Source organism: Brassica napus, chromosome C7, assembly GCF_020379485.1.
Source record: "Brassica napus cultivar Da-Ae chromosome C7, Da-Ae, whole genome shotgun sequence".
In the NCBI taxonomy this organism is placed as follows: Eukaryota; Viridiplantae; Streptophyta; class Magnoliopsida; order Brassicales; family Brassicaceae; genus Brassica; species Brassica napus.
Genome location: NC_063450.1, coordinates 31451527 through 31523615, shown reverse-complemented (window position 1 = coordinate 31523615; position 72089 = coordinate 31451527). Strand labels below are relative to the sequence as shown.

Sequence of the window (72089 nt, the reverse complement as noted above, 5' to 3'; positions counted from 1 at the left end):
TCAAAATATCGATCGACAGGACTATCGCTGTGTCAATCGATATTTCTTCCAGAAAGCTTTACGGACGGGTTTGATTTGTATTCTCTAACTCACTAGACAAACTCTCGTTTGTATCTAGTCAGTTAGATCATTCTAGTTATTTTCAGGTATTGGGTCAAGCAATGGCTTGATCCCAATTAATCCTAGGATCTAAGTTTAAAGGGTGATCAATCCTAAACTTAGCTTTAATGCATAACTAGATGATTGAACTATATTTCTAAACATCCTAACAATTGTTGTGTCAGTATTACATTTATCAACCTATTTTGAGAAACCTAAATCTAGCAGTAAAGACTACTCAGACATATTCATGGAACACATGGTTATGATGGTCTGAATAATACTTAAATAAACAAAATAGCAAAAGTAACAGAAATAATGAAAGCAAGGGAGTTCAAGATCTTCTCTGTTTTGCAGTAGATGATCTATCTCTCCAATCCTAAGCTCTCCTCTTTCAATGGTGGCTTCTTGACTCCTCCAAACTAGGTCTAAAAAGGTCTCTAGGCAAGTATGCCTCTAAAACAATACAAAACCTTAATAAAATAGTCTAACAGGCGGCCATGGACTAATGATGTAATCATTGAGACTTTTGTGAAACTTGAAATCTTCTAATTTGTCATTAACTCTCGGATGGCTTCATAATCGATCGATACGAGGGACTTGACTATCGGTCGATATTGAGTTGCGACCGTCGACCATCTCTTGCTTCCAGCGAAGCTCAAAAGATCTCTAAATAGCTCCAAATACACCATTTCCTTGCAAATAGTACCTGGACCTGTAAATACTCTAAATAGACTCTATATAATAATAAATATATCTTAAAACACTTATAAACCATGGCTAATAGTAGTTAAAATCAATGGTCTATCAACTCCCCCAGACTTACTCTTTTTCTTATCCTCAAGCAAAACACAACAGAGCAGTCTCTCTGAAAGAGGTTTGAAAACATCAGGAACTCACATGATTTAAAACTCATAATCATCACCTCTTTTAATATTGCAATCCATATTTAAAAGGTCATAATCACAAAAGCACTTTATACCATATCCTAGCTTAGCAACCAAATTCATCTAGCCAACAACTTAAACGAATCTTGTCTGACATTCCCCTCTACCAACCTCATTTCTTTGCATAAAAAAAGTGTAGGTTTTACCTAGGGGGTATCGATCACAGGATGCAAGGATTTTCAAACAAGTATCTGGACCTACAGGTAAACATTAGTTCATATTCTCCCTCTCTACTTATTTTCTCTCTTAGTCAAAATTTGCTTTTATTGGCAAGATTATTTACTTAGATTGGACAGGCTTCCATGAATCAAGACTTAATGGTGGTTGCCACCAAGTCATGTTCACTTCTTTTTGACCTATATCCAAGAATTCATATGAATCGAGCCTTGAAGATTGCCGCCAGAATTTTTTTTTTGTTGGAATCCTTATGAAGCAAGCCTTAATGGTTGTAGCCACCAAGTCCTTTTCGGATTCCACCTAATAAATCTCTAATAGATCTAATAAAAAGATTTTTTTTTATTTTATCTATAATTTCGAAAATATAGAGAGAAAGGGTGATTAATCTATCTACACAAGGCTTTACCTTCCAGACTTGTTTGAAAAATCCGATCTCATGTATACCAAGCCCCAAGACAAGCATTTACGTTAAGTTTATGTGATATTACACACTCTGTCATGGTGGATGTAGATCCTAAAATCTATACTAAGAATTTGATAGTGATCGGGAGTTCAATCTAGGGAAGAAATAATGTGGGCAATGATATCCTTAGAACACAACGATGCAATCAGGTATGAGTCGACAAGAATTGACTATATTAGCAGGTCGAATATCATAGAGATATCGGGATTAAGAATGATCGTGACTGAAATCGAGATCAAGCTGCCTACGTACCCGTCAAGGGATCAAGTCTAAATGTAGTTAGATTATAATCATCTCGAAAGAGATGTCGGTTTTTCGGTCATGGGCGAAACCTCGACTTCGTCGATCTCGAGCTCAATGTTTGCTTCGAGCTCTCTTGTCTTGAATAATTAGTAGTTAGTGTACGATTGATAATTTCTCGAACTGCATATGATCTCTTTAGACTGATCTTGTCATATGAAGATAAGGTCGATCATTGACATGATACGAGGGTCGCTATCATCATGGATTCTTGTTTTCACAATTACAAAGATGTGTTTACGTCGTGAGATGATTATTGGGAATCTCATATCTGTCGTTCTTCTTAAACCATAAAGAAATGGATGACTTGTTTAATCTTTAAACAAATATAATGATTCTATCATGTGTTGGTGGAGGAAGATGGCGATCTTGCCGAGACCGAAGTCTCTCCACCTCTTCGCCAGTCTTTATTCTTTTGTTTTCATCCTTTTTATCTTTGTTTCTTCCCCGGAGAAGACGCCCTCTTCGTTAGATCCAAGGTCTCTTTTATATGATAGCAAGGTTGTTGCAAGAAGCTAGTAATATGGTTAATAATTTGTTGCACATGCTCCACCTTTCTAGCTACGACCTATTCTTTATTGATCGCTCTCCGATATATAAGGAGAATAATTCTCTTTGTTCTTTGACTTATTCATACTCAAAGAACCTCGGGCTCTATGGGCCGACTTCGGGTTACGAGTTCTCATGGGCCTATCTATGCTCAACTCGAGGTCGTCATTAGCCGGTTTCTTATCTTTTCGGCGGGAAGGATTTAGTGCTAAATTCTGGTCTAACATTTGTTACTTCACGAACATCAAAACGGTTTGATCTAAACCAAAGATCGTTTATGCGCGGACGTTACTTCACGAGATTTCACGGGCCGGTTTGAGCCAAACTCGAGTTAATGCTGTCAGCTTGTTCTCTAATCCTTTCGGTGGGATGGATTTAGTTTTAAATCCAGTACTAATAATTATCCCCCCAGTTCTTCAAGTGAGGTGACGAAGTTGGAGAACGGAAAAGTCTTTTAGTAACTGAAGTTCCAAGTCGACCTCGTTTGTTGCATTAGGCGTTCGATCTTGGCTCGTATATCTTGATCGAGGCATGAGTTCGATCTAAGCCACTAGATTCCGTTTGGTAGAGGAACTTGTATCCTTGTCCGTCTATCATAGATATAATATGATCTCGTCTCTTATTGTACAAATACGGGGAAGTTCTTACGTCATAGAAAGATCATAGCGAATGGTGTGTCGTCAGCTCGAGATCTCGTTGGGATGTGTTTTAATTGTTTCTTTTGAGCATTGAGAACTCCTCTTCGCCGGAAGGTGAGAGGCGGGTGCTTGTAGACGGGGCTCTCCATCTTCTGAGCTCTCGTTCGTGGGATTTGAGTAGATAGTAACCTTAGTTCATGTCTCATATGACTTAATTTATAATCATCTCGAGTGAGACATCGATATCGTTGGTCTTGAACGAGACGTCGAGTTCGTCGATTCTTGTCTCAAATAGGAAGTCGGGTGTGCAGGTTACGAGTAAATAACGAATCCGAGACCTTGAGATGTCTATACTTGATCATGCTTCTTTCGACTTCTGTCGTTTCCTGTCCTCTTTTCATAATGATAAGATATCTGGTGTTTATGGATTCTAAGATCTCGAGCCCTTCTTTTCGTGGAGTCTTTGCGCTCCCAGTCTTGAAATATTCGGTTTTGGATATGGTAAAATCGGGAACACCTAGAACTGTGTTCGAGACATGAGGTTGTGGCCGAAGGGAGAGTAAATCTTTTAGTTCTCGAGCTTGGCGAGCTCCGCTTCTTCCCTTCCACCAAATGGTGGTCAAGATATTTATGGTCCCTTTGTTGGTGTATTTAGTCATTGTGAACAGTCCAAGCACGCTCGTGATATTGTGATATGGTCTCGTCAAGATTATTCCTCACTTCTGATCATTTATTAATCAAGGATTCATGCTCGACGCGTAGCAAAGTCGTTTTCTTTGTCTTATTCTGAGCCGTCCAAGACAATACCGACAATTTCTTGCTTCTGCGATCTGTTAATCAGGACATTTTACATTCTTCTGCCTCGGCATAGGTATTTGTTTGAGTGCACTAGCTCGGTTAGCAAACTTTTCTCGTGTTGGACGATCATTTGACCGGACCCGAACTCGGGAGGTCGGGCTATCAGAACTCGTCGCCGGTCTGCTATGGTTTGAGAAGTTTATTGGTGAAACTCGGCGAGATGAATTATTTTTATCATCAACGGAGATTCATAGCTGAGGTCGGGATCGAATCTCATGTTCCGTTTCTTGTTTATGATGCATTGAGATCGATGCCATCGTGGTGTGATGGTTTGTTTATTGTGGTATTGGACACCATATGAGATGAATCCATTTTCGTGCTTACAAGCCTTAGATCGGGTTTCTATCAAGGATGTTTTTCGTTTTTCTTCCCCACAGTCGGCGCCAAAATGTAGATCCTAAAATCTACACTAAGAATTTGATAGTGATCGGGAGTTCAATCTAGGGAAGAAATAACGTGGGCAGCGATATCCTTAGAACACAACGATGTAATAAGATATGAGTCGACAAGAATGGACTATATTCGCAGGTCGAATATCATAGAGATATCGGGATTAAGAAGGATCGTGACTGAACTCGGGATCGAGCTGCCTACGTACCCGTCAAGGGATCAAGTCTAAACGTAGTTCGATTATAATCATCTCGAAAGAGATGTCGGTTTTTTCGGTCATGGGCGAGACCTCGACTTCGTCGGTCTCGAGCTTGATGTTTGCTTCGAGCTCTCTTGTATTGAATAATTAGTAGTTAGTGTACGATTGATAAGTTCTCGAACTGCATATGATCTCTTTAGACCGATCTTGTCGTATGAAGATAAGGTCGATCATTGACATGATACGAGGGTCGCTATCGTCATGGATTCTTGTTTTCACAATTACAAAGATGTGTTTACGTCGTGAGATGATTATTGGGAATCTCATCTCTCTGGTTCTTCTTAAACCATAAAGAAATGGATGACTTGTTTAATCATTAAACAAATATAATGATTCTATCATGTGTTGGTGGAGGAAGATGGCGATCTTGCCGAGACCGAATTCTCTCCACCTTTTCGTCAGTCTTTATTCTTTTGTTTTCATCCTTTTTATCTTTGTTTCTTCCCCGGAGAAGACGCCATCTTCGTTAGATCCAATGTCTCTTTTATATGATAGCAAGGTTGTTGCAAGAAGCTAGTAATATGGTTAATAATTTGTTGCACATGCTCCACCTTTCTAGCTACGACCTATTCTTTATTGATCGCTCTCCGATATATAAGGAGAATAATTCTCTTTGTTCTTTGACTTATTCATAGTCAAAGAACCTCGGGCTCTATGGGACGACTTCGGGTTACGAGTTCTCATGGGCCTGTTGAGAGGTCGTCGTTAGCCGGTTTCTTATCTTTTTGGCGGGAAGGATTTAGTGCTAAATTCTGGTAAGAGTGGACACCACGGTTAGTTCAAGTTATATTTTGACTTGAACATTTACGCCAGCCAAGCTTTCATCAACAGGTATGTCGCAAGTCTCACTCAAAAATACATGACCAATCATTTAAGTAAAAGTCTATGACATATGGTTCCATGCTATATTTTGTTTTTCAACCTTTATGTCTGTCCATATTGCAATTTATATTAACATGGGTCTGATAACTATCTATATGGGCATTAACATTAAATATATGTCTTCGTAATAATTTTACAAAAAAAAAATATGTGTCATCCTCATTTTGGGAGGTGCAGTTGCTGAGGATTTTTCGCATGTCGAGACAATGGGAGAGATTCAAAAGCAAGAACTTGTGTCAATTGGGGGATCTCTGCACGCACCTTTCCAAGTCCACCGACCAGGTTACTATAACTCTATTCTGCTATTTTTGCGAGAACTATATCATTTTATCAAGTACCTATTGACATCTCCTCAATTGTCTTCGCTCACAGTCAACTCATCTTACGTTTCCGTAAGCATTATCGATACTGTCATTAACAAAAAAAAAATTAACGTATGATAGACTAATTGGCGGTGGAGTGTCAGAGCTCCCAAGATGCTTCAAAGAACTTGCTGGCAAGCAGTGTCTCTTTCAGATTCGAGTGACACCCTACAATTTCACTCCCCACTACCGGACCTTTACAGTAGACGAATATGTGGATGTGAAGACTCATTCAGGGGTAAGCTAAGCTTTGTTTTTTTTTTTAATAAATTGTAAGCTAAGCTTTGTTGAGATAACAACCTGGATGGAGGTGATCTAGAAAAAACTCATATTAGTATCAGGGTGAAAGTAACAACAGAGCTCCACAAGTGGTAAGCCAAAGTGAGCAACCACCTGCTTCTGCAAGCGATCCGGTAGATGCTGCTACAAAAGTGATGGCAGTGGATCAACCAACACCACCCAGCTTTGGAGTCCAAGTTGGAAACGCTACCTTGAGTGAAAGTTGGAAGTGTAGTAAGTTGTAGATTACCTACAGTTTATGTTCGTGCATTACAAACTGTACATTAACTATTTCCCTTTTGTTTTTAATTTCCATGTTTTTTTTTTTGTTTTTAAATTTGCTGCAACCAAGTATAGAAGGATCAAGGAAGATCATAAACATTATTGTTAATATTGTATATTTATTATATAAGATACTCATATATATTTGTATATATCTAGTTTAGGAAACATCTCTAATATAAATATATGTGTAACTCTAACCATTATTCTCATGAGAGTCAATACAATATTATTCACATCTTCTACTCTCATCACATTCTCTACATGGTATCAGAGCTACAATGATCTAACGATCTGCTCCGTTCTTGTTTTTCTTTTATTTTCTTCAAGCTACAAAGCTTCTTTATTTTTTGATTTCAAGCCATTGAGCTTCTATTATATTTTCTGTTAAGCTATATGCTTCCACCATTCATGTTCATGTGAACCTCTGAATCTAAGCCATTGAGCTTTTTGTTATTCAAGTCTACCATGGACCTCTGGACCCAAGCCTAGTGTTTCTTTATATTCATGCCTCATTTTTATCTTTATAATTCTTAAGCCATCGTGGCTTCACTTCCAAAATCAAAGCTTAATGCTTCTTGTTTTGTTTTTCTTAAAGCCATGGAGCTTCTTATTATTCATGTCTTCGAAGACCTCTGAATCTATTTCTTCTTTAAAAAAAAAAAGAAACGTTTTCTTTGTTCTATATTTTTTTAGGTATTTAAAAACAAAACGTAAAAAAAAAATGGTTTTGTTACCAAGCCAAAGTGCTTCCTATCATCATTCAAGCTCATCAAACGTGCCTCTGAATCTATAAGCCTTCGACCTTCTATTTTCTGTTTCCAAGCCAAGGTGCTTCATCTCCAACAAGCAACACTCCCTCATGTAAGTTTTTGTGCTACACATAGTCAACGAGAACACAACCACCAAAGGAGGCACATCATTATCATCTCTGTCCATTCACCTCCTCACAACCAACACCACCGTCTTCTCCTGCTGATCCAAATACTATAATGGCATGATTACTGAGTCAATCCCAAGCTGCTAATTCCGCTACAATTCCATTACCACCTTGAGATTGAGGGGGCATATAGAAGGATCAAGGAAGATCATAAACATTATTGTTAATATTGTATATTTATTATATAAGATACTCATATATATTTGTATCTATCTAGTTTAGGAAACATCTCTAATATAAATATATAAGTAACTCTAACCATTATTCTCATGAGAGTCAATACAATATTATTCACATCTTCTACTCTCATCACATTCTCTACACCAAGCTCCAACTTGGCAGCAATTTTATCTTCATTTTTAATAAAGGACCCTGGATGGCTGTTTACACATTAGTAAACAATCAACTGATATAATTCAAACATGAATACATTCAGGTTGTACGTAATTGGACACACTTCGACTTCATACAACACAGAAAACCAGAATCTCATAAGTTTTTCCATAGCGCGGGGGAGAGCCCCCTAGTATTAATAACAAAGAAAACGATTGATAGCTTGCAATGGAATCAAAAGAGCCAATGATTTTTTTTTTTTTTTTTTTTTTTAAATCCGGTTAATAAAAAAGACAACAAGACAAATCAACCTTTGACAAATAGAACAGGGAAAATTTTATGTTTATCACTTTCATGGTACCATTTTTCATCTTTACATCTTTACCACTACTAAAAAGACATTTTCAAAAATATCTTATTCATTAAGTGGCAAAAGACTTTTATACCTTTGTTATCTATATATATAATAAATCATTATTTCAATAAATAAAAAAAATAAAAAAAATTAAAACATATATATTTTTTAGGTTTTCGAATTATACTTTTTCAAATTCAAACTTTTTTATAAACCTTTTTTTTTAGTTTGATTTTGATTTTTTTTATTTTTTTTCAAAATTTCTTTTTGAAAATAAAAAATTATGTTTGAAACTATTTTTTAAAATTCTTTTTATATTTTTTATATTATTTATATATTTATTAGAATCCTAAATTTCACATTCCAAAAACGTACCCCATCCCTCAACTCTAAACCCTAAGTCTAGATTAGTTAACCATAGGGGTATAAGTGTTTTTTATGCTTCATTAAAAGTGAGGATAAAAATGATTAGTGTATACATGAAAAATGGTACAATAAATGTGGTATTTGTGGCAATTTCCCATAACACAAAGCAATGAACTTTGATGTAGTTTACACTTTACACTAAAGGAAAACGACAAAGATGCAGCAATCCAATATTGACTAAAGAGAATCAGAGGTTGGTTGTTTACAGATTCTAAAATAGTTTTTGGTTTGTTTTTTTCTGAAAAAACCATTTTGTAGACAATCAGGTTTTCATAGAAATAGATTCTTTATAACCTAGGAAAACTAGTTTTTTCAAATAATTGTTTTTTCTAAAGAAAAACTAAAATCTAAGTTTTTTGTGGGTTTTTTCAAAATCCAAGGATAGTTTTTCGTTTTCTTTTTAATTTAAACTTTTGCTATATTTATGCATTAACCCATGAAAAGAAATAAAAACAATAACTATTATAAAAAAATCAGCTCTAGTAAAAGCCTTTGTTTAATAATATAGTACAAAATAAGTTATATGAAGAACAATTTTAAAACTTCTCAATAAAAGAAAATTAGTTATTTAAATTTATTTTATGTAAAGTATATATGTTTTGTTGATATTCTACTTTTTCTTACAAAAACAAATCAAAATTCTCTTGGTTTTCCCCTAGGACCAAAAAATCATTTTCTTTTTTAAAAATTTACAATTATTTTAGTTATATTTTTTGTGACATAAATGTCTTAGCAAATTAATTAAAAAATTTAAGTCTATATATAGTAAATTTTTTACACTTCAATTTATTTTTGTATTTACAAAACTTAGCTATTACCATTATATACAATAGTTGAATAGAATATAAAGATATACTCGCATATAAAAATTATGTCTACACATAGAATTAATTTTTATTTTAAAATAGATTTATGACATAAATATATGTATCAAATTTATTTATCTATGTAGGAATTACGATAGTTTTATTTTGTATTTATATTTTTAAATAATTTCATCAAACAATTTATATGTCTTTTGATGACATTATTATTATTATTATTTTAAAATAGAAATTTTACTAATATTTTTATTTGATTAATTTTATAAGGAAAAACCCAAAGCTAAAACCAAAATCTAAAACAACCAATCATGTTTTTCAAAAAACTAAAATCTATTGCAAAAGCAAAAACCAAAAACCAGAAAACAAAATTCAAAAACTAGTAAAACAATCTTCACCTCAGATATGTAAAAGAAGATCCGATTAAATATAAATCAATATGATCGGAATAAGCCATTAAAGCTAATCACGGGTATGCAGAAAAAATATTTTAAATTCAGCAGTTCCTACAAAATAGAAACGTAAGCGCAAGAACACCAACTCTATGCAATACCAAAAACTAGCTTAAGGAGACACAGATTCGATCCCAACACCGTTTTAGAAATATCGAACAACCTGTTCTTATAAAGTAAAACTTATAAAATAATCAGTCCGGTTAGTGCAAATCAATAAATAGATATTTTGAGTTAAGACTAATAGAACGTAATATATAAACTACGTAGAATTGAATATTGTAAAGAATTAAAATGATTATATCAAGTGTACGATGTTAAGAGTTTTCAAGGCTCATAAGACAAATGTTGTAGTATAGTGATTGTCGAACCAGTTCTGAGGGATATCAAAGCACTGAGAATGCAAGTGTTCACTTAATCTAAGTGCAACCAATGATTTAGATGGGTTTTAAATTACTACTAATACTAGAAAACAATTACAGAATGATACTTTCTTGACTAAGGGAAAAGAGAACTCATGGGCATAGGGATTAGACCTTGGGTGATCAAGTATCGAACTAAGGATGACAAATGATCAATCAAACTATTAACCTTAAGCCTAGACACAATTCTAAGCAAGCTCTATGTCTAGATAAATGCTCATTTGCTAACATATCTCAAACATCAAATGTCTTTGGTTGAATAATATGAAAGCAATCATTACTAACAAGTCTATTAGCTATCTTAGCACCTTTAACAACAAATGTCTTTGGCAAAGTATACTAAAAGCCTAGGAGAGTTGTCTCAGGCATTTCATCAAACACCTTTCGGGTGGGAAATGCCTATTGATCAACTTTTGAGTGGCCAACTCAGAAGATGCATTGGGAATACTCTACTAGCAAGGAACAAGAATGATCTACACTAAAACATCCTAGAACTAATCTAATCACCCTTAATCTCCCTAACCCATGAATTCAAAAGGTGATTACTCACTAATCTCCATGATTCCTCTTAAACCCATATTGGATTTCAGATTAACCATGTAGAGAAATAGATAAGAAATCAACAAGAACACAAGATGAAAGCAATGAAATCTGAATCAAAAGAGGTTTTTTACTAGTTCTTCTCTCCCAAAAAAAGAGATTATCTCTGGTGGCTTACAAAGGTCCTTAAAAACATAGGTTTTCAGAAGTAAAAACGTGCATAATGAAATGACCAAAAGGCCCTTGAGAAATCATGAATTCGCCAAACAAATAGATGCGGAGCGACCTCGGCACGTCGCTGCGAGAGGTCGCTCCTGGGTCGTTTCTTCGCGAGCGACCTGGCTGTGTCGCTCTGAAGACGTCGTTCCCGGGTCGTCTCCTCGCGAGCGACCTGGCTGTGCCGCTCTGAAGACGTCGCTCCGGACCTTGTTGGGTGTCGTCTCGCCATGGAAACGCGAGCGACCTTGAAACGTCGCTCTGGGAGGGGTGTCTCGCGATAGAAACGCGAGCGACCTCTCTACGTCGCTCTGGAAAGGTCGCTCCGAGATATGTGTCATAGCGACTTCATGTAGTCGCTCCGGGAAGTCGCTCCAGGCAGTGCTCGTCCAAAGATCACTCTAATCACCTCCCTTGAGTTCCAAATGTACCCAAATGTCTCCAGGAACTCCATGTGGTACTCCAATACCTAATAGAGACATATGTATGCAAAATGCAACCTAGACATGGCTAAATCCTAATCTATATGATGAAAATGCACATGAATAAATGGATAAAGCAATGTGAATATGCAAGATATCAACTCTCCCAAACTTATTCTTTTACTTGTCCTCAAGTGAACTTTCTAGAACTCATAGGGAGAGAGGTTTGAAGGTGAGAGCTCATAGCCAAAAGAAACACACAAAGCACTCAAATCAACATTTACATTCAGCATTAGTACACCCTCTCTTATTATACTCTAGCTTCTATAGGCCTATCTCAACTCTTTTCATCCCTACATTCATCATCATGCATTCACACATGCAAATCAGCCAACTCTCAAGTTCATTAAGCATAGCATCAAGTGAATTCTTGCAAATGGTCAATTGGTCCAAATCATTTGGTTGAGTAAGGGAAGGCTTTTATTCAAGTGGGTCAAGAGGTTCAAAATCCATGATCTTTTAAAGTGGTTTACTCTCAAAACAACTAGTCTTGACATTGCACATAATATATCTAAGAAAGGGACCAACTCATGCATACAATGCTCAATCTCTATTGTTCTACCATTTTCCCAAACATACAGGTTACACAATCACTTCCCAATGTCAAAACCCAACTCCCATCTCTCACCAAAAGATCCCAAGAATACTTTGCACATAAAACTCTTTTTCTTTAAAATCTATAAATGATTTTTTCAACTTCTAAACAAATCTTAGCTCTAAACAACTTTGCTAGCTCCTTTTTTTTTTTTTTTTTTTTTATATATATATATTTTATTTTTTCGGGGGCCAAGACTTTTCATAAACTCGAGCTAGACGTTTATCTATTAATTCCAATAAGATTATCCATTTAAACACAAAGAGTCTATTCTTTTCCTTTGTAATTTTCATGCTTCCAAACCATAGTCACCACACTCACCCCCACCTATAGCTAGACAATAGAGTGCCTAATCTAGCAAGAATGAAGACCAAGCATTGTCGTTCCCGATACTCTCAACATTATGCACATGTAAGGCTTTCCGAAAAAGGCCTCACTCATCAAATAATGAAAGCTTAAAAGAAGGGAAAGGTTTTGGGAGTGGTCTACCACTAGAGTTTGTCAAAATAAGATTGGCATAAAGGATGTGACAACTCAAGTGTGTATAGCCATGACTCAGTACACAAGGGACCATGAGCAAGAAGCATTAAGTTCGTTCAGTTCAAATAAGGTTGTAGTTTGCTTCAAAGACTGAGTTTCAGCAATCAACAAGTTTCAGGAAGAGTCTTCAAGGCTCGAAGAATACAAGTGTTTTTGAGAGGTGCATAAGCTATTCAGGTGCAAAGTAATGTTCTTTACAAGGCATTTCAAATCATTGCTCCCAATGCAAGTAAATGCAACCTATATGCTCTAGACTCTCCTAGAAATGCCAATGATGCAAACTAAATGAATTTTTTTTTATGCAAATATATATGTATAATGCAATGCATGAGACTCAAAATCATCAAAGCAAACGTGATCAAATACTTGGTACCTCCCCCAAACTTAAATGACACAGTCTCTGTGTTGTCAAGGAGAGAGAGATACCCAAAAAGAGAAAACTAATATGCAAAAACGAAATGGTATATACAAGGGAAAGTAGTGGGTTACCTTCTATGGAGAATGAGTAGAGGGAGATGCTCCCTCCTCGTCGTCCTCAGGTGGTAACTCTTCAAGGTGCTCATCAGTAAGAGTGCCCATCTCTTCAATGTAGAAGGCTTGCCCGAACACAGTTGGTTTCTTCATTTTCTCCTTGATGTCAAAGTGGAGAACATGCCTTTTACCCAAATGGAGATCAATCGTGCCCTCTTTCACCTTAACAATTGCTCCTGCTGTAGCTAAGAATGGCCTTCCAAGAATCAATGGGTCCTGAGCCTCCTCACCCATCTCAAGCACCACAAAATCTGTAGGTATCTCATACCTTCCAATCTTCACAGGTAGGTCCTCTAAGATGCCCACAGGGTACTTCACTGAACGATCAGCTAACACCAGAGAGAGTTTACACTTCTTGTACTGAGTGAATCCAAGCTTCTTTGCAACAGACAAAGGCATCACGCTGACACTAGCTCCCAAATCGCAGAGACATTTCTCAAATACCATAGGTCCAAGAGCACAAGGTAGTGTAAAGCATCCTGGATCCTCTAACTTCTCTGGAACATCAAGCCTTTGGATGATGGCACTACACTCATGGGTAAGAATCATCATGCTTTCCATTTCCTTCTTCTTTGCATCTACAACATATTTCAGGAACTTGTTGTATTGAGGAATCAACATGAAAGCATCGATGATGGGCATTGCAACCTGAGCTTCACTCATTTGCTTCTCAAACAAAGCCTTGTACTTCTCTAGCAGCTGCCTCTTGAATCTACCAGGGAATGGTAGTTTGGGTTCATAGGGAGGAGGAACAAAAGAATTCTCACTTGCTAGAGCAAGAACTTCACCATCTTTCACTGTTTTCTTCGCTTCCCCAACCTTTCCTTTACCCTTGGCTTCCACAATCTTCTCCAAGATTTCATCATTGATTTTCTCATCAACAATCACCACTTCATCATCTAAGTTGATGGCCACCTCTTCACCTAGTTTTTCAGCATCCCTGGTGAGGGTTGTAGGAGGTAACTGCTTACCACTCCTAAGGGTGATAGCTTTGGCCTCCTTGGGGTTTTGGTCAGATTTTCCAAGTAGAGATCCTTGCTGGCGAGTCTGGTGAGTGTTCATGGAAGCAAACTGATTCTCTAAATTCTTGACTGTAGAAGCAAGATGTGAGAACTTGTTGTTGAGCTCATTGTAGCTCCCATCAATCTTGGAATGAAGGTTCTTCAACTCATAACCAACATTCTTCTCACTTATAGTCTGAGACTCCAAGATTTGTTTCAGTAGGGTGTCAGTGCTGCTCTCTTGAGGAGCAGAGGAACCAGATGAGGGGTTTTGCTGAGGTTGATAGCTGCCTTGCTGGTTGTTTCGAGGCGGATAACCACTCTGTTGGTTGTTAGGATAGGAATTCTGTTGGTAGTTGTTGTACTGAAAGTTGGGCTCTTTTTTGTACCATCTACCATTGTTGTTGATGAAACACAGCTCTTCCTGACCTTCAAAACCTTCAACCTCATGGACAACAGGTGGTGTCTCTTGGCTTGGGTTACCAACAAAGTGCAGCTACTCTTGTGTGGCTTTATCAGCAAGGAGGATGTCTATCTTATCCTGTAGAGCTTTCAACTCCTTCCTCGTCTGCTTATCATCTGTTCGACTGCTTCTGTCGTGGTCTCCACTGTAGACTGCATCACTCTTTACCATGTTGTCAACCAGCTCCTCTGCATCTTCCTCAGTTCTCACCAAGAAGAACCCATTGCTAGCTGTATCCAGTCTGGCCCTGTACTTAGGAAGAGCACCACGGTAGAATGTGCTCAGCAAGCTCTCCTTACAGAAACCATGGTGTGGGCATTGAGATTGGTAGCCCTTGAATCTCTCCCAGGCTTCACTGAAGCCTTCTAAGTTCTTCTGTTGGAAACTTGAGATCTCATTTCTCAGCTTAGCAGTTCTTGAGGATGAGAAGAATTTCTCCAAGAATGCTCTCTTGCACTCATTCCAAGTAGTGATAGAGTCGCTGGGTAGAGACTTCTCCCACTGACGTGCCTTATCCCCCAAAGAGAAAGGGAATAACTTCAGCTTCAAGGCATCCTCAGACACACCATTGGTTTTTGACAACCCACAGTAGCTGTCGAACCTATCCAAGTGATCAAATGGGTCCTCTAGAGCCAAGGCATGATACTTGTTGTTCTCGATCACGTTGAGGAGTCCTGACTTGACCTCAAAGTTGTTGGCTGCCACAGCCGGTGCTCGGATTCCCAGTCTATGACCATGAATGTTGGGCCGGTCATAAGCACCAACGGGTCGAGCTGCCCGTGGTTGGTGTTCTGCCCCATGCGGTGGATCTGCCATATCAAGTGTGCTTGGTGTTCTTCTTCTCTTCTAGCTCTAGCACACTCCCTCTCTAAAGCTCTGATGTTTGCTACTATTGGAACTAGGTTTGATGGACCCCTGCTCCTCAAGTTCATACACCTGAAACTTAAATGTAGGTGAAGAGGAAGAATCAATAACAAAACAAAATTAAAATGACTTAGTCTCAAGCAAGTGACTAAATCTCAATGTTCAAATCTACTCAGAATTTGGCAATGGCGCCAATTTGATGTTAGGAGTTTTCAAGGCTCCTAAGACAAATGTTGTAGTATAGTGATTGTCGAACCAGTTTTGAGGGATATCAAAGCACTGAGAATGCAAGTGCTCACTTAATCTAAGTGCAACCAATGATTTAGATGGGTTTTAAATTACTACTAATACTAGAAAGCAATTACAGAATGATATTTTCTTGACTAAGGGAAAAGAGAACTCATGGGCATAGGGATTAGACCTTGGGTGATCAAGTATCGAACTAAGGATGGCAAATGATCAATCAAACTATCAACCTTAAGCCTAGACACAATTCTAAGCAAGCTCTATGTCTAGATAAATGCTCATTTGCTAACATATCTCAAACATCAAATGTCTTTGGTTGAATAATATGAAAGCAATCATTACTAACAAGTCTATTAGCTATCTTAGCACCTTTAACAACAAATGTCTTTGGCAAAGTATACTAAAGCCTAGGAGAGTTGTCTCAGGCATTTCATCAAACACCTTTCGGGTGGGAAATGCCTATTGATCAACTTTTGAGTGGCCAACTCAGAAGATGCATTGGGAATACTCTACTAGCAAGGAACAAGAATGATCTACACTAAAACATCCCAGAACTAACCTAATCACCCTTAATCTCCCTAACCCATGAATTCAAAAAGTGATTACTCACTAATCTCCATGATTCCTCTTAAACCCATATTGGATTTCAGATTAACCATGTAGAGAAATAGATAAGAAATCAACAAGAACACAAGATGAAAGCAATGAAATCTGAATCAAAAGAGGTTTTTTACTAGTTCTTCTCTCCCAAAAAAAGAGATTATCTCTGGTGGCTTACAAAGGTCCTTAAAAACATAGGTTTTCAGAAGTAAAAACGTGCATAATGAAATGACCAAAAGGCCCTTGAGAAATCATGAATTCGCCAAACAAATAGATGCGGAGCGACCTCGGCACGTCGCTGCGAGAGGTCGCTCCTGGGTCGTTTCTTCGCGAGCGACCTGGCTGTGTCGCTCTGAAGACGTCGTTCCCGGGTCGTCTCCTCGCGAGCGACCTGGCTGTGTCGCTCTGAAGACGTCGCTCCGGACCTCGTTGGGTGTCGTCTCGCCATGGAAACGCGAGCGACCTTGAAACGTCGCTCTGGTAAGTCGCTCTAGGAGGGGTGTCTCGCGATAGAAACGCGAGCGACCTCTCTACGTCGCTCTGGAAAGGTCGCTCCGAGATATGTGTCACAGCGACTTCATGTAGTCGCTTCGGGAAGTCGCTCCAGGCAGTGCTCGTCCAAAGATCACTCTAATCACCTCCCTTGAGTTCCAAATGTACCCAAATGTCTCCAGGAAATTCATGTGGTACTCCAATACCTAATAGAGACATATGTATGCAAAATGCAACCTAGACATGGCTAAATCCTAATCTATATGATGAAAATGCACATGAATAAATGGATAAAGCAATGTGAATATGCAAGATATCAGTGTAAAATAAAAGGATGATACAATCGTGGAGTCGATATATTATCTATTTTCTTAACTCAAAATATGTTCCGTAGTGCGATAGTTCAATAACGTAATGTGTCTGAGGATACAACTGCAAAAATCTTATGATCTACGTTACTCTATCAGAAATCTGACGAAACTAATTTTGTTTATACTCTCGGGGTTAAAAGAAATATCAAAGAAAAATAGGAAAAAATAATGTGAGGAATTGTTTTCTGATTGTTTTGTTTATGTTCGAATTCTCTCAATTAGAATACGAGAGCATCTCCAATGGAAGTTCTATCCATTTTGCTTTAAAAGATTTTAGGAGGGATTTTTCTCAAAATAATGGACCCCCAACTATATACATATATACAATATATACAATATATATATATATATATATATATATATATATAAGTTTAGAACTCCAATGGCGTCATTGGAGGTGCTATGACTTAGGCTTCCTTTATGTAACCAGCCAAAAAGGAGCCAACGTATAAATGGAGCAATTAGTCTCGTCAAATGTATTAAAGGAAATTGACTCCCTATAATCAATTTGGTAACGTTAGCTTTCAAGAAGAAGATATTTTATGTTTGACTAACACGAATGATCTTTTTCTTAAATAGGTTTACATTTCATTTTGTTCATGAATAAGATTTTAAAATAAGTTATTAGACATTTAGTCTGACTAACCATTTCGTATTCTAATTCAAACTCAAATATCCAAAGTGTATATTTGTTAGTTTCTATACTTAGCTAAATTCAAAACTTTATAAACTTTGTAAGTCATACACATTGGACCTCCATTTTTCATTCACAACAATTTCGATTTTGACAAACAAACACAATAATTCATAGTGTTCACGGTAACGGTTACATCGTGCCTAAATTCCGGTTTTTCCGACAGACATTTCTTTCGAAAAATTTATGGTCCACACCACTTCGTCAAAACCGATTTCCAACAATGTATTCATTAAAAACAAAGACATATACATGTGTGCAAACGGAACAATGGATTATAAATTGATCGTATATTGTCACGTTATATTTTCGTTTAGCCTTGATTAATTGATCAGATAACAAAAGAAAATAAATAGTGATGAAATCATTATTACCGTACGTATAAGTTAATCTGTCAAAGCAACTTTCACCAGACTCTCTTTCTCTCTTGTTATTGGTGATCACATCTGAAAGCACACATAAAATTATTGCCTTTCTTTAGGAAAAAGGAGAGTTACTTACTTCAATGTTCAATATTAACTTTATGATAGTTTTTATTTTTTTAAAAGAAATTATATGTTTATAATTTTATATGAATTATCAGATATTATATAATTAATTTTGACTTTAATAAATGTAATAGTATAATAGTCTCAATAAAAGTATAAATAGTTTTTAAAGTATTAAAAATATTCAAAGTTTATATAGTTTAAAATTTATTTCCTAAATAAAATTTCTAATATCAACATTTTCTTAAATTTCATGTCAAATTTGTTGTGCTTATCTTTATATTTGAAAATTTAGTTTTTTTTAAATGATATGATATATTATTAAGACTATTTTAATTATTTTAGTATTTTCAGAATGAAGGACTGAACCAATAGCATGTAAATAATATCATCCCGTGGATCCCCACAAAATTTAATAAATGTTATAAATCCATGATATGGATATGTGGATTGCCATTAACCATCAAGGAGGTTTACATCCGACCAGACTATCCGGTCCGTCTACACCCGTCTCCGGTTTGTCTCATCCGTCCAAGACTAGTCAAGATGAAGACTCATTCAACCGGAGCATTTATGAGCTTTGACCAAGTCTAGATATTTGTGGTCAATATGTAATAAATGTGTAGATACTCTCCTTGTTGTAAACCCTTGGAACCTCCACTATATATTGATAGTGAGAGCTAATGAGAAAGACACAACTTTCACAACAACACTTCTCTCATATTTCTAACACGTTATCAGCACGATTGTGCTCTCCACCTGAGAAATCTCTCTCAGCCGGCGATCCTCTTTCCGGCCAGCTCCTCCGGTGCTCAGCCTTTGCTCCACCGGCGCTCAGCCTCCTCTCCACCAGGCCACCTCTCTCTCTCCGCCGGAAAACTCCTCTCTCTCTCAAATTCCGGCCAACTCTCACGGTGGTCCTCTCAGATTCTTGTGGTGAAAAAGGTAAACAAATCAAAACCTTGAAATCTATAGAACACCATTATGTCTGAAACAAATCTAGGATCTATATGAATCCATAACTTATAAACAATCTATGGATTTAAAATATTGATCTTGTTTCTATGATCCATATGATCCATATGAAACTTGATTCTAAAAGTATCTTGAATCCATAAAACTTAAAATTCTCTAAAGGTTCTATGTTTCTCTAAAAACTTATAAACTTATCAAAATACCTAAAGATCTACATGAATCTTGTTTATAAAAACTTATGAATCATAAAATTATTAGAGAAAGCTTAAACCTTTTGATTCAATCCTTTTGTTTGGCCATTTTACCAGATGTGATAAACATAAGTGTATAATCTGGCCAAAACAAAATTCCATCAATCCCTTGCTGTGCCATTTTCGGCCAGATCTCCTAAAATCAGTCAACCCATCAATAAAATCGAAATTAAAATCATTCATTGCATATCCTTGACTATTAATATTTATTTTGTAACTATCAAAGTTTTAAAAACCTTTTATGATTTTATAAATGCATAATCGATTTTATAAATGCTTGTTTGATTTTATTAAAAGCATATCTTTGACTGAAAATTATTTCTAAAGTTTTATAAGCCATAGTCTTTATATGTCATAAGGTAGAATAAAATCTGGTTGAAATCATTTGATCATATTGTTAATTAAACCAACCATGAACCGATTTTATATCATACTGAATTTTGATCACATAAGTTTGCTAGTTAAAATAAAACTTGATCTAGTTTCATCCTTGAACTTGATTCTATGATTAAATTATGTACTGATCATTTGCATACCTGATAGCATCATTTAGTAAATCATTAGATCGAACTTGAATCATCCATGAACTGACCTTTGCATGCATCCAACTATCATATTGTTAAAACTGGACATAGGTATCACATAATTGAAACCAAACATACATGTTCGCATAGCTTTAGCAATGATGATACTAGTGCGTCTGAAGTGGTTCATGTTGTTTGCATCTAAATGATTCACACTGTTTGCATATAGTTAGACAAAATCGGTTTCCATTTAAAATTTAGTACATTTGCTTTATTCAAAATTTATAAACCAAGTTTTAACCGATTTTGAAAATCTACTTTGGTTTACAAATATCTTGAACATTATAAAAGTTATTTGTCTTGTCCATGATGCATTTTAAATCCATCCACATTGATTGACAAAATTTTTATCTTAATACATATAAAATATTTTCTGAAAATAAAATGCATAATAAATCATCAATCTCCTTGGCATATAAATTCAAGTCCTGAATTATATTATGAATCCTTACTCCTTTATGGATATTTGATTCAGATGTCGAAAATCAACAACCTTGAATATGCTTCCCTCAATCTCTCCGGAGATAATTACCTCCAATGGGAGCTTGATACCAAAATCCTCTTAAGGTCCAGAAACCTTGGTGATACTATCACTGAAGGCACTGAGCCATCAGACAAGGATAATTACAAGGCACTTGTTGTCATTCGCCATCACCTTGCTGAAGGTCTCAAGGACCAGTATCTCACAATTGAGAATCCTCTGGAACTTTGGACAGAGTTGAAAACCAGATTTAATCATCAGAAAACTGTGATATTGCCAAAAGCCCTTTATGATTGGAGAAACCTGAGAATCCAAGACTATAAGTCTGTGGAAGAGTATAACTCGGCTTTGTTCAAAATAGTCTCAAAGTTGAAACTTTGTGGTGAGACTATTACTGATGCTGATATGTTGGAGAAAACATTCTCCACATTCCACACCAGCAATGTTGTGCTTCAGCAACAGTACCGAGAGAAGGGTTTCTCCACTTATGCTGCCTTAATCTCTTGTTTGTTGCTAGCTGAGCAAAACAATGAGTTGCTCATGATGAACAGTGAGCTAAGGCCTCCTGGTGCTAAAGCATTGCCTGAGGCACATGCGGCCGTAGAGCCAAAGGATGAGACTCCAAGAGAGTCATACCATGGTCGCATGAGAGGCCGTGGTAGATGGCAAGGTCGTAACCGTGGATTTCAACCACGTGGCCGTGGATTTCAACCACGAGACCATCTTGGTCGCAGCCGAGGCCGAGGCTACAGCCGAGGTCATCAAGCTAACCGTGGGTATAAGTCCGACTTCAAAACCCATGGCTCGAGCTCGACCAAATCTGCTTGCCATCGTTGTGGGATGACCAATCATTGGGCTAATAAATGCAAAACTCCCCAACACCTTGTTAAGCTCTACCAGGAGAGCATAAAGGGCAAGAACTCTGAGGCAAATTTCGTCCATTATGATAATGAGAATGATCTGGACCATGAGGATGATCAAGCCCATGGCAGAGATGGTCATGAGGATTTTGAGACTTCAGACCTCCTTACAAGTGGCTGAATATGAAGATTTCGATATCATATTGCTTTTGTCTTTGCATTCTTGATTTGGCTTTATGTCTTTTTCCTATGTTCTATGACTTTGCATTCTAATGCATTATATTCTCCTAAAATCAAAGAGAAATCTGTTAAGTTTCAAAGACATTCGCATGAATGATCTACATGTTGAAACTAGGGGCGAGGGAAAGAAAGAATTCCTCTTGATTTATGAAAATGCCCAAGGCCATAAGAAAGTCCTAGAGACTATCCCTGCTATATCAATAGGCCTCTATTGTGCCAATATAAAATCGAGTGAGGCTAACACTTCAATTCCTAATGAGTTCAGAGAAGCCTTTAAACAATGGCATGAAAGGCTTGGCCATCCTGGCAGATCCATGATGCGCAAAATAATCTCGAGCTCAACTGGCCATTCCTTGAAAGATAGGATAACTATCCCTATGAGCATTACATGTATTCCATGCTCACAAGGAAAATTAATAATAAGGCCATCACCTGGAAAGGTGAGTAAGGAAACATTAAACTTTCTGGAAAGAATACATGGTGATATATGTGGACCAATACACCCACCTTGTGGGACATTTCGATATTTTATGGTCCTCATTGACGCATCGACCAGATGGTCGCATGTTTGTCTATTATCATCTAGAAACTTAGCATTGGCAAGACTATTGGCACAGATCATAAGACTGCGAGCCCATTTTCCAGATTTTCCACTAAAGACTATACGTCTTGACAATGCAAGTGAATTCAGTTCCCAAGCTTTTAATGATTACTGTATGTCCATGGGGGTAAGTGTGGAACACTCCGTGGCACATGTACATACACAGAATGGATTGGCCGAATCCTTCATTAAAAGAATCCAGTTGATTGCTCGACCATTACTCATGAGGTCGAAGCTACCAGTATCAGCTTGGGGACATGCGGTATTACATGCTGCTGAATTAATACGCATAAGGCCATCCAGTGAACATAAATATTCTCCATCCCAATTACTCTCGGGTCATGAGCCAGACGTATCCCATATCAAAATATTTGGATGTTCTGTGTACATCCCTATTGCACCACCACAGAGAACAAAAATGGGACCTCAAAGGAGGATGGGAATATATGTTGGTTTTGATTCTCCAACCATTATTAAATATCTTGAGCCTACTACTGGAGATTTATTTAAGGCCAGATATGCTGATTGTCATTTTGATGAATCAGAGTACCCAACATTAGGGGGAGAAAATAACAAGCTGGGAAAAGAAATTGTATGGAATCAAACATCCTTATCATGGCAAGATCCTCGGACTCAATCATGTGATTTAGAGGTCCAGAAAATAATTCATATGCAAAAGCTAGCTAATCAATTGCCTGATTCCTTTGCTGACCCGAAAAGAGTGACTAAGTCCTATATACCAGCTTGTAATGCACCAATAAGTATTGATGTCCAAGATGGACACAATCAAGTGGCTACAGAGTCTAAAGCACGTCTTAAGCGTGGTAGACCAATTGGTTCCAAAGATAAAAGACCTCGGAAACTAAAGAAAGGTGCAAAAGAAACCGAGGTCATAGATTGTCCAGACAAGGCCGAAATGGCCATGCCTAAGGTACCAACCAATGAGACTCGGGACGCCGAGCCTCATGGTACTGAAGGTGCTAATGATGAGATCTCAATTAATTATTTAATGTCTGGGACAAGATGGAACCGGAATGATGTCGACATCAATGATATATTTGCATACCAAGTAGCCCTTGATGTTATGGACTTAGATGAGGATCATGAACCCACGTCTATACTAGAGTGCACTCAAAGATCAGATTGGCTCAAATGGAAAGAAGCCATAAACGTGGAGTTAGAATCTTTTAAGAAAAGGAATGTCTTTGGATCGATTATCCGGACACCTTATAATGTTAAACCAGTGGGATATAAGTGGGTATTTGTGAGGAAAAGAAATGAACATGGTGAAATTGTAAGATACAAAGCACGGCTTGTTGCACAAGGATTCTCACAAATACCAGGCATCGATTATGAGGAGACATACTCCCCTGTGGTGGATGCAACTACATTTCGATTTTTAATAAGTCTGGCCATCAAAGAAAATTTGGATATGCGGTTAATGGATGTTGTAACCGCATACCTTTATGGTCCACTGGATAACGAAATATATATGAGATTACCAGAGGGTGTTGAGCTCAAAGCTAATAAAGGTTCTCGAGAAGAACACTGCATAAGGCTGAACAAATCCTTATATGGACTTAAGCAAAGTGGTCGAATGTGGTATAATCGCTTAAGCGAATACCTTGCCAAAGTTGGCTATAAGAACGACCCTATCAGTCCATGTATCTTTATAAAGAAGTTTGCAAACAAAGGATTTGTTATCATAGCAGTGTATGTTGATGATTTGAACATCATTGGAACCCCTGGGGAAATCGCCCAAACAGTTGAATATCTCAAGAAAGAGTTTGAAATGAAAGACCTAGGTAAAACTAAAGTCTGTTTGGGGTTACAACTTGAGTACATAAAAGGAGGAATCCTTGTGCATCAAAAGGCATATACAGAAAAAGTACTCAAGAGATTTAACATGGACCAGGCTCACCCATTGACCAGCCCAATGGTCGTGAGGTCCCTTGGAGTGGACACTGACCCATTTCGTCCTAAGGACGAGAATGAGAATGTCCTGGGTCCAGAAGTGCCTTACCTCAGTGCCATAGGAGCGTTACTGTATTTGGCTAGCCACACTAGACCAGATATATGTTTTGCCGTGAGTCTCCTAGCCCGTTTTAGTTCATGTCCGACCCAAAGGCACTGGAATGGAATTAAACATATCCTACGTTACCTTCAAGGAACTAAGGATTTGGGTCTATTTTATACCAATGAAACCAAAGATGGTTTAGTAGGCTTTGCTGATGCAGGCTACTTATCTGATCCACACCATGCTCGGTCCCAAACCGGATATGTGTTCACTCATGGTGGTACTGCAATATCATGGCGTTCCATGAAACAAACTATAGCAGCCACATCATCAAATCACTCAGAAATCTTAGCCATGCATGAGGCAAGTCGTGAGTGTGTATGGTTGAGGTCTATGACTCAACACATCCGATCAGATAGTGGAATGGTCGAGGACAATGGTCCGACCATCATATATGAGGATAATGCAGCCTGCATTGCTCAACTCAAAGATGGGTATATCAAAGGTGACCGAACCAAACATATACTACCCAAGTTCTTCTTCACACATGAGTTGCAGAAAGCCAAGGAGGTCAGCGTCACTCAAATCCGGTCAAGTGAGAACTCAGCCGACCTCTTCACCAAGTCACTTCCCACCAGCACATTCAGGAAGCTCACGCAGCAGATTGGCATGCGAAGACTCAAGGACCTTCAGTGATGTCCAAATCAGGGGGAGTAATGTGTGTTGTACTCTTTTTCCTGTCCTTGGTTTCCCTTTTTACCACATTGGGTTTTGGGTTTTCCGGGAGAGGTTTTAATGAGGCAACGTTAGCACATTACAAGCCCGATATGGTTATGGCATCCAAGGGGGAGTGTTATAAATCCATGATATGGATATGTGGATTGCCATTAACCATCAAGGAGGTTTACATCCGACCAGACTATCCGGTCCGTCTACACCCGTCTCCGGTTTGTCTCATCCGTCCAAGACTAGTCAAGATGAAGACTCATTCAACCGGAGCATTTATGAGCTTTGACCAAGTCTAGATATTTGTGGTCAATATGTAATAAATGTGTAGATACTCTCCTTGTTGTAAACCCTTGGAACCTCCACTATATATTGATAGTGAGAACTAATGAGAAAGACACAACTTTCACAACAACACTTCTCTCATATTTCTAACAATAAAATATTAATTGGACAAACTAGTCGTAGTTGGGTGGAGTCATTTACTTTCACAAATGGGTATGTAGATCGTATCACAAGGATCCCCACAACAATAACACAAGGCCACACTCGTAGACTAGTCGAGTGGGGTCATTTGGCCATCAAATCAACAGTCGAAATATCTAGCTTTGGCTTCTGGATTTTTCCCTATAATATGGCAATAAGTATTAACGTTACAACCGCGCACTCAAAGAAATTTTACTTTCAATCTATCTTCTCAGATCTTATAACCAACAAAAATAATGTCAAATCATCTTCAAGGGCACCTGACTACTTGCGCAAACCCGGTTTTAACCAAAGATGAGCAAGAAGTCGACGAAAAAATGGTGAGCTTACAAGCGGAGAGTATAGTTAACACCATGGCTTTCCCCATGGTTCTCAAAGCTGCCTTGGAGCTTGGGGTCATCGACACAGTCGCTGCAGCAGGCAACGGCGTGTGGCTCTCACCGTTTGAGATATCCCGTAGTCTCCCAACCAAACCTACCAACCTGGAGGCGCCAGTGTTGCTGGACCGAATGTTGCGTTTACTCGTCAGCCACTCAATTTTAAAGTGCCGTATGGTTGAAAATAACGCTAACGGTCGAACCGGAAAGATGGAGTGGGTATATGCAGCCGAGCCGGTTTGCAAGTATTTCTTGAAAGATAATGACGGTTCTGGTTCTCTCGCTTCTCTGTTTATGTTGACCCATAGCGAAGTAGTTTTCAAGACTTGGTACGTACTTCACTATTCTAAAAATAATTAATAAAACATTGTTTGGATATCGCCTTTGGGATATTCAGAATTTTCTAGTCATTGAGAAAAAAGTTGAATCGAGTTGGTCGTCAATTATGTTAAACCAGTCATAACAAATTATCTAAACCTCATTACAACGAAATATGTATATAAACCAATCATAAATGAACAGATGAAGACTTTATTTATTTTTCACAGGATAAATCTTAAAGATGTGATACTAGAAGGAAGAGATGCATTCAGCTCTGCCCATGGCATGAAACTTTTTGAATACATTAATTCGGATGGACAATTTGCTAAAGTGTTTGATCGTGCCATGTCAGAACCTTCCACAATGATTATGAAGAAGGTTCTGGAAGTGTACAGAGGATTTGAAGATGTAAACACTTTGGTGGATGTTGGAGGAGGAAGTGGAACTACATTAGGTCTAGTCACTTCCAAGTATCCTCATATTAAGGGTGTTAATTTCGACCTACCTCAGGTTTTAACCAATGCTCCGTTTTATCCAGGTACAAACTAATTAATGTTTTGAAAGTTATATACTAATGTTTTAGTATCTACCTCTCTAAACTTTTTTTTTTGTTAATTTTACTAATTATAGGAGTGGAGCATGTCTCTGGAGACATGTTTATAAATATTCCAAAAGGAGATGCAGTCTTTATGAAAGTAAGTATAGATATATTATATATATAAAGTTTGTTATCTTCTTTTTTTCCTATGTAAGTTTGGCATCTTCGAGTTTTGTTAAAGTCCATTATTTATATAATAATTTTTGTTAAAGTCCACTTTTTTTATAGTTGATACTTCATGATTGGACGGACGAAGATTGTATAAAGCTTCTAAAAAATTGTTGGAAGAGTCTACCGGAAAAAGGAAAAGTGATAGTTGTAGATATGATTACACCAACTGACCCAAAGGGTGGTGACCTTTTCTCTAAGACTGTGTTTGCTATGGACATGTCGATGCTAACACAATGTTCGGGCGGTAAAGAGAGATCGTTTTTACAGTTCGAGAATTTAGCATTTGGTTCAGGTTTTCTTCAATGTGAAATTATTTGTCGTGCCTATTCATATTCTGTTATCGAATTCCACAAATAGATTTAGAATTTACGAAAACAAAATAATGATTGGTTTGGTTAATGTAAAATTACGGGCTAAAAACCTGGTTATTATATATGTGTGTGTGTGTATGTTTGTATGGAGAATGAATAAACTGTGAGATTACAAAAGGAGTTGATTCCCAGCTTGTGCATCTTTATAATTAACGTTTAGTGAGGTCTTCGGTTCGTTGATCGTTGGAATAAAATTAGAGCTTATTTTAATGACTTTATTGCGCTTAATATTAGTACGGTGTCGGCTTGCTCAATTTTCTTTTCAGTTTGTGATGATTGCTAAGTATTAACCGAGTGTAATGACTCTGATTGCTGATGAAGTATTTATTGCTTTATGTTTGTAATTGAGATTGTTATTTGAACAGTGAATTAATAAAATGTCACATATGGTACGATATTTTACTGTGCTTTTAGAAAATCTTATAAATAAAACATCAAATATTTTGAAAACTATGAATACGGATTTAAGAATTTATAAGTTAATACTCACGTCTTTAATAAAATAATTAATATGAATATTTATTTCAATCAAGTTCGTTTTTGTCTACATAAATTTCTGTTATGAAAGTTGAAAATTTACATAATCCGACGTTAGCCATGAAGTAGGATAAATAAATAAAAGATGAAAAAATGCTGTTGGAAAGATCCTTTCTTTTTCTGAGCAACACTATTCGCCTCCATGTAGATATGCTTGAAGGATGAGAAAGATACTTGGTAGACCAATAATAGATTTTGCAATGCTCTGACCGTCTATAGTTAATGGTTCTTTCAGGTCCGCTCACTCGGCATGTGAGTTCCATCATCGGTGCGTTAAATTTTCGGAGGCTTAAACGTTTTATTTACCTACCCTACAATTACCATATTGATCCTTTCTCCGTGATTTGGCTTCACTTGCATGATATCACGAATCACTTCCCGAAAGATCACTCATTCTTCCATTACTCCAGCTCAGACACGCTTAACTTTAGAGTTATATCTTGATATGTGATCGAAAATGTATGTGCACACTGGTAACATATAGTCAAATCAATTATTTTAAATATTTTTATATACCACAAATCGGGATATTACAGATTTTTGTTTGCAGACGTCAATACGATGATTAAAGGACTCACCAGTCAGGTGTTAGCAACCACTTTACTATACCCTCAAATAATCATGTTATCAAATCAATAGAAACGTAAGTGTTGAATAACTTGCAACAGAACCAAAGCTTCATCTTCTTCAGCATTTTCGCTTGTTCAATGGGTGAAGATCCCCAAGTTACTGCAACACCCGAACGATCCCGAACGATCCATCTGGTAGTCCCAATCTTAGTGGTATATTGTATAGGCAGCATCATAATTGCATTTCAACATTTGAGATGGTGGCCTTGTCCAGTAAGGATTTTGGCTTCTGCTTGCAGGAGAAGGAAGTGATGTACTTGTTACATGAGTGGATCGAGAAAGTTTATCTCTAATACTTTTATTTCCTTTTCTAATTTAATCACGACTAGTCACAACGTAGACATTGTGTCTTATGCTAAAATTGTTGTTGGGAAATCATGGTCCATGTCTAAGTACTTGGGGATTTTCTCGTAATCCTGCATAGATATAAATATTCACAAATTAAATATATTATAATATTTTATTAATATTTTATTTTTGATTACAATATTTTTAATTTATATTATAGTTAATATGCATGATTTATTTAAATAATACTATGTTACTAAACTTATGATTTTGGATATATAATATCATGTATGTTTGGTTATTATTGGATATATTGGATAACATCTACTTTTTTGATTAACCATAATATTTTTGTTCTATAGATTAAAAATTGATTAATTTCGTTATTTACATTTAATTTGAATCGTGTTTTATATTTTTAAATATCTTTCATAAGATTATGTATAATTTAATATATGTTGTTTTAAGAATCAAATAGTAAAAATAAACTAAAGTGTTGAATGATTCAAAGTTATATAAATGAATATAAGAGTGATATTTTTTTAAATCTCATGCATATATATATATATATATATTATACAAAAGAACTTAATTTAATAGTCATATCTCTGTAATATTATTTGAGAATTTCATATTTATTTAAATATGTTAAGTCGTTCTATAATTTATATGTATATATATTACGATAAATAATATATATTATTTTTTTTATTGATTTTTTTATTTTGGATATTAAATTAGGATTGGTCCAGTTACTTAGGATGAATTGTGTTATGGATATTTCTTCAAATTAGAGTACAATTATTGTTGGGAATCTTTCAAAAATGACTCAAAATTTCAAGTCAAATACAAAAATAACCTATGCTTTTTTGAAACTTTGTTTTGTCCTATTAACCCTAAAAGTTCTAGTTATTCACGAAAATGCCATTACTTTTTTTTTCTTTTTTTCTCGAAAATAAGGCTTTTACCTTATTATCCTCATCTTCACCAAATATTTACAACTTTGCCTTTGACATCAATACCTAAACCACCATGAACTACCAAATTGAGAGTGTTAAGGCCCTAAAGTTTCGATTTTTTCTCATCATTTCTCATTTCTTATCCACTCAAACCACATATCTTACACTTTCTCTCAACGATTTCAAGTTATGTGGTGATTAACGAGTAGGTAGCTGTTGTGGTGAAGTTCTGGGTGATTGGAGAAACCACGCAAGTCATCTCACGAGTTCAAGGTATGAAATCGCGAACTACATTTTATTTTTCAGATCTGTTCGACGAAGAAGACTTCCTTAGAAGTCTTCTTCACCGAGAAGACTTCTTTAGAAGTCTTCTGGTCAATGCATATGTTAGTTTTGCAATTGACCTTTTGTGTGTTTTTAATAGAAGACTTCCCTAGAAGTCTTCTAACTTTCCTCTGTAAACAAAAAATTTCGAAATTCCAGGAGAAGAGTTCTAAACAAGACTTTTTTAGAAGTCTTCTCGGATAAACAAGTTACTTTTAAATTTGACCGAAGTTGGTCAGAAATTTGACTTTTTGTAGAAGACAAAACTTCTACAAAAGTCTTCTGAAAGTCTTCCCTAAGTCTTCTTAATGCCGGAAGATGTCTGCGTGAGTTACTTTTGCAATTGAAAAATAATAGTAAAACATTTAATATCAATGAGAAGACTAGAAGTCTTCTCGAGTTTAATTATGGGTTTTGGTCAAACATTTGCCCGCGAGAGAAGACTTCTAGAGAAGTCATCCGACGGAAGACTTCTTGAGAAGTCATCCGACGGAAGACTTCTAAAGAAGTCTTCTCTCGAAAAGTCAAATATAGTCAATTGCAAAAGTAACCCAGCAGACTTCTTGCGACATTGAGAAGAGTTCCGGAAGACTTAGAAAAGACTTCTGTAGAAGTATTCTCCAGGTAGACTTCCCTAGAAGTCTTCTACAAAAAGTCAAAATTATGACTAACTTCGGTCAAATTCAAAAGTAACCTATTTATCCGAGAAGACTTCTAAAGAAGTCTTCTCTGGGAATTTAGAAATAATTTCAATTTCAAAAGTAAGCCAATATTTACAAAGGAAGACTTTCGAAGATGTCTTCTGTAGAGTAGACTTCTTAAGAAGTATTCCTTCGTAAATTTGCAATTGCAAAAATGACCAAAATAGAAGACTTTTTTTGAAGTCTACACAGAGTAGACTTCTTTTGAAATCTTCCGTGGATGACTTCAAAAGAAGTCTTCTACGTAAATATTTATTAAACTTCAAATTTATCCAAAATTAAAATGAATTTTTAATATCTTCTTGCTAATTCTTGTTTATTAGTCAATATTGGGACTACTGAGTCGAATTTATAACTTAACTGGTGATAATTATGAAGTTACAAACATTGATGTTTAATAATGTTTCTAGCTAAGTGGAGAAGTCTTCTGTAAGTAGTCTTCTGTAAGTGTTCCTCATAGAAGACTTGTAGAAGACTTCATAAGAAGTCTTCTCCGATGATTTTGTTTTATTAAATTGATGTTCTGTGTTTGTGTTGTCTTCCTCATAAGATACAATTTTTAACTTCCATGAGATTTAAAATTTTAACTTTCGCTTAAAATTCAATTTTGATCTTTTGTGAATTTGACTAAGGTTTCTTGAGAAGTTTTCTCTCTTAGTTTTAGCAAATTTTACTAAGTTTTTGTGTTGTTGTACTTTGTTATGTATGAGTAAAATGATTAAAATATTTTTTGGTATGTTGCATCAATAACTTTAATGAAGTCAAGTACTTTTGGCAAAACATGAACATATATACCATTCTTTTGATTAACATCTCTTACAGTTTACAAAATAATTCACATCTAAAATATTACACATACAAATCATAAAAAGACCATAAACAAAATTATTACACAGCTAGATATTATTCCTCAACATAGATAAGCTTGGACTCCACTTTACATCATCTCTTTATACCACTTTGGGCAGAAGACTTTGGAAGACTTTCTGAAGACTTCGTGGGAAGTCTTCTAGCATAAAATACATTAGAAGATTTCCCAAGAAGTCTTCCGAGAGCTTTCGAGAGTCTTCCGAAAGTCTTCCAAGAATTATCCGAGAAGTCTTCCAAAATCTGCATATTCAAAAGCATTCAAAAGACTTCAAAATAGAAGAGACTTCAAAAATAAATTTTTAGATAATAAAAAAAACAGTCACATTAGGTTGGATCTATAATTTTTAGAATCTAATATATAAAACACACAAAATGCATATCCAAAATTTATACCACTTTAGGCAGAAGACTTCGGAAGACTTCGTGGGAAGTCTTCTAGCATAAAATACATTAGAAGACTTTCTAAGAAGTCTTCTGAGAAGTCTTCCGACAGTCTTCTGAGAGTCTTCTGAGAAGTCTTTCAAAGTCTCTCAAATCTGGAAAAACCTGCAAATTCAAAAACATTCAAATGACTTCAAAACAGAGAAAAACTTCAAAAATGAAAATTTTATGCTTACAAAATAAATAAAACAGTCACACTATGTTGAATCTATAGCTTTTTAGAATCTAACATATAAACACACACATAAATTCATATCCAAAATTTAGAGATATACCTTTGAAAGAGTGAAAGATGAGAATTACGTAATGAAAAACTGCAAAAAGAAGATAATTAGTGAGAAGACATAAGAAAAAGCGAGAAATGGATATAAAGTTTGGTGTTTTGATGTTCAAAGAGATTAGAGAGAGGTTGGAGAGTTTTAGAGTGAGAAACATTACATTTTTGTTGCAGTCATTTGAGAGGAAGAAAGAGAATGTGTAACTTTTCTTTATATATGGAGACAAAAATTCCAATTAGGTTAAATATTTTCGACCCAGAAGACTTCTGGAAGACTTATGGAAGACTCATGGAAGATTTATGTAAGACTCATGGAAGACTTATGGAAAACTTTGATTTAGGCGAGAAACCTAAATTATTCCAAAATTTAGGCGGGAACCCTAAATTTTACTTAAATTTAGGTGGGATGTGTCGGAAGATTTCTTTTTAAGTTTTATGTAAGTCTTCTAGACCCTAAAATCAAATAACTATGCAAAAAACCCTTTTAAACTTAAAAAAAAAACATAGAAAGTGTTTAAATCAAATTATTAGATAGTTACTAAACATATATAAGTCAATTTGAAAAAGGAAAAAAATGAAGATAAGATTTCAAATCTAACCCTAAAGATACCAACAATACTATAACATATTTTACCAAACCATAAACCAATGACTCATGAACCAATCTACATTCACTCATCTATGTTGAAAATAATTTAATTTCAGATAAACTAAATTTACATCATTGAAAAATGTTTATTATTACATGATTTCAAATTTTAACCCATGAAAATATTTTTTATAAAAAATTTAAATTATTTTTAAGATCTAATCCATGAGAAGACTTTCTCTGGAAGACTTATGGAAGACTCCTGGAAGACTTATGGAAGACTTTAATTTAGGCGGAAAACATAAATTATTCTAAAATTTAGGCGGGAACCATAAATTCTACTAAAATTTAGGCGGAATATGTCTGAAGACTTTTTTTTAAGTCTTCTATGAGTCTTTCAGACCCTAAATTCAATTAACTATGCAAAAACACGTTCTTAAACTAAAAAAAAAAACTTAGAAAATGTTTAAATCAAGTTATTAGATAGTTACTAAACAGATATGAGTCAATTTGAAAAAGAAAAAAAATGAAGGTAAAATTTCAAAATCTAACCTTAAAGATACATACAATACTATAACATATGTTACCAAACCCTAAACCAATGACTCATGAGCCAATATACATTCACTCATCTATGTTAAAACTAATTTAATTTCAGATGAACTAAATTTACATCATTGAGAAATGTTTATTATTACATGATTTCAATTTTTTACCCATCAAAATATTTTTTATAAAATTATTTTTAAGATCTACTGAACGAGAAAACTTACAACGAAGTCATCATAGAGAAGACTTACAAAGAAGTCTTCTCTAATGAAGGGTTATAACGGTAAAATTGAATACATGTTTTTTGTTTGTTCATAAGGGGGCTGTTGTAATTTCACTAGGCTTTTGGGTTATTTTTGCATTTGATTGAATTTGGGGTACACTTTTGTATTCAAAATCAAGTTTTGAGTCATTTTTGGCAAATCTCCCATTATTTATTGTGTTAGTTTGGTTTTCATCTTAGATATGAAAATATATTTTTTATTTTATAAAAAATTCGGCATATGCTGACTTGAAAAAATAAAATTAGAAAAATAGAGTGATGATTGGTACGAAGTTGTATTAAAAACATAATAGGTAAATTTTAAAAGGTAATATTATTTCTTTACTTTAATATCAAAATTATGTTGTAAAATTTCCTTTTTATGAAATTTCATTATAAAAATATTTCCATTTTGAATTTTATTAATAATTTTTTTATTATATATGTTATTTGGAAAAAAATAAAAAGGAAACTTAAGTTAAAAAATATATTCAATAAACATATCTTAGTTTATGTTATTTAAATATGTTTTATAATAATTCGAGAAATATATTTATGTAAATAAAAAAAATTATTACTGTAAAAATATAAATGTCATTTAAGATTTTTTTTTTTCAAATGGAAGATTATTTCCTTACTTTAAAATCAAGATATTTTGTAAACTTTCCGTTTTATGAATCACAATAATATAAAATATATATTTGTTATAAATTTTCATAAATGTTCTTTATTATATAGGTTATTTGGAAAAAAATATAAAGAAAAAAGGAATATTAATAAAATTGAAAGAAAATAATTTTTTTTAATAATGACCATTATATATATTTGATTCATTAAATGTGTTGATGTAATTAAGCGTCGTAGAAATGAACATAAGTGCAACATTAGATAACCGACTTCTCAAATAACGTTATAGATATATTATTTTAGTAAATGAACATGAAATAATCTTATTTAGGTGTTGATTGTTTCAACTAGTTTTTGGTTTTAGATTTTGGTTTTTGATATTTGTTTTTTCAAAATAAAATCAATACATTATTTTAAAATAATAAAATAGAAATAAAAAATTTAAAATTTAAAATTTTCCTTTAACTTTATATTGTAAATTTAAAATAAAAATATATTAACAGGTTTTAAAATATTTTATTTTAAATATTATACTAAAATATAAATAATAAAATATCTATAAATTATAAGAAATTAAAAATACTTGAATTTTTGAAACTGTTTATAGATTTTCTTATATAAAATATTTTTATTTTTAAAACTTGATTGATATTTTTGAACGAGATTACACTTACAATCACACCACAGCAATCAGCGTTTACTCAAGCAAGCCACGGAGGAGGAAATATGGCAAGCCCTATTCATGATGCATCCAGAAAAATCTCGGGGTCCGGATGGAATGACAGCTCTCTTTTTTTCCAACACTCTTGGCATATAATAAAAAAAGATATACTAGAAATGGTCAACAATTTCTTGCCTCAGGGGAATTGGATACAAGATATAAATATTACAAATATTTGTTTGATTCCTAAAACAGAGAGGCCAACACGGATGACAAAACTCAGACCAATCAGTTATGTAGTGTAGGGTATGAGATTATATCAAATCTTTTATGCCAAAGATTGAAGCTGTGTCTTCCGTCACTTATTTCGGAAAACAATCGGCTTTTGTGCTTGGAAGACTGATATCGGATAATATACTCATAGCTCATGAAATGTTTCATAGACTGAGGACTAATAAGTCATGCCAGGATAAATTTATGGCAATAAAAACGGATATGAGTAAGGCTTATGATAGGGTTGAATGGACCTTTATTCAAGCACTACTCGGCAACATGGGGTTTGATCATCATTGGGTCCAACTAATGATGGAATGCATTTCCTTGGTACAGTACAGAGTTTTTCTGCATGGTCAACCGAAGGGAAAAATAATTTCACACATGGGACTTCAGCAGGGAGATCCTTTATCTCCCTATATGTTTATTATGTGTACGGAAGCATTGGTTGCAAATATTAAGAAGGCGGAGCGAGAACAACGGATGACGGGTATAAAGGTTGCACGGGCTTGTCCTTTGATTTCTCATCTTCTCTTTGCAGATGATAGTCTTTTCTTTTGCAAAGCACGAATAGAAGAATGCAAGACGATTCTTAGGATTTTAAAGGATTACGAGGTGGTTTCGGGCCAGCAAATTAATTTTGAAAAATCATCGATTCAATTTGGTCACAAGATTGAAGAGACCACTAGACAGAAATTACGGGATGTTTTAGGGATTAAGAATTTAGGTGGAATGAGATCATACTTGGGAATCCCTGAGAATTTAGGAGGTTCAAAAGCGCAAGTCTTTGGATTTGTTCAAGATCGTCTCAGTAATAGAGTAAATGGTTGGACTTTTAAGCTCTTCACCGGGGGAAAGAAAGTGATTATAAAATCAGTGGTTACAGTATTACAAAACCATGTAATGTCATGTTTTCGTATACGAAAAGCAGTAATGAAGAAGCTGACAAATGCAGTGGCACAATTTTGGTGGAGTCCATCGGGAAATACTAGATGCATGCATTGGAAATCTTGGGATAAACTCTGTAGTTCTAAGACTGAAGGAGGTTTGGGGTTTAAAGACCTCACAGATTTTAGTATAGCTATGCTGGGGAAACAACTTTGGAGACTGATAGAGAAATCGAACACATTATTTTCTCGTGTGTTCAAAGGACGGTATTTCAGGAATGCTTCAACCCTTGAACCAATTAGATCGTACTAGTTGTCTTATGGCTGGCGTAGTATTGTCTCTGCTAGATCTCTAGTTAGCAAAGGACTAATCAAAAGCATCGGAACAAGTTCATCTATCTCAGTATGGAATGATTCCTGGCTTCCATCCACTCACCCGAGACCATCAAATAAAAATCAACACAATTTATACCCGGATCTTATAGTGGATTCCCTGATCAATGAAACATCGAGAACATGGAACTTACAGGTTATTCGTACTCTGGTGGATCCTCAGGACGTGAAAATCATCGAAAGTTTACCTTTGAGTCATTTACTAACAAATGATCGGGGTGGATGGTATTTTTCAATCAATGGGAGATACACAGTTAAATCAGGATATCAAGTAGAACGGGTTTATCTGGATAGAGAAAAAATGTTGCTGGAATACGGTCCATCAGTCTCTCCGTTAAAAGCTTTCTGCTGGAAAGTACGTTGTCCACCTAAGATGAAACATTTTCTATGGCAATTGGTATCATGATGTATAGCGGTAAAGAAAAATCTAAAGGCACGAGGTATGCAAGGGGACACAATTTATGCAAGATGTTGAGCATCTGAAGAGTCCATCAACCATATATATTTTGAGTGTCCACTAGCAATACAAGTTTGGGTATTGTCACGAATCCCCTCAAACCCATAAATATTCTCCACCCTATCACTGTTTACAAATATGGATTATTTATTTTGGAAGATTTATCCAGCGATGAAAGATCATCATTTTGCATGGATATTATGGTATTTATGGAAATGAAGAAATAATAAAGTTTTTAGCAATCTCGATACTGATCCGAGAGACGCCCTCAAATTGGCAGAAACAGTGTCATTATTTTGGGCTGAGGCACATGATTCTCTTAGCCAGGGATTCGACCAAACACGCTCATCAGTGGCAACGACAATACCAAAAATTCTGAGTAGATGGTGCTTTACGGACAGATCATGGAAAGATCAGGATAATTTTTCATGACAAGGGTGGTATAGCACATTGGAAGGTTTGAGGGTTTAATGAGAGCAAGGAATACACGTGCAAGTTATTCGCCACTTCATTCGGAGATAGAAGCACCAATTTGGGCAATGGAATGCATGAAAAACCTAAGAAAGTTTACGGTTACATTTGCAACGGATTGTTCTCAGTTGGTGAAGATGGTTTCAGAACCAGAAGAATGGCCGTCATTTGCAAGTTATTTGGAAGATATCAAGTTATTGAAGAGCAGTTTCCACATCTCAGAGCTCATTCATATACCACGGACGCAGAACACAAGAGCGGACAATCTTGCATGCAGTGCACGAAAGCAACCGTCGTTTGTTGTCCATATGTATGCGGAGGTACCAGTTTGGTTCGCAGATTCTACATGAATCTTTGTTTGTTGCTGGCAAAAAAATAAAATAAAAATATAATATATTGTATTAATAAAATATTTTTTTTATAATTTTATTTATTTTAGTGTGTCTAATAATTATCAAAAATATTCAAAATATTATTTATAGAAATTAATGAATAATTTTTTATAATGAATTAATATTATATATAGAATATCGAAATTAATTTACAGATAAAAAGCCAAATAAATTATTTTAAATTAATGTTTAAATTATATCTTATCTAAAAATACTTGTATATGAATTTTATCTTGATGAAAAAATTATTTATTTAATTATTTATTTTTAATTAAAATATATTGCTTTCTATTATATAGTATAGATTCTCTTTGTATTTTATTTATGTATCTGTGGAATTGATAGAATGAGTATTCAATTCTATTTATTTTTAGTGGTGAATTTTTTTTTGAAATTAATGGAGTAAGTCATTCCACATCATTCCATTTCAAAAATCAACAATCAGTCTAAGTCAAACACTGTATTCAAAGAATGACAAATGTTAACGGCAAGCTGAACTGTTAAAAAATAAAAAGAATTGAGATATTTCTTAAGATAACAAAAATTGAGAGTTTTATCTAGGCCTGGGCATTTTACCCGGACCCGACAATCCAAACCGGAACCGATCCGAAAAATCCGGTTTGGGTCAGTTCGGGTATAGCCATATTACCCTCTTGGGTCTTACTTCTTAGGACCCGCGGGTCGACGACCAGACCCGAAACCTACCCTATAGCCGATAGGGTATTATTAGACCCGAAACGTACCCTAAACTAACTAACCAGCCTAGATCTATTCACTTCTCCGATGCACCATTATATTCCTACTTTCCTTAATCGGTTCCACTCCCCAAAATTGAATCGACGATTTTTTCGATTTATAAACTGTAAATCCGAAATCAAACATCGTCAAACTGGAATCTCATCAGAATCAAGTTCTTCATCAAAAACCCCTAACCCTAGCCATTTCTTCATCAGCGAAAGATTTGTCTACAGATCAAACTAGGATAAGTCTCGAACTTTTGATTTGAATCTTGTTTATGTTTTTGGATTAATCTGTTTTTGACTCTTTATTCTTGTTTATGGTTTTGTTTTAATCCGAGTTCGATTGTTGTGTTCCTCTGATCTTTCTTTTGAAGCGTTTCTTTCTTGTTTAAGGTTTAATCCAAAGTGAACTCGGGTTTGATAATGATTAAACCTGAGCTTCTTTCCTTGATTGATTCTTTGTGTACATGTGTTTATAAGTAGTTAATGTTCTTGTTGTTGTGTTTATCATCATTCTTTCTTAATGTTGGCTGATAGAACCGTATTATATAAACTACGGAGAACTGACTATTGTAAAGAATAAAATTGATAAGATTATACCAAAGATTAAGAAAAGGATGATACAACTGCAGAGTCGAGATATTATCTCTTTCCTTAACTCAAAATACGTCCCGTAGTGCGACGGTTCGATAACGTAATGAGTCTCAGGATACAACTGCAAAAAAATCTTCTGATTTGCGTCACTCTATCAGAAACCTGGCGAAACTAGTTTTGTGTATACTCTCAGAATCGAAAGAAAATTTAAGAGAAAGAAGAAAATATGAGGAATTGTTGATCAAATGATTTTGTTTTCAATATGTTCCTATGAATGAGCTTTCACATGTTTCTATTTAACTTCAAAAAGTTAAAGAATTGTTACGTAGCCATGAATGAAACCAAACGTATATATTGCTATTAAGTGCAATAATATAATTGATTCTCCATTACTCACGTTTGACAAGTAGTAATTGGCTTTGACCAAATCAATTCAAAACCAATATAATACTCTGTATGGGTTTTTCATTTTTTATGTTCAAATAAAACATAAAATATTTTCATAAATAAAATTTGAAAGGTTAAGTTAATTGACATATTGCCCAATTAACAAAATCAATTTCAAATGCAAACTCAAATATCCAAAGTGATCAATTTGCTAATTGTTATATATTTAGCCAAATTTAAAGCTTTACAAGCTTTGCATGTCACGAACTTTGGACCTTCATTTCTCATTCAACACAACTCCAATTTTGACAAGTAAATACACTAATTCATAATGTTCATGGTGAAGATTGCATTGTGCCCAGATTCCAGTCTTTCCGACAGACGTCTCCGTCGAAAAACTTATCGAAAAATTGGTCCACACCACTTTGTCAAAAACGAGTTCCAACAGTCTTGTCTATAATGCAGATGGTGTCTTGTGATGATGGTTCAGATTTAGATAAATCAGCAGATGAAGTTCAGACTCCAATCTCTTGTAACAAAGCAAAACGTAAGAAAACAGAAGGCGGAAGTGGTTCACGGTCAGAAAAGAAGAAGACGTCAAAGGTATGAGAGTACTTTACTAGAAAGAAAGAAGAAAATGATAGAGCCATCTGCCACTATTGTGGGAAAGAGATGGCATGTGCAACAAAATCAGGAACAACAAGCTTGAAGAAACATTTGAATCTTTTCTGCAATTGTTACCAAGCATGGCTTGCTGTGAACAAAGACAATAATCAAGGTGCTTTAGAGGGTGAAGATGGTAATATGAGAGTGTGCAAAGTATCTGAATCTATCTTCAAAGAAGAGACAAATGAGATGATGGTTTTGGGAGAGTTAGCTTTATCTTGGGTAGAGAGCGTAGCTTGGAGGAATTTCTGCAGCAGGACTAAGCTCTATGTTCCTAATTCTATAAGAACAGGAACCCGAGATCTTGTTGAGACCTTTGTGAAAAAGAAAGAGGCAATGAAGAAGATTCTTAACGAGAACAAGCAACGGCTTTCACTAATGACTGATATCTGGCTTGCTCCTCATACTGGTTCTAGTTATATGGTGATTACTGCTTATTTTATAGACAGCTCATGGCAATTGAGGAAGCCATCATTGGATTCAAGAATGTGTATGAATCACAAAGGATTAACAATATCTAAGGTACTTCTTGAATGCTTAGAGGAATGGGATATCAAAAGACTGTATGGCATAACCGTAGATAATGCCACATCAAATAGTTCAGCATTGAGAAAGTTTAAGGAAGCTTTCATTAAAAAAATGGGGATGATGCACTGGTTCTAGATGGAAAGTTTCTGCATTTTAGGTGTGCTACTCACATTCTCAATCTGATTGTTAAAGAAAGTTTGCTGGAGATAGAGAGCAGTGTCAATGCCATTCATAATGCCATTTATTTTGTGAGGTTTCAACACCGAGGCAGATTTCTTTTGAGCGACAAGTAGAGTCAGGACGAATTCAGAGAGGAAGCTTACCTTTAGATGTGAGAACTAGGTGGAATTCCACCTATTTTATGCTAGAACAAGCAATGAAGTTCAAGGTGGCTTTGAGAAGATGGAAGATGAGGACAAGCCCTACAACGACTACTTCTATGAAATTATGGGTGAAAAAAAATGAGTTGGGCCACCAAGTAAAGATGATTGGGAAGCAGTTGATAGGTTAGTCCAGTTCTTAATTATTTTATACAAAGCTATTTTGGTTCTGTCTGCAACAAATTATGTTATTGCACATAAGTTGTATCATGCGATCGTCACAGTAACAAGGAACATTGGTGCTTTAAGCACTGCTGCTGGTCCAGATGAAAGTTTAAGGTCTAAGGCAGCAAACATGTTAGGGAAGCTAGGCAAGTATTGGAATCCATTTGGGACAAATCCTGAGAAGATGAATAAATTTGTCATTATCGCTGGTGTTCTTGACCCAACCAAGAAGAAAGAAGGTTACCACAAAGATATTTGAGAAGTTGTATGGAGAAGGCTCGCTTGAGGTTACTCATTTGAAAGATGAAGTCGAGGACATTTTGAGGAATTTGTTTGATCAGTACAACAATGGCAGTGGCACTGCTGGTGGTTCGGTTTCATCATTCCATAGTCAGTCTCAAGGACCATCTTCTCAATCTCAATCTCACTCACATGATCAGTTAGGAGATGAAGTATCTCAGAGGACAATATTTGGTAACGGGCTTGCCTATGAGAGCATGAATGACATCTACTAAGAGCTTATTCAAGAAACAAGATTTCAGGAAAAAAAACAAGTGAGTTGGATATGTATCTAAAAGAGAATGTGGAGATTCCAAACCTTATATGTGGTTCAGAGTATGATGTACTCTCTTTCTGGAGGGTTAATAGTGCAAAGTATCCAGTTCTATCGCTGTTAGCTAGGGATGTACTTGCAATGCAAGTGAGTTCTATTGCATCTGAGCCATCCTTCAGCACCAGTGGCCGAATTTTAGACCCAAGCAGAAGCTGCTTGACGCATTATATGATAGAAGTATTGATGTGCACGGAGCATTGGCTCAAATATGAGATTAAACTCAAAGGAAAAGGAATCGCATGAAAGGAACAAATGCTTAAGTTGATAGAAGAGGAAGATGCTCTTATGAGAGATATAATTTCTGGTTTCTAATCTCTTTAATCTTTATGTCCATTATCATTATATTTTTTAGTTTGGTTTACACTTTGATGACCTTCACTGTTTTTGTTTTTCAGAGTTTGAACATGTGTTTCACGCTTGAATGTTGCTACATGCGGCTCATAAACATACTGATTATTGAGAGTTGGAGACTGAGTATCATTTTGTTGTTGTTGTGTTTGCCTTCTGGTTGCCTAGTTTTTATGTTTTTGAATTTGTACTTGATCAGTTTTAAACTTTTTATGTCTACTTATGACTTGTATCTACAATTTATGTTAAAACTTGTGTTTAGTCAATTATGTTCTGAAACTGCTAGTAAAGATATTGTTTTTATAAAGTATGAAAATTTGACATATTGCAAGTATGTAAGCATCGCAGGTTCTTATTACATGGTAATATCTCGGGCAAACATGGCAATTTGGACCCGAATACGGTAGCCCCGAACCGAAAACACAAAAAATTCGATCCGAAAACCCTTAAATTGACTCGAAAACCTTAAAACCGACCTAAAAACCCAAAACCCGACCAAAAAATTGTAAGAACTGAAAAATTTCAGGTATTATCGGTTCCTATAATCTAGAACCGATCCGGACCCGACAAGACCCGAACCGACCCAAAACCAAAAATTTCAAATTACCCTATCGAAACTCTTAGACCCGAAGGACCCGAATCTGCAAGATCCGATCCGAATCCGACCCGAAGACCTGAATGGCCATGCCTAGTTTTATCATTAAATTTTTTTACTTTAACAAAGAAAAAAGTGAGAGGAAAAATTATCTCTCTCCGTTGACTGAGACCGTTTGTGTTAGCTTAGCTGTTTGAATATATATAAAAATGTATATATAGGATCCGCATACCCATGACTAGGAATTTGCGTGCAGATTCTCTCGATAAGGAGGCGAGATGTAGTGGTACTTTTTTTCCATATAGATCAGACTCAGCCGGACAGAGCGTCTCTTCGGAACGACTCAGACCCGCCTACCACTTGATCTTAGAAGATGGGCGTCGCCAAAAAAAAAAGTATTTGAGAAATACTCTAGAATATCAGTAAAAAAGTTTTTGTCACAAATATAGACTCTAAAGATCAAAATGACCAAAATGTTTCATTAAAGAGGTAAATATATACTTATACCTCTAGGGTTAAATAATATAAACCTTAGGGTTTAGAGTTAAGATGTAGAGATTTGAGATTGAGTTTTAAAATTTTATGAAATAAAAAATAAATACTAAAATTTTGAAAAATAGTTTCAAAAAGAATTTTCAAATTACAAAAAGAAAATCTGAAAAAATATAAAAAGAAATTCAAAAAAAAAAAGAAATTTAGAAAAAAGTTCGAAGTTGAAAACATATAATCTAAAACTATAAAAACTATTTATTTTTAATTTATATATATAGGGTATTAAGATCTTTTTACCTATTAAATGAAGGGCAATTCTCTCAAATAGTTATTTTTAAGTTTTTGTCACAAAAATAGCTCTTAAGGAAGAAAATGACCAAAATAGCATCTTTTTATTTTGAAAATTTCAATATTTGTTTTTTATGTTTTTAATTTAAAACTCTATTCCCAAAATTCCACCATTTAACTCTAAATCTTAAGTCTAGATTAATCATTTTTATATTTTAATAAAACTTATTTTGCTTATTTTCTTGTTTGAGTGTTATTTTTGTGACAAAAAATTAAAAATACTATCCTAAAGAATTTTTTTTAAATAAAATATTTTGGTTATTTTATTTTTATTTTTTGTGAAAAAAACTTGAAAACGTTTATCTAGGAAAATTGCCCACGTAGATATGTATTTTGGTATGTATACAATATTTATATACATATATCTGTCTCTGTGAAGATGCAAGTGTTTCTTCGGTCAAATGATACACAAAAAAAAAAAAAAAAAAAAAAAATCTCGCCACCTCTCAATATAAAGTCTTTTACTTTGCTCTGAATTCTCCAAGCTCAATTTCCGATTCTATTTCTACTAACAAAGTTGGTTTCTTTCCTCTCTTTGGATTGATTTTTGAACATGAGATTATTGTTTTCGGAGTGGTGTTGAGGGTTTTCGGGTTTGAGTCGATGGTAAGATTGATTGAAGTTTGGAGTTGATACGTCTCTGTTTCAAGAACCACCTCTCATGGGTTGCATAATCTCTAAGAAGAAGTCTCCAAAGAGAAACAATCTTCATCATCAATCATCATCGGAGAAGCGTTCTTCGAGAATCAATTCGTCGAGCCAGAGCAAAGACGAGCAGCAAGATAAATCGAAATACAGAGACGCCAAAGTTCGGTTGATCGAACCCGAATCGTTCAGTTCAGCTAGGTTTTCTGAGAAACATCCGGAGATTCCAGAGATTGGTGATACAGACGACGAAGAAAAGGAACTAAAGAGAGAGCCTGATGTTCAAGTGGCCTGCTTGGCAAGTCTCAGTGGCGGGTGAAGCTCTTGTGGGTTGGACTCCACGACGTGCTATCTCCTTTGAGAAACTTGACAAAGTAAGTTACTCTTTTTTCAGATATTATTATTATATGATTCAGTCTCATTCTTGTTTGTCTTTGGATTGCAGATTGGTCAAGGTACTTATAGCAGTCTCGTGATCTTCTCAACAACAACAAGATCGTTGCACTTAAAAAGAGTCCGGTTTGATCTTACCGATTTAGAAAGCGTTAAAGTTTATGGCTAGAGAGATCATTGTCATGAGAAAGCTTGATCATCCCAATGTACTTAAGTTACAAGGCTCTGTTTCGTCTTCTCTTTACTTGGTTTTCTAGTACATGGATCATGATCTCCTCGGACTTGCTTCCATTCCCGGTATCAAGTTCTCTCAGCCTCAGGTACTTAACTACTTACCTTGATCACCCTTTTTGTCTTACTATATCACAACTCTCAACAGGTTCTTCTTCTTTAGGTAAAATGTTACATGAAACAGCTACTAAGCGGTCTTCATCATTGTCACAGTCGTGGCGTTCTGCATCGTGATTTAAAGGGATCAAATCTACTGATTGATAGTAACGGAGTCTTGAAGATTGCTGATTTCGGGTTGGCAACGTTCTTCGACCCGCGGAACAGTGTTCCATTGACTAGCCGTGTTGTGACTCTTTGGTATCGACCACCAGAGCTTCTTCTCGGGGCTTGTCATTACGGTGTTGGTGTTGATTTGTGGAGCGCAGGATGTATCTTAGGCGAACTATATTCCGGGAAACCCATCCTCCCTGGGAAAACTGAGCTTCATATTACAATCTTGAATCCATCTAGAAACTCAACTTCTTGTTTTCTAGGTGGAGCAACTGCATAAAATATTCAAGCTGTGTGGTTCACCAACTGAAGATTACTGGAGGAAACTGAAGCTACCACCTTCAGCTGCGTTTAGACCTTCCCTTCCTTACGGACGACATGTAGCAGAGATGTTTAAGGACTTGCCTACGAATGTGCTTTCGCTTTTGGAGGCTTTACTCTCCATAGATCCTGAGCAGAGAGGCTCTGCAGCTATAGCTCTTGAGAGTGAGGTGCTTGGTTTTAACTTTATGTTAGATACTACTATCTTTTACTTTTGTGTGATTTTGATATTATATAGTTATTGTGGACCAGTACTTCAGCACAGAGCCGTTTGCTTGTGATCCATCTTCTCTACCAAAGTATTCTCCAATCAAAGAGATTGATGCTAAACTCCGAGATGAAGCTAAGAGGCAACAACGACGCCCACAGGAGAAACAAGACTCTCTGACAAGAAGATCACACGAAAGAAAACTTATCCCCCCGGTAAAAGCTAATCCGTCACTCGCAGCGGCTACGGAGGTAACAAAGAGGCTTGATCTGCTATGGTTTGGTGTTCCATCAGAATATTAACTTGAACCAGAAAAAAAAAACTTGTTTGCCCAATACAGAATCCTTATCTAAGAAGATGTGTTCCGGGTCATTCAACAAGACAAATGCAGATCACAAAAGACATGACCAGCAACAATGCCACAAGTGGAAGAGTCTCTTACTCAGGTCCGATTGATGAAAAACAGGAATGCAGCTTCTAGAATACCTTCAAGCAGAGGCAACTCAGGAGGACAAAGAGGTTCACGTGTAGAAGAATTTGAGAGCATTCAACAGAACTGACACAATGGATAGTAGTAAGAGGAAAATCAAAATCCCAAATGACCCATCTTGGGTAAGTTAATCTCAGAGATTTCTTGTTTCCTTTACTTTTTGCCGACAAGAATCTGTCTTTTTATTTTACTTTGTAGTTTATATATCTCTCTTTCTGTGTTTTGTTTACAATAAAATGTACATGTCGGGTCCATTGCTGGCTCAACCAAGCAAAATGGATCAAATGCTGGAAGAACATGACCGGAAGCTCCAGGAGTTCACCAGACAGGGCAAAACAATCAAGAAACTGAATCATGCGTCTCAAAAGGACAAAACCAGAAAATCAGTTCGAGTCTTGTTGTTCCAAAAAGAGACTGATGAGCTTTTGTCTGGTTCCTTCCTAGATTTTGAAAAAGTTTGTACTAGAGATTTATTTTAAAAAAGCTCAGCTCTGTGATTACATAGAACATTTGTACAAACTCATCATAGAGTTTGGTCTTTCTGTACATTAGTACATACACGTATGTACATTTCTTCATATATTATAGAGATGTGTACATACATACACATATGTTTGCATTTCCTTCGTTATTATACAGTATCACTTATCATCTGATAAAGATATGAAGTTATCAAGATAGATTAATTAGATAAGATTTGAAAGATGATCAATTGGAGAATCAGAATTACAAATCATTCTCATACACAGAAACTGTGTCAGAAGGTGTCCTAAGATATTTTCTGAATATTATCATCATATTTCTCCAACTTAAAAAAAAAAAAAGAAATATGATGATAATAATTATTTTCTGATTAGAATCAGAATTATTCTCCAAAGAAATATTATCATCATCATATTTTCTGATTAGAATCAGAATTATTTTCATATTTCTCCATCTTTCACTGATACTTAAAAAAAAAATCTTACTATTTCTTACCAAAATTGAAAAGGCAAACGGGAAAATTTAAATTGAAAACAAAATACAGGAATAAGAAGAATCTAAGAAACTTCCATCACTTCAGATAAAATCGATTAAAACACAGTAATCCGTGTGGGGGGGGGACAACGAATTGATAAACAGGACGAATAATCGGAGAAGGATTGAATATTGGCATCTTATTAGGAGATAGAGCGGAGGATTAGCTATTTCACCTATTTATAACTTATAAGAGAAAGAAAAGAAACCCTAGATTTTATATATCAATATTATACTGTTAAAAAGGGAAAGAATCCTTAAAAATCTACTTAAACAAGGTTGGTGGACCTATTCATTTTTAACCTACAAATTAAACTAGATATATCTAAATTATTAATATGTCATGTTTTCTATTTTTCTCTTATCCTATTGTTTATTATCCTATTTTTGTGGACACCATTATTTTTAAAAAATATCCTAATAATAATGTCTATTATCTAAGATTCATATTTTGAAGCGTTATTAAATTAATAATTACAAACTTTACGATTCCAAATATGATAAAACAATATTTTATTAAATAAAGTTGACATATCTACTTCGATTCATCCATAAGAACCCATCGAACTGATATAGTCAAATCATGAATTGCTCTTTTCTTCCACCTGCAAATAATAAAGACGAACAACCGACTTTAGAACTGCAACATTAAAATGTTATTAGTAATTATTCAAAATATCATATAAGAAAGTTTTGATGATGGGGAACAAAATTAAACAATACTTTTATTATATACAAATCATTAAAATGTTATTAGGATATTTTCAAAAAATATCCTAATAATAATGTCTATTATCTACGATTCATATTTTGAAGCGTTATTAAATTAGTGATTACAAACTTTACGATTCCAACTATGATAAAACACTATTTGATTAAATAAAGTTGACATATCTACTTCGATTCATGCATAAGAGCACCATTAACGCTGAAACCCCACATGGGGTTTTTTTTTTTATTTTTTTTTATTTTTTTATTTTATTTTTTTGTCTGAGTAAAAAAAAAAAAAAAAAATTAAATACCAACTAATTGCGGGCCGTCACGTATCAGTGTGGCCCGCAAACAGTTAAAAAACTCACCAAACGGCGGTCTTTATTTTGGCTTCCTTGTGACCGATTTTTTCCTTTTCTGTGCCCCCCCACCTAAAAACCCCACTAAAAACCCCATTCCCCTCCCGATAATCCTGGTCTAAGAACCCATCGAACTGGTATAGTCAAATCATGAATTGCTCTTTTCTTCCACCTGCAAATAATAAAGACGAACAACCAACTTTAATTAGAACTGCAACATTAAAATGTTATTAGTAATTATTCAAAATGTCATATAAGAAAGTTTTGATGATGGGGAACAAAATTAAACAATACTTTTATTATATACAAATCAGTAGAAATTTTTTTTTAGCCACATATGTTATTATTTAAAATATAATTACTCAAAATTATAGTATAACACTGTACTACAATAATATGACTATAACCCATCAGGATCATATATATCGAATTCGACCACATGATATATCATTTTTTTAAGAAATCAAATTAATTTATTTGAGACCATAGGTTTGTTTCATTTAAATTTTGTTAGATTCAAATCTTTTTTATAAAGACTACCTCAAATAATAGTGGGTTCTTGGGGTTTTTACCGGATTATATCAGATTTTTAATTAATGATTTTTTTTTAAATCCTAACCAAATTATATATAGGGTTCCGGGTCTACTGTTAGACCACGGCCCCGAGTTGGATAGGAAACGCTTCTTAAAATTCAAACATCATAATAGACAACTCTTAAATTATTTTTTTCTAATAAAATTTTATAAATTTATGCAAATTTTACCAAGATTGTCAACAAAAAAGATACTCGTGCTTTGAAAACGGGTAAAAAAAGTAGTACCTTTTAAATTGAATATAGATAAAAATAGTATATATTGATGGTTAGAACTATGATACGAATATGTGACAATAGAAACTCATTTTTAATTTAAAATCAACAACTCATATCGTTACTACATTTCAATAATGAAAACACATTGTTCTTCAGTATAGAACATATATACTATTAAATCACACATATAAACTTTAAATCTATTTCGAACAAATACCAGACTTTGATTTTTTTTGAAAAAAACATAAAGTTTTAAGATTTGAAACAAAAGATAAAGGTAGTTTTTCAAACAATATTGAATAGGTGAAAAAACAAACCCACACTTTTAAGTGCGGGTCAAAATCTAGTATTCTATTACTTTCCTAAATTTAAATTTCAGTATTTTCATACAACTTTAGTTTTCTTTTTTAATACATTCTAACCACTTCATTTATTATTTTTTCTAAATAATTTGACAATATTTATTACAGAAGAACAAAACATAAATTATCTATTTTAAAGTGTTTTATTATATTTTTTTACATTTATTTTTTCACTCTTCTTATTTACTTCATTAATTATTTTTATCATAATAATTCGTTAGCATTTGTTTCACATGTTAACCATAATAATTCGACAACTTTAAACGAATTTGCTCGTGACAAGAATTCAAAATATTTAACAAAGAGTTTTTTTATTTACATAATCAGTTAGACATGAACATTCAGATACGGTTTCTTTCGGCTATATGGTTTTTTGGGTTTTGACATTACGCTGGTATCATAAATTTTTGGGTGGGTTTCGAGTCAGGCCCTCCCAGATCTGGATGAATTTGATTCTCATGTATATGAACCTAAAAATATCCAAATAACCATGAAACGAGTTCAGATATTTGTAACAATATAACCATATTACCTGATTCGGTTCGGATCATTTGAATACAATTAGTTATACGGCGAAACATCTAATATATAACACTAATCATGAAATACAAATATTAATGTATAAGAAACATAAAAACCGATATCCGTGCGGATGCACGAATCAAGCTCTAGTTCTATTGAAAACTAAAAATTTTAAATCCTGTTTGGATACAAGTATAGTCCACTGAACTGTAATATGTCTTCCTCTATAGAACTATAGGAAAGATATCTTATTATTAGATGAGTAAACTCTTTATATACATGTACAACTAGGGTAAACTAAGTACTACTAATTACATGATTAACCCACTAGCTTATGATATTTACATATATCTTCTATACGCCCCCCACTAGCTTATGATATTTACATATATTTTCTATACGCCCCCTCAAGATGGAGGGAGTTGGATCACTCTAATCTGGGAACTAGTAATCTGAAAATGTGATCGCGGTAGTGGTTTGGTCAGTGTATCGGCAAGTTGATCCCTTGTGGATATGCATGTTGTACTCGTAACTGACCTGCTTGTATCATGTTTCTTGTAAAGTGATAATCCAAGACAATGTGCTTTATTCTAGAGTGAAAAATGGGGTTTGCACAGAGGTATGTTGCGCCAATATTGTCACAATAGATCACTGGAGGAACTGATAGCTGAAGATGAAGTTCCGACAGGAGGGAACAAAGCCAAGTTACCTCAGACGCTGTGTTGGCAACCGCGCGGTATTCCGCTTCAGTGGATGACCGAGCGACGCCTGTTTGCTTCTTGGAGGACCAACAAACCGGGTTCTTACCGAGGTAGATAATATAGCCGTTTGTAGACACAAAGTCATCTGTGTCTCCCGCCCAATCCGCATCAGAAAAGGCGTGGAGCAAGAAGGAGGAGTTCTTGTGAATGAAGATGCCATGGGAGCTGGTTCCCGCGAGGTATCGAAGCACGCACTTTGCCGCTTGCCAGTGATCAACAGTGGGCTTGTGCATGAACTGGGAGAGGCGGTTAACAGCATAGGAGATGTCAGGTCTTGTGAATGCGAGGTATTGAAAGCTTCGAACGAGAGATCGGTACTGAGAGCCATCTTGAAGTGGAGCGCCACTGCCTAGTGTTAGTTTCGGTGTTGTTTGCATTGGTGTAGAGACCGGCTTCGCATCAGTCATATTATTCTTGTGTAGCAAGTCAGTGATGTATTTGCGCTGCATTAAGTGTAGACCGCGAGGTGTGCAAGTCGCCTCGATGCCAAGAAAGTAGTGAAGATCAACCAGGTCTTTTATGGAGAAGCGATCAGCAAAGGCGGCGAGTACTTGAGAGACCAATGTCGAGTCGTTGTCGGTGACCAGTATATCATCTACATATAAAAGCACATAAGTAATGTTTGAACCGCGTGAGTGCACAAATAGAGACGCATCCGCCATGTAGTTGACGAAGCCAATGCTGAGGAGGTGTTGCTTAAGCGACAAGTACCAAGACCGAGGTGCTTGCTTTAAGCCGTAGATTGGTTTGCGAAGACGGCATACATGGTTGGGCCTGTCTTTATCAACGAACCCATGCGGTTGCATCATGTATACAAGTTCCGTAAGCTCGCCCTGGAGAAATGCATTGTTGACGTCTAATTGCTTGATAGGCCATGACTTTGTAACAGCTATATCCAGAACAAGACAAATTGTGGTTGACTTGATAACCGGGCTGAAAGTCTCGGAGTAGTCAATCCCATGTTGCTGAGTGTATCCTTTCGCGACGAGACGGCCTTTGCGAGATCGTTTTCTTCCATCTGGTAGATATTTTGTTGTGAACAACCATCGACATCCAATTATGTTGTGCTCATGCGTGTTCGGCTCAAGATCCCACGTGTGATTTTTGATATGTGCGTCGAACTCAGCATTGGCGGCACCTCTCCACTCGTCATCTTTCAAGGCTTGAGCTATTGTTGTGGGAGCAATGTCCATACTTTTGTGACCTGCAACTGATAGAGTTAGTTTTTGAGTTGTTTTAGAGATTTTATTTTTGGCCCTGGTTTGCATTTTATGGATATTTTGTGGTTGTTTTTCTTGTGTAGGATTTTGTGGTAAAATAGGTTGATGAGGCTGGGCAGGTAGGGTTGGAGTCGTGTTTAAAAGTGGGTTTGTCTGAGTCGTGGATTGCGACTCATTTTGTTGTTGAGCAGTGGGCTCTATTGTTACAGGGTTGTGCTGAGCCGAGGGTTGAGGCTCATTTTCAGAATGAGCAGTGGGCTCAGGGGGAGGAGTAGAAGTTGGAGAAGAAGAGTTAGGAGGCAATACCTGAGATGGCAATGTCGTTGGCGGAATCGACGGCTGAGGCTGGTGAAGGCTCAAGCTCGGGTGTCCCTGAAGAGGCGAAGGCAGTTCTGTGACTGGAATAAACGTAGAGATAGTCACAGGAGTCGGTTCTTCTTGTGCAGAGAGTGAAGAAAACACTAGCATCGGGAATGGAAACACATTCTCGTCAAATTGAATATGTCTCGATGTGTATATACGACCAGTTGTAGCAGCAAGGCAGTAGTATGCACTTTGGGTTTGTGAATACCCAAGAAACACACACTACAAGAAATTAGCAATATTGCAACAAACAAATTGCAACCTTCATTTATGTTAAAAAATTTCCATGATTATTGCAATATATTTGCAATGATGAATATTCGTTCCTATTTCATTACAATTTTATTGCAAAAATACAACCAAAATATATGTTGCAGGTTTTCATTACTAAATTGCAACATTTTGCAACGTAAAAAAATATCTCCCAAATTTTGCAAGAAACATTCAACAGTTTAAAAACCATTGCTAAATTGCAAAAAAAAAAAATATAAACAATACGTGACAAAAACGTGACATTAGTCATATGTTCCTTAAAAATATATAAACAATACGTGACAAAAACGTGACATTAAAAATGTACACTATATTTTAAAGGTTTCCGATTCTTGAGATTTTGTAAAAAGTTTTATGTTATGAATTTTATTTTGTTTTGGTCTAGTATGGTGTGATTTAGTTCTATTCAAAAAAGAAATTAGATGAAAAATTAATTTACATATTTTTCAAAAATAATTTATAAAATAACTAATATAGTATAGTATATTAATAAGTGTTAATTAGGATTGTTTGATTAGACGAAGTACTATTTTAACAAAGAAGATAATGAAGTAAATGATCTTCAAAGTTTATATTTGGCAACGCTAATGACTAGTCATATTGATTATGTGCCGAGAACTTATAACCCCTAGTCCCTAAATTGATTGAACACAAGTTTGTTGTACACAATGGAACTTTAGAAAATATACTTATGGAAATTTAATACCTTAGATCTTGAGGATTTCACTTCATTATTTTACTATGTCCTGAATATGTAAGAGCTCAAACATGAATCGGTTGTTAGATTAAATCCAACCAGAAAAAGTTCTATTGAGTAGGCAATTTAGTTGATGTTCGACCACATTATCCAAGACGTATATGTTGCTTGGAATTGAAGAAACTACGATCATTTATAGTATTAAGTTTAAGTTTTTAAAAATGGAAATTTTCTACTAACTAATATCAAAATGCACATCATCAGTCCCAACGTGAATAAAATTAGTTGTGTAAAGAGTTGTTTGTTTTTTTGGTTAAGGGACACAAAAAGAATCTACTAGTAATAAACTTTAGATTCCTTTTTTTGTTATCTGTTGTTCCCATCTTATATTTTGATCCCATTAGTTTGTTGAGATAATATGATATTAAACGATAAGAAAATATCTAATATCAAGATACGTTCAGATTTTATTGTTTTCATATATCTATATAGAGACCATATGTGTGCTTTTTAATAACTCTACACTTCTGTACACAATAGTTCTTCGTAAGCTTATTCATCTCCAGTATGTTTTTGTGTTTTACTTCTTTTTAATCAGTTTTGCTTTAAGTGTTATCTTTGACTTTGTCATTTTTTTCAGATTAATTTTTATTTTGTAGAAGGAAAAGAATGGATATGCATCTTACATTTATGTTTTCGGGAGACACACAAGAAATCACATGGATCATTTGTGGATGAACGGAAAAAGCTAATTAGTGAGGAGTTTGAAAAAATGTAGATGTTTTTTATGGATGGATCATTTATCTAGTTTTCAAATTAGCGTTGATCTCTTTTTATGAATGGTTGTTGAACTTTTAAATGTTTTATTGTATTGAATAAATGTGATCATTTAAATATATATATTATAAAAGTAAATCATGCATCTGCTATTAAATATAAAAACCACAATGATCATTTATGCTAAGCTTGATAGTCTACTAATTTTATTGAAATATTAATTGATGGCACGTAACAACCACCTTGCACGAAATGTAAAAGTATCTATAAGAAATTTTGCAACAACAACTTTTTTTGTATCTTTTATGTAGCAAATTTTTGTAACAATGTATAAGTTGCAACTATACGTTGTAATTTAAACAATCATTTTTTATTTTTCTTATTACATTAATACTATATCATTGCAAGAAATAAATTAATTGCAAATTTACAATGTTATTTGCTATAAATTTTATGTAGCAATGATTTGTCACTATTTATAGTTACAAAAAAAAGTTGCAAAAATACAACAGAATTGTTATAAAACCATTGTTGCAATAATATGACAATTATAGCAACAACTCAATTTCTTGCTAATTTTGCTACATATATGCAACAAATGTGAATTTGCAACATTCAAACAGCAATACATTAAAATTTGTCACATTTTTCTCGCAATTTCATTTTTGCAACAATATATTAGAGAATTGCAACAATATACCACTATTGCAATATTACTATTTTTTTGTAGTGACACACCTGACAGACCGAGCCTCAAGTTTGTGTGTGGTGTATGGCCGTAACCATGGGAAGCACAAGCATCCAAACACTCGCAGTTTCTCATAGTTTGGTGCGATGCCAAACAGTCGATGGTATGGCGATTGCTGGTCAACAAACCAGAGTAGGCAACCGGTTGATTAAGTATACAGCAGCAGAGAAGGTGTACGTCCAATAGTGTTTGGGTATGGATGCAGTAGAGAGAAGCGTGAGTCCTGTCTCAACAATATGTCTATGTTTTCTCTCCGAGACACCACTGTGCTGCGGTGTATGAGGCGGTGAGGTGAGATGAGTGATGCCGTGCTGTGCAAGGAAGGCACGTAAGGCAATATACTCGCCCCCATTATCGGAAAACAGTGTGCCTATCTTCGTATGAAACTTGTTCTCGACAAGCGCCTTGTATGCAATGAAGACTTCTTTAACTTGAGATTTTTGCTTGAGTGGATAGAGCCAAGTGTATCGAGTGAAGTGATCGACAAGGATGATGTAGTATTTGAAATTGTCGACTGAGACAATAGAAGACGACCAGACATCTGTAAAAACATACTCCAGAGGTCGATGTGAAACAATAGATGTGTTTGTAAAAGGTAAACGATGGCTCTTATTAATCAAACATTCAGAACAAGACAAGGGTTTCTGTTTTGGAGAAGAAAAAGGTAAAGAAAACTGAGAAATAATAGTGTTTAAAACTGAAAAAGAAGGGTGGCCGAGCCGAGAATGCCACGAAAGAAGAGATGTTTTAAGAGTTGATGCGGTAACCATGGCCTTTGCCTGAGACAGCGAGACTGGCCATTCATACAGCTCATTCTTAGTCTTGCCTTGGAGCAATGGGACACCCGTGCTGAGATCCTTCACCTGAAAAGAGGCAGGAAAAAATTCAACCGAAACTCCATTAGTATTGCACAGACGATATACTGATATCAGGTTCTTATCAATATTTGGAACACATAAAATTTTCTGTAAAGACAAGTCACGAGTTTGAGTGGGAATTAAGGAGGAACCCATATGAGTAATCGGCAAGGGAGACCCATCTGCGATTAGGAAATCATCACCACCACGATATGGCAGATGCATAGAGAGGTTGTTGAGATCCGACGTGATGTGGTGAGTCGCCCCCAAGTCAAGCAGCCAGTTCGTAGCAGTATACGGTCCATTCATAGCCAGATTGGCTTGCGGCTGCCATGGACGAAAGATGTTGGCTTGTTGCTGATTCATGAGCTGCTGAGCTGGTTGGTATTGAGGGCAGCGTCTTGCACTGTTTCCCTGTGCGTTACACAACTGGCACTTCCCAAGATAGGGCTTGTATGTGCGTGTTTCAGGTCTGTAGGGAGAAGCCGCATATTGACGATTAATATCATTGTTGAAGGAGTTGGAGTTGTTGTTGTTCCTCCGGTTGTTGTTGTTGTAGTGGCGATTGTTGTTGGTTTGGTTATGATGTTGTACTGCATTTACAGAGGTTGGAGCAACCATAGAAGACGTGTCTTTGATAGCAAGGAGCTTGGCTTCATGATTGAGTAGTCTTTCATGAATTTCAGTGATGCTTGGGGCAGTGTCCTTGCCTTCAATCTGATCAATAACAGTCTTGTATTCTTCAGGAAGCCCTCCAAGAATGATCTCCACTTGGTCTTCATGGTCGTATGGTTTGCCAAGGATGGCGAGTTGATCAAGTTTGGTAACGACACTTTGTAGATACTCGTCATCAGTTTTGGTACCTTTGGTGAAGAAACGCAACTGATCACGGAGCTGTTTGATATTTCCCCGAATCGGTTTCGCATAGGTTTCAGCGAGTTTCTCCCAGATCTGGGCAGCTGTCGTCGTACGTGAGACCATAGGTTGGATCGAGGGTGTGATAGCACCAAGGAGGGCAGTGTAGATTAGCTTATCTTGTCTTGTCCAGTGTATGAACTCAGGATTGTCAGAGACAACATCAGCAGTGGTAAGCGTTGCGGCAGGAATGTCCGTTGTGGAGTCAAGGTGTTTGGCAAGCGCATAACCATCCAACAAGGTGTGGACTTGCAGACTCCACATGAGGTAGTTGGTGCTTGTAAGCTTTGACACGTTTGACGTGTTAAGGTTGAGAATCGAGTTTGTGTTGAGGGAGATGATTTCGTTTGTGTTCGTCGAGTTGCTCATGATGGCGGCTTTCGATTGTTTGAAAAAGAAAAGTGTTTTTAGGTTTCTAGGAGCGTAAGCTCTGATACCATATAGAACTATAGGAAAGATATCTTATTATTAGATGAGTAAACTCCTTATATACATGTACAACTAGGGTAAACTACTTACTACTAATTACATGATTAACCACTAGCTTATGATATTTACATATATCTTCTATATCCTCTTCGTTACACCCAATTTGAGATTTTTGGTCAAAATGCACATATGCTTAAAAGGTAAGAAGGTTATTCCAAAAAGTAACTTTATCCATGTAAGGTTTACATGAAAAAATATTATGTCTCTACTTATAGTTTCATCAGCTAATAATGAATACTTACGATACGAACATTTTCAGCGCCATAAAAAAAATTAGACTGTGGACCTGTGGTTACGGTGGTGTCATCATTCGACCTCAGACTCGCAGTAGTTACAATATCATGCTGCTTATTGGTCGAGGCCGCCTCAATGGAACTGAGTTCTGGGAGGTATAGAATCATAGGAACTAGATCGTGGCTTTCTCTATTTTAGTAAGCGGGCAGTATACTTCTGATTGTTGAAACTATAAAGATTCTACTATGAATTTTTTTATTTATTTTACTTTTAGGTTTAATATGATACTAGGATAAGACATGCGCCTTGCGCAAAGTGGATTTATATGAAAATTATTTAAGAAATATCATATGGAAATATAAAATTTATATTCTTGATCGAATTAATATTTTTTGCCCTTAAATAATTTTTTTAAAACTTTTTTTGCTAATTACATCATTTATTTACTGATGAGCTGATCCCGTTTTTTAAAATATTTTAAGTAAAAAAATCACTTATCGCATAAGAACCTAACGTTTAGACCGAAGAATCTCAAGCCTACTATTTGGTTACAATGAAACTATGTCAGCTCAGTTTTATATCATAATTTAGCAATTTAGCAATTTAAAATTTAATTATGGTTTTAGAAGTTTACGTTCGCGTGTCAATCCTATCTATCTTCAATATTTTTCTAATTTTTGTGTCACTTTTTCATTTTGGTTATTGCTCGATATAAATATTGATTTTTGAGTTTATTCTCATTTCATTATTTTGTTTTGGCCTGAGATTTAGAAAATGTTTAAGATTTAAAATTATTAAAGAAATACATACTTATGTTAAGATTTGTGCCTTGTGCAGAATAAATATTTTATATTTATTACTTATTTTATGTTTTTCTGCATATTATGAAATAATAAAATAATAATTATATATTAAATAACTAAGAAATCAGTTACTATTATGTAACTTATACTCGTTTTGTACAGCATATACAAAAAAAAATCTTAATTTTTACTATATGATTAATGTAATTGTGTAATTTATTTTAATAATAAATAATTAAGCAAAAATGATAGAAAGTATACAAATTATTGGCAAATCTTTATTATTTAAAATCATTAATTTTCATATATCTTAATCACATTAGGTAATTACGTAGGTTTTATTTAAGGAAACAATATATAATAATTTCAATTTGATAAATGAATGGTCCATAATAGACATACTATATAATATAACATTCCCTAACAATTTAATTTTGGACTAACAAAGTTTTCAATTGATTCTCAAGCCACCACGTAAGCAAAATTAGCATTTCAATTACATTACAATACAACATGACACTTTTTTAATTAATACAAACTACATGTTATAATTTTTTTAATGTTTTTCTATTAATATATAAGGGATGTTTGGCAATCCTGTAAGAGTAAACTTTCTTTTATTATATCATTTAAAGGTGAAATAATAAGAAGGTAGATATGCTTTTAAGCACGTGATGATACTCCAACAAAAATTATGCTTGGTCTTTAGGTTTACCTTCTAATATTTGACTTGGAGAACTGATCTCACATTTGACATTTTCTTAATAGGTTTAACTAGCCTTGGGCATTCGGTTTCCGGTTCCGGTTTCGGTTCGGCTATTTGGTTCTCTGGTTCTTTGGTTCCAGAGGTTTATGATCCGTTCGGGTCTTTAGAAAATTCGGTTCGGTTCGGATTCGGGTTCGGTTTTTTCGGTTCTCGGTCTAGTTTGGGTAATAAAATTAGGAACCGGCTAATATCCGAAATAATTTCGGATCCTTTTCGATTTCGTTTTTTTGTTGACTCAGATTAAAATGTTAGAAAATTTGGGGTTTCGTATTATATATCAGATTTTCGGGTTTTCGGATAAAATTTTTTTGAATAATTCGGATAATTTTAATTTTTTTCCATAAAAAGTGTTCTGATAACTTGAATTCTGGGTATTTCTATTTCAAAATGGTATTTTCAAATTATTTGATAACTTTAAAACTAAAGATAGTTAATATTTATAATTTATATTATATAAATTTGAATATCCATTCGGTTCTTGGTTCGGTTTTAGTTCAGTGGTTCTAGAGATATAGAATTCGTTTGGGTAATTGGTAGAAACCAAATCCGAACCAAACCTTTTTCAGTTTGGTTCGGTTCGGATAAATGTGGCATAGGTTTAACGATCATAATCTGTTTTTCTTTTTTGTAAATCACAGTCACACAGCACTACAAATGGGCTGATAAAAATGGCCTACAATGGGCTCTGTAAGATGAGTTACAACATACGAGAAAAAGGAGGCCGGTCTTTACTGTGTAGTTAGTCTGTAGTGTCTAATCAAATTAATCAGCCCAGTAGATTTATTTTATTACCTTAATCATCCAACAATAGCAATTACCACAATCCAAGAAGGCCCTTTTTTAGGTGAACTTCTGTTTCCTCGGTATTTACAACTCTTTGCCATTAGAATATTTTAAGGCTATGTTTTTAATTAAATTATGTATTTTTCGAAATTTTTTTATTCCAACAAATGAGATATTGCCGTTTCTCTCTGTCCTTTTCAACTATATCTACATTTTTTATCTATAACAAAAGCACTTATCTTTCTTCCTGCGGAAATCAGTACATTATAATTTTTGATTTTTGGGTGCAACAAATGTACCCAAATCTACCACAAAGAATGTCTTGAACCTCAACCTGAGACCAAAGTCCCTTATCATCCCAAACACCCTCTCCAACTTCTTTTTCCATCTCCCAATACACTTCACGTATGGAGCAGCAATTACAACAAGCGTAATTGTTGTGGAGTTCTATTACTCTTGTTCTATTTGTTATTTTAATTTACATCCTCTTTAAAAAAAAATCTTGCTACTAAAAAAAAAAAATCTTTTCTCTCCCAACCCGATTAGAGTTTTCCTGTGAACGTGTTCGCCACCGTCGGTGTGACCTCTCGCCCACCGACGAGAACACTCCTCTTTCTCCCTCCTCTTCCTTTCTTCCATGGCTCTGCTTGTTCCTTGTCCCTTTGCACCGTTGCTCCTTCCTCCGCCTCCAAAACCGCCGCCGCTCGTGTTTCTCCTAGATCTGCCAGTCGAGTGCCCTCCTCATGTCCTTTCCGTTCCTCCCCACCCACCGGATCTGTCCCTATTCCTTTGCCGCTTCTTCGACTCTGCAGTGATTATACTGTCCGTCCGTTTAGTAAATCTATTAGTTTCAGTGGTGTTTGTTCTTGTGGTTTTCTGTGACTCCTTTACTGTAGTATGCGGGTTTAATTCCGGGTTCTATCCGGCTCGTTCTAACTCTGTTAAGTTCGATTTTGGTCTCTTAATCTACTGGCCTCAAGTTTCTCAGATCTGTGTTTATTCACTAGTACTTGATATAAAAAGTGATATGGTCTCTGGTTGGAATTGTGAATCTGTGTCTTGTGCATTTGCTTCCGTCTCTTGGTTGCTCATTGTCCCAAGTTTCATAGTTCACTTGTCAAGATGTTTGGAGAGTAGGCAAAGTCTCATTGAGAATGAAGTCATAGCCTTGGTTGGTTTGGGGTCTCATTCCTCTGTTCTCAGATTCTTCAGTAGCAATTATGTTGCCTTGGCTCATTCCTTTTCTGCAGTATGCAGGGTTTTATATGTCTGTGGTTTAACTGCGTATGTATTGTTTTCTAACCATTGGTGGCAATTTGGAAAGAAAAGCAAAAGTATTTGCTTCCTTACATTGCTTCAGATTTGTTTGGTCTCACGAAGACTTTGTTGTTCATTGTCCCGGTATCATGACCTCACTGCCTTTGTTGCAGAGTGTCTAGACCTTTTGGGCATTTCTCAGCTGGTTTGCAAGTCAGACTACCATGAACTCAGTCGCCTCCTTTCAGAGAGTTGGTCTTCTGATGTTCATTGGATCTTATTGGCTATTCGATCTCTTATCTTATCTTTTGAGGATTCACATGTATGTGTTGTGTTTTCTTGTGTTTGTAATATGGCAAGTTGTGCCTTTTTACTTTGTATTTCCTTCGCTGATGGAGGTTGAGACTTTAAGCTAATGGAATTGTTGTTTGATCAAAAAAAATATATAATTTTTGATTTTTGATGAATACTCAAACTCTATGGATTTAACCCAGAAGCAGAAACCCAGTTCTACTCTTGGAATCTCGATACCTGCAAATAGAAGTGTATAAACAGTTTGAGAAATTGATGGTGAGTTACAACCGCTATCTTTCTCATAATCGACCAATAAATCAGAATCGTCAATTTTTTTTTTACTTTTTGGGTTTCTATAGGTTAAAATCCGGTACTGTGTCAAATCAACGAAAAATTCATAAGAATCGATGGATTCTATACGAAAACAATGGCGGCTGTAAAACTCTTTTCTACTTAACCTAATATGACTAGAGAAGAAGAGAAATAAAATTACGATTATGCCATTAATAAAAAAAACAAAAAAATGACTGTTTGATCTTAAGTATTTGCTTAATTAAATATCATAGGTTAAAATAATTAACACTGTTCAATTAATCATGCTATGAATAATTAATTAAGTATGTTTAAAGCGGAAGGCAAACATTTGGTTTCGATTCAGACTATTCGGATATTGGTTTCTTAGATAGAGATTTAAACCCCATTTGAATATTTATAAATCTTAGTTAAGATTTGGTTCAGATCATTACAGCTTCAGTTCGAATACGGATACTCATATAAATTATATAAGAATTTAAACTCCAAATATAATATTTAATATTTAAAATTCAAAACTAAAAATAATATACAATACATAAATTTTAATAATGTAAAACTAAATACCTAACATTAACATGAAAATTGGATTTATTTGGATATTTGGCTGGAAACAAGTAGGTATTTTGGTTATTTTTGGTGTTTTATTCCTGACATCTAATCTTTTATAAGTTGTAAGCCAAATTTACATGCTTGCTAATGCTTAATATTGATAATATTTAATTATAAATATTAGTTTTTTTAAAATATTAGTAATTATACATATGTTATATATAACTGTTGACTTTATATATTTATACAAAAATGATGGACGATAAAATTTATCCTCAATATAACATATATATCGTTTACCATGAAAAACCTTATACCCCAAATAAATACACGTTTTCCTATCAATACAATTAGAGACTTTTTTTTTCACATTTCCTTGATTTAATATTACTATTATTTATTTAAATTAAGCAACCAACTGTTTAACAATACTAAACGACATTCAAAAAAATTTAGAGCAGTAATGTCGATTATCATATTTAAAAATGAATATTCAAATGTTGTTTTTGTTGTGAAACTAGAGAATAGAAAGAGCCATTTATATATACAGAATTACACCGTCATAACATAATGAAAATACTAAAGAAAGAAAATACAAATATGGAAAGAGTACAAGTCATAATCTAATAAAGAAAATGCAAGATGCCGATTCTCTCTCTCTCCTCACGGTCGACTCTCTCTCTCTAGCATTGGGCCGATTATGAACCGGGCCGGTTATAGACATCCACAATATGATTTATAACACTCCCCTTTGGATGTCATAACCATACATGGATTGTAATACGCTTTAGATGTTGCCTCATTAAAACCTTACCAGGAAAACCCAGTGGGACAAAACCATGGTGAAGGAAAAAGAGTACAACACGTATTACTCCCCCTGTTCTGAACAACTCGCGGCTGGTCTCATGAAGAGCCAAGATCTCCGAATGGTTTGAAGATGTGGCCGCGATCGTCTGCTTCATGGAACGCCATGATATGGCCGTTCCACCATGTGTAAAAACATAGCCTGTCTGTGATCGAAGATTGTGTGGATCCGAAAATAACCTGCATCAGCAAAATCAACTAAACCTTCTTTTTTGGTTAGTATAAAATAAACCCAAGTCTTTCGTTCCTTGGAGGTAACGAAGAATATGTTTAATCCCGTCCCAGTGCATTTGGGTTGGACAAGAGCTAAATCTAGACAATACATACATGGCAAAACATATATCTGGTCGTGTGTGACTAGCCAGATACATCAAAGCTCCTATGGCACTGAGATATGGCACTTCGGGACCAAGGACATCTTCATCGACCACCTTAGGACGGAATGAATCAGTGTCCAGGCCGAGAGACATCACGACCATGGGGCTAGATAAGGGGTGAGACTCGGCCATGTTGAATCTCTTGAGTACCTTTCTTTATATGCCATTTGATGCACAAGGATTCCGTCTTTAATCTACTCAAGCTGTAATCCCAAACAGAATTTCGTATTTCCTAGATCTTTCATCTCAAATTCTTTCTTAAGATATTCAACTGTTTGGGAGATTTCTCCAGAGGTTCCTATGATATTTAAATCATCAACATACACTGCTATGATCACAAAGCCCTGGCCGAATTTCTATATAAAGATACAAGGGCCGATCAGATCATTCTTGTATCCCTCTTTCACTAAGTACTCACTTAGTCTATTGTACCACATTCGGCCTGATTGTTTCACTCCATAAAGTGACTTATTCAACTTTATACAGTGTTGTTCTCGAGTACTCGATTTGTTTTTCAACTCTATACCCTCTGGTACTTTCATATAAATCTCATTATCCAGTGGCCTATATAAGTATGCAGTTACAACACCAATTAACCGCAAGTCTAATTTCTCTCTTATAGCTAGACTTATCAGGAATCTAAAAGTAGTAGCATCCACTACAGGGGAGTATGTCTCCTCATAATCTATTCCTGGTCTCTGTGAGAATCCTTGTGCAACAAGCCGTGCTTTAACGACATTACCATGTTCGTTTCTCTTTCTCACAAAGACCCACTTATGGCCGACTGGTTTAACATCATAAGGTGTCCGGACTATTGGTCCAAAGAAATCTCTCTTCTTTAAAGAGTTTAACTCCACGTTTATAGCTTTTTTCCATTTGATCCAATCTGATCGTTGAGTGCACTCATAAATAAACGTGGATTCATGATCCTCATTATCATCCATGATTTCAAGTGCTACATTGCATGCAAATATATCATCAATGTCGACATTCTTTCTGTTCCATTGTATCCCAGACAAGACATAGTTTATTGAAATCTCATTATTATCAGGACCTTCAGTACCTTGAATCTTGGCGTCCCAAGAATCAGTATTAGATACATCAGAGCCGGCCGCATCTAAGCATTCATGATCGGCCGCGATCGCTATTAGGGTTTTGGGATCGGCCGCGGCTAAGTCCCGGGATTTAGGAACGGCCGCGGTCGTGTCTACGTTTTTAACAGCCTCGGTTTCATTATCTGCACCTTTCTTAGTTTTTTCGAGGGTTCTTATCTTTGGAACCTATTGGTTTACCACGTTTCAAACGTTATCTAGACTCTGTAGCAATTTGATTGTGTCCCTCTTGAACATCAATTCTAATTGGTGCATTAGCAGCTGGTATATATGACTTAGTCACTCTTTTCGGGTCAGCAAAGGAATCTGGCAATTGATTAGGTAGCTTTTGTAAATGTATATCTTTTGGACTTCTAAATCACATTCCTGAGTCCGAGGATCTTGCCAAGATAAGGATGTTTGATTCCACGTAATTTCTTTTACCAGCTTACTGCTTTCTCCCCCTAATGTTGGACGTTCGGATTCATTAAAATGACAATCCGCATACCTGGCCTTAAACAAATCACCCGTAGTTGGCTTAAGGTATTTTATAATCGTGGGAGAATCATATCCAACATATATCCCCATCCTCCTTTGAGGTTCCATCTTTGTTCTCTATGGTGGTGCAATTGGCACATAGACGGCACAGCCAAATGTCTTAAGATGGGATATGTATGGCTAATGTCCCGTAAGCAATTGTGATGGAGAATATTTATGTTCACTAGACGGTCTGATACAAATCAGTTCGGCCGCGTGCAAGACCGCGTGTCCCTAAGCTGTGGCCGGAAGCTTAGACCTCATAAGAAATAGTCTAGCTATCAGCTGAATTCGTTTTATGAATGATTCGGCCAAGCCGTTCTGTGTATGTACATGTGCCACGGAGTGTTCCACACTTACCCCCATGGATATACAGTAATCATTAAACGCTTGGGACGTGAACTCACCTGCATTATCAAGACGTATAGTCTTTAAAAGGATGGCCGTTTTTATTCAAAAACCGGTCGTGCCAGAGAGTAAAATTCTCGATGGCCACTTTATTAAATGCGGCATTGGCCTCCATCATACTGACCTTGGCGTAATAAAGGCCAGTAGAGAGTGCATGTACAGATTCTAAGACTTTCTTATATATAGGGAATTACACCGTCATAGAATAATGGAAAAACTAAAGAAATAAATTACAAATATGGAAATAATACAAATCATAATCTAATAAGGAAAATGCAAGATGCCGATTCTCTCTCTCTCTCCTCACGGTCAACTCTTTCTCTCTCTAGCATTGGGCCGGTTATAAACCGGGCCGGTTATGGACATCCACAATATGATATATAACAGTTTTTATGCCACAAGAATATTTAGTAATTTACTCAACATTTAAAACAGAATTTCCCCTAAATCTGTATATAGTTTAAAATAATATCTAAATTGATTTCGTCTATTAAGGAAGAATAAAACACTAACTAATCAACATCTTTCTCTCTTTTTTTAACAAAAGACTTTTTTCCAAATATATATCTAATATATATATATTCAAAAATATCTAACCATAATCAATTTTAAATATTAACGCTTACCAATGATATCAAGATCAAGAGTATATTCTACGTACAAAGATGTAACAACCTGATTAATATGAAGATCTAACCTAATTTATTTTATGGCTTTCACGGCTAACAATCTACTGTTATAAATATAATTTTATTCTCTATTTTTTCTCAGCACAAAAAATCGTTTAACAATGTTTTCAAACTTGGAACTAAGCTTTTTAAAAGATATCACACATTTCAAAACTGCTTGGCTGAAATGATTCGTTTCATAATACATATTTCTCTGTGTATTCTGAATATATGTTCATTTCTGAAAATTACAGTGATCAAAGATAGCTTGCTGTCTATGACTTAATTAGTTTTCTGAGATCATTCACACTTCTAGATTCAAAAGAAGGAATGGTAATGTCTGCTCAGATTCGCTGAAATCGGACGTTGTAAAGGTATACCTTGCTCACTGAACTTCCTAATTACTCAAATATCTACTTATTAAAATCGTAGATGTAGTGCCTTTTTGATGTGTTGTATTTCATACACTATTGCCATGTCTTAATTCTGATTGATAAAGGATATCCAAATCTCAATTGCATTTGATGCATCTCATATCTTGTCTTGATAAACCCATACAATAAAAGAAGAAAATAGGTTTTTTTTTAACACTGTTTAATTCAAACATGAGGAACAAAGTTCCGAGAATACAAACTCAAAACAGAAGTTGCACACTCACCAGTAGGTGATATAAGTAAAGCTCAACCAAGCAAAAACAACAAATCCATATTAGAAAAAGATCAAACTAACATACTGGTTTTTTGGACCAATTCCATGGCATCTCGTCTTCAAATCCAGCTTGCTCAAAGCTGTAACCAAAGGAGACATTACTTGCTATCTACATAGCAGAGGAAACCACCAGTCTGTTTACTCAGACAATTTCAAAGGTCTCGAGAATATTTCATCGATTAAAGAGTTGCTTTCCAGTCAGCACAAACTGACGGGAGAAAAGGTAAATATGAATCTTTTGCTTAACCCTCATCCCAAGATAATATAGATCTCGGTGAAGCCACAAGTGCAATTCATTTAAGCTACAACAACAAACGGTTGACGTATAACATCGAACAATCTTGAACCAATAAAAGACTGGACCTAGCATGAAGCACAAGAGCAGAACGACAGCACCACTTGAACCAAGAAAAGGAGTTTAAGCAAAGGTATTCTACGTCTTTCAATATTGTAAATATCAATACATATTAAAGCAGAATATCTAGAGCAGTTTAACGATTGAGTTCATGCAATATAGGTTTAATGATGATTGCAAAGCCATCGCAATATTTGAATAAGAAGACGAAAAACTTGAGTTGCGGGCAAAACATGATAAATGGATGCAATACTCGCATAAAACAAACGAGGAGTTACACAATTTTAAGGTTGGCAGTCCATTTATTTAATTTAGTTAAAATGGGTAACCATAATCTAACCGAAAAGGATCTAAGGTCTGGGATTTTTATAATTTACTTATTCGATATAAGGTACTCATATTAAGTACAAACGGACTGCATATTATTAACTTACTAGGATAAGACCCGTGACTTGCGCGGGATTAAGTTATTATTTTTATTATATTTTGGAGAATGAAACAATAGTTTGGCTTCATTTGGATTACGGGTGTTCAACCCGGATATCGGGTTAGTTTCGGTTCGGTTCGGTTTTTTTCGGTATTTGGTTAGTAAAATATAACTACTATTCTAAATCAATATTTACTTTGACTTTAGTCTTTCACATACTTTTGAAAGATTTCAACTGGACGACTAAATTGATCAGCCAATCTTGTTGCTTTAAATCATTAGTGTTTATATATATATATTATTTAGTTTGAATATTTATTAAATAAAAATTCATATGCGTTATATTTTATGATCATTTGTAACTTATTATAACAAAAAAATAATCTATTGATCACAAAATTTTCAGAGTGGGAATATTCAAATTTCTAATAATATATAGACATTTTGAAAAATTCAAATATAACATATAAGAAAAAATATAAATGTTTTTATTATATATTTAATGTGATTTTTTAATATCTTTCAATAATATAAAATTAAAAAAAAGAACTAAGACACAAAAATTGTTATCAAATATTTATTATTCATAATAATTAATTTTCATATATACGTTAATCATATTAGGTAATTTCGTAGCTTCTAATTAAGGAAAGTGCAAAAAAAATTTTGGTAGATTATTTATCAATTAGATAGTTAGTTTAATAAAAAATATAATGTAAGTCAAGATGGACCAACCTATTTTTCTAAGAATAGTATATTTTATATAGTCATTTATTAAATGAGAATTTATAATCATACAGTTCTATGATCATTCATATCATTTTATAACTGAATATTTAAATAATCGATAACAAAAATTTCAATGTGAAATCTTTAATAAGTTTATAATTTATAAATGTTTTTGAAAATTCATTGAAAGTTTTAATATTAAAATATTTATGTAATCTTATGGTATATAGTATAATCTATATATATATATAAATATATATGTTTTATTATTAAATGATATTTTTTACTCATATGGTTTTAAAATAATGTGTATCTTCTTATAATATTAAATAAAAGTTCATATTAATACAATTTTATGATCATTTGTAACTTATTATGACAAAAAAAATAATCTATTGATCACAAAATTTTCAGAGTGGGGATATTCAAATTTCTAATAATTTATAGACGTTTTGAAAAATTCATAATATAACATATAAGAAAAATTATAAATGTTTTTATTATATATTTAATGTGATTTTTAAATATATTTTAATAATATAAAATTAAAAAAAGAACTAAGATACAAAAATTGTTATCAAATATTTATTATTCATTATAATTAATTTTCACATATACGTTAATCATATTAGGTAATTTCGTAGCTTTTATTTAAGGAAAGTGCAAAATATTTTTTGGTACGTTATTTATCAATTCGATAGTTAGTTTAATAAAAAGTGTAATATAAGTTAAGATGAACCAACCTATTTTTCTAGGAATAGTATATTTTGTATAGTTATTTATTAAATAAGAATTTATAATCATACAGTTCTATGATCGTTCATATCGTTTTATAACAAAATATTTAAATCATCGATAACAAAATTTTCAATCTGAAATCTTTAATAAATTTATAATTTATAAATGTTCTTGAAAATTCATTGAAAGTTTTAATATTAAAATATTTATGTAATCTTATGGTATATAGTGTTTATATATATATATATATATATATATTTATTTATTTTATTATTAAATGATATTTTTTACTCATATGGTTTTAAAATCATGTGTATCTTCTTATAATAAAAATGTTAAACCAATTGATCATTAATTTTTAACATAATAATTTTAATAGTTTTAGTCATTTATTGTCGTTTTTAAAAATTCAAAATATAACATATACGAAAAAATCTAAATTTTATTTTTATAGCTAATTTGATTGTTTAATTTATTTTAATAATATAAAATTAAACAAAAAAATGATGGAGGAGATATACATTGTTATCAAATCTTTATTATTAAACTCATTAATTGTCATATATATATTAGTCATTTATGGTAATTCCGTATGTTTTATTTAAGGAAAGAAAATATCATATCATATCATTATATCATATAGTTTGACCAACTTATGTATCTAACAACATATAAAAATCGAATGTGGACCTACTTATTTTTCAATTGAATGTAATTGACTACCTAATTTAGTGCCACCTATGCATTGGGGCCTCTTTTAATTAATACAAAATTGAGGTTACATCTTTTCAAATGTTCCTCAATTAATATATAAGGGATACACCAAATAAAATACTTACATTAGGAAAAGGAATATAATACTTATAGTATTTTTCACTTTATAGTATAATTAATCTAATAGTACAATATGAAATAAATATTTAATATTATTATATTATAATCTTAGCTATGAAATAAAAACATTATAATGAAGAAATATTAATCAAAATCTTAGATACGATTCGAAAATGTGAAATAAAATAAATGATAGTAGAATAAGTTTTTTTATTTGATATATTCTTAAATTATTCGTTAAATATGCTTAAATTATAAAACTTATATCTAAAATATATTGTATTTAAAGATAATAGATAAAAATTAAACATGAATCTCCTAAATATATATGCTCACAAGATTACAGTTTTAAATAAATCTTAATTATTTTTTAAAAATTTATATTTAAAATTTTAAAATATAGTATATTTTTCAAAACCAATTTATTCCTAAATAAAAAATTTCACGATTACAGATTTTTGTGAGTAATTTCATAAACTATGCAAAAATATTTATGAACTACAAAACGTTTTGAACAAACAGATTAGTCATGTCTATTATAAATTAATAAACGGTTTAAAAATTAAATAATATTTCTGCGTTTTTAAAGCGTGGATAAAAATATAGTTGCAGGTTAAAATGGAAATCAGCCCTCCATGTTTGATTTCGATCACCCAGCACCCCTGTTATAGTCAAGAAATGAAAAAGACGAATTGAGTGAGAGGCAGCGATATAAACTTTATGTTATACAGTGAAATTGCATGTGAAAAATGGAATTATGCAGAAAAAGAAATTGGATTGAATGGTTTTGAGTTCAATATATAGGATAATTAAATAGAAGGAAATTAACAAAAAGTGGGGGTTAAATCACTCTTCCAACTTTTCTTTTTTTATTTTGCGTCGTCTGATTTCATTCTCCTTTTGCGTTCTTCTATATATCGGCAGAGGCACCGAACCAAGGGAAAGAAGAAGAAGAAGAAGAAGAAATGAGAGAGAAAGAGATGAATAGGCTAAGAGCGATATGGAGAGAGGAGGAGAAGAAGAGGGAGAGAGAGAAGTGGGAGAGGGAGAGAGAAGGAAGATCACATGAGTCTCCAACAATGCCTGTGAAGAAGCAAGGGGATGGTGGAGACCAACAACAACAACTCGACCGATTTGACCCGGAAGCTGAAGAGAAAAACGAACCAGAGGATCTACAAGAGACGACGGTTGAGAAGAAAGACGACGAACAAGAAGAAGTGAAACGCGACGAAGCAGAGAAGGAGGAAGAAGCAGTAGAAGAAGAAGAAGAAGAGGAGGAGGAGGAAGTAGTAGTAGAAGAAGAAGAAGAAGAAGAAGAAGAAGAAGAAGAAGAAGAAGAAGATGGTGATGAAGAACCAGAAGAAGGTAAAGGCTTGTACTTGTGGAAACGTAACTCACGCTTCTTGTTCTTCTTGTGTGTTTGTTTCATGTGATCGACTTTCTCTTCTCATTTTTTTTGGGTCAGATTCTAAGGAGAAAAGTCCATCAGGAGACAAATCAGAGTACGATTCATCTTCTTCTCTCTCTCTCTCTCTCTGTAGATGTGTGCTTTTTCCGTAATGGGTTCTCTTCTCCCTTCACTTCCTTCCTTTATAACAGTCTCTATTCTGATGGGTTTGTCTCAAACCCAGTAAATGTGGAAGTTAGTAATCTGATGATTCATCGCTTGCATGTTGTAATTATTGTCTTCTTGCTCCTCCAAACTATCTCAGCTCTTGTGGCTGAACAACGTAAAGTTGCTAGCTTGTTTTATAGTATTCATTAGTCTTGATAACCATTCAACTTAACTTTCGCCTTTTTCAAAAAAAAAAAAATGCAAGTTCCAGTTTTGACAGATTCTTCATCTTTGTTTGTCTCAACTTAAATGCAGGTTTATGGAAATTGATCTAGGGGAAATCCGTAAAGACGTCCAGTGTCCTATTTGCTTAGGTACTTCATCAAATATATATTTCTAATGCATCTGAAGACACTCCAAATGTTGTTTGCAGAGAATATGTTTAAACTTATCCTATTGAGGGAAGTTAGTTTGGCTGACTACTGCTAAGCTTAAGC

The 72089-nt window shown here is 34.7% G+C and overlaps 2 protein-coding genes, 1 long non-coding RNA gene, 2 other non-coding genes and 1 pseudogene across 9 annotated transcripts in view; 5 read left to right on the top strand and 1 right to left on the bottom strand.

The window, feature by feature from the left end:
- Positions 1 to 6655, top strand: part of LOC106427508 — a 22789-nt gene extending 16134 nt beyond the window's left edge. Inside the window, exons 5-9 of one of the 4 annotated variants that reach the window (XR_007326618.1) lie at positions 1186 to 1249; positions 5316 to 5511; positions 5740 to 5844; positions 6006 to 6162; positions 6266 to 6655. This is a non-coding gene — a long non-coding RNA (uncharacterized LOC106427508). Of the gene's footprint in view, positions 1 to 1185; positions 1250 to 5315; positions 5512 to 5739; positions 5845 to 6005; positions 6163 to 6259 lie in introns of all 4 variants that reach the window. The other 3 variants (XR_007326619.1, XR_007326620.1, XR_001285504.3) reach the window with 3 other exon arrangements.
- An 8248-nt stretch (positions 6656 to 14903) lies between these two features.
- On the top strand, positions 14904 to 15010 carry LOC125590746. The gene has a single exon (XR_007326750.1). It is a non-coding gene; the product is annotated as a small nucleolar RNA R71 (small nucleolar RNA).
- A 10702-nt stretch (positions 15011 to 25712) lies between these two features.
- On the top strand, positions 25713 to 27533 carry LOC106427553 (indole glucosinolate O-methyltransferase 4). Of its 2 annotated transcripts, none has more exons than XM_013868282.3 (4): positions 25713 to 26284; positions 26504 to 26814; positions 26907 to 26971; positions 27103 to 27533. In XM_013868282.3, the coding sequence occupies exons 1-4, from the start codon at positions 25815 to 25817 to the stop codon at positions 27400 to 27402; spliced, it is 1146 nt and encodes a 381-aa protein (XP_013723736.1). In that variant the 5' UTR covers positions 25713 to 25814; the 3' UTR covers positions 27403 to 27533. The 2 variants fall into 2 exon arrangements, with proteins under 2 accessions (XP_013723736.1, XP_013723737.1); XM_013868283.3 differs by having other exon boundaries at positions 25736 to 26284; positions 27087 to 27533.
- A 16709-nt stretch (positions 27534 to 44242) lies between these two features.
- Positions 44243 to 47036, top strand: LOC106427551 (annotated as a pseudogene).
- Positions 47037 to 47130: 94 nt separating this feature from the next.
- LOC125591004 lies at positions 47131 to 47224 on the bottom strand. Its single transcript, XR_007326995.1, has one exon. It is a non-coding gene; the product is annotated as a small nucleolar RNA snoR31/Z110/Z27 (small nucleolar RNA).
- Positions 47225 to 70715: 23491 nt separating this feature from the next.
- Positions 70716 to 72089, top strand: part of LOC106427506 (putative E3 ubiquitin-protein ligase RING1a) — a 3496-nt gene continuing 2122 nt past the window's right edge. The window contains exons 1-3 of the mRNA XM_013868237.3: positions 70716 to 71402; positions 71503 to 71539; positions 71908 to 71966. Of these exons, the coding sequence (XP_013723691.2) occupies positions 71003 to 71402; positions 71503 to 71539; positions 71908 to 71966 (496 nt within the window). The 5' untranslated portion in view covers positions 70716 to 71002. The remainder of the gene's footprint in view (positions 71403 to 71502; positions 71540 to 71907; positions 71967 to 72089) is intronic.

What these genes read in the sequence shown, in the direction of transcription:
- LOC106427553 (XM_013868282.3), top strand. Translation starts at nt 25,815, where the DNA reads ATGTCAAATCATCTTCAAGGGCACCTGACTACTTGCGCAAACCCGGTT. An exon ending in GAAGTAGTTTTCAAGACTTG is followed by an intron (nt 26,285 to 26,503) that starts GTACGTACTTCA and finishes TATTTTTCACAG; the next exon opens with GATAAATCTTAAAGATGTGA. An exon ending in GAGATGCAGTCTTTATGAAA is followed by an intron (nt 26,972 to 27,102) that starts GTAAGTATAGAT and finishes CTTTTTTTATAG; the next exon opens with TTGATACTTCATGATTGGAC.